General features: G+C 51.6%; 1 protein-coding gene and 1 long non-coding RNA gene across 2 annotated transcripts; one reads left to right on the top strand and one right to left on the bottom strand.

Moving 5' to 3' along the window:
* Positions 1–9381: 9381 nt before the first annotated feature.
* LOC142069749 (uncharacterized) lies at positions 9382–20107 on the bottom strand. The gene is made up of 3 exons (XR_012665702.1): positions 19920–20107; positions 13983–14215; positions 9382–10358 (listed from the first exon to the last, which is right to left on the bottom strand). It is a non-coding gene; the product is annotated as an uncharacterized LOC142069749 (long non-coding RNA).
* A 746-nt stretch (positions 20108–20853) lies between these two features.
* On the top strand, positions 20854–57876 carry ADIPOR1 (adiponectin receptor 1). The gene is made up of 8 exons (XM_048826662.2): positions 20854–20989; positions 39560–39750; positions 41058–41186; positions 42322–42493; positions 46103–46289; positions 47100–47287; positions 51093–51286; positions 52747–57876. Exons 2-8 carry the CDS (start codon positions 39565–39567, stop codon positions 52873–52875), a joined length of 1185 nt encoding a protein of 394 aa, XP_048682619.1. The 5' UTR covers positions 20854–20989; positions 39560–39564; the 3' UTR covers positions 52876–57876.
* The last annotated feature ends 2118 nt before the right edge of the window (positions 57877–59994 follow it).

Raw genomic sequence — 59994 nt, forward strand, 5'->3', positions numbered from 1 at the left:
TTTCTCTGTTTTAGCCTCTGATCCTACCTCATTTTCACTGGCATTCACTATGTTACATGTCCAACACTGCTAACCTTTCTGTTGAAAACTGAAACAAAAAAGTCATTTAGCAGTTCTGCCATTTCCACATTTTCTGTTATTGTTTTCCCATGTCACTGAGTAACAAGCATACCCTATCCTTGGTCTTCCTCTTGCTTCTAATGTATTTGTAGAATGTTTTGTTACCCTTTATGTCTCTAGCTAGTTGAATATCATTTTGTGCCTTGGCCTTTCTAATTTTGTCCCTACATACTTGTGTTATTTGTTCATATTAATCCTTTGTAATTTGACCTAAAATAAGTTTCCACTCTTTCTAGGACTCTTTTTTTGAGTTCCAGATAATTGAAGATCTCCTGGTTAAGCCAGGGTGGTCTTCTGCTATATTGCTTATCTTTCCTCCTGATCCATGAGGGAATATCCTTTCACAGATCAGTAACCAGTTAAAAGACTGTAAACAAAGGGTAGGAATAAATGGTCAGTTTTCAGAAGGGAGAGAGGTAAATAGTGGTGTCCCCCAGGGGTCTGTACTGGTATCAGTGCTATTCAACATATTCATAAATGATCTGGAAAAAGAGGTAAACAGGGAGGTGACAAAGTCTGCAGACAATTCACTCCAGATAGTTGAGTACAAACCTGACTGTGCCCTGGTCTACGCTAGGAGTTGAGGTCGAATTTAGCAGAGTTAAATCGATTTAACCCTGCACCCACCCACACAACGAAGCCCTTTTTTTTTACTTAAAGGGCTCTTAAAATCAGTTTCCTTACTCCACCCCTGAAAAGGGGATTAGCGCTGAAATCGGCCTTGCCGGGTCGAATTTGGGGTACTGTGGACACAATTAGACAGTATTGGCCTCGGGGAGCTATCCCAGAGCATTCCATTGTGGCTGCTCTGGACAGCACTCTCAACTCAGATGCACTGGCCAGATAGACAGGAAAAGACCCGCGAACTTTTGAATTTCAATTTCCTGTTTGGCCAGCGTGGCAAGCTGCAGGGGAGTGCAGAGCTCATCAGCAGAGGTGACCATGATGGAGTCCCAGAATTGCAAAAGAGCTCCCGCATGGACCGAACGGGAGGTACGGGATCTGATCGCTGTATGGGGAGAGGAATCCGTGCTATCAGAACTCCGTTCCAGTTTTCGAAATGCCAAAACATTTGTCAAAAAATCCCACGGCATGAAGGGCAGAGGCCATAATAGGGACCCGAAGCAGTGCCACGAGAAACTTAAGGAGCGGAGGCAAGCCTACCAGAAAACCAGAGAGGCAAACGGCCGCTCCGAGTCAGAGCCCCAAACATGCCGCTTCTATGATGAGCTGCATGCCATTTTAGGGGGTTCAGCCACCACTACCCCAGCCGTGTTGTTTGACTCCTTCAATGGAGATGGAGGCAACACGGAATCAGGTTTTGGGGACGAGGAAGATAGCTCACAGCAAGCAAGCGGAGAAACCGGTTTTCCTGACAGCCAGGAACTGTTTCTCACCCTGGACCTGGAGCCAGTACCCCCCAAACCCACCCAAGGCTGCCTCCTGGAGCTGGCAGGCAGAGAAGGGACCTCCGGTGAGTGTACCTTTTAAAATACTATACATGGTTTAAAAGCAAGCATGTTTAATGATTAATTTGCCCTGGCATTCGTGGCTCTCCTGGATGTATTCCCAAAGTCTTTGCAAAAGGTTTCTGGGGAGGGCAGCCTTATTCCGTCCACCATGGTAGGACACTTTATCACTCCAGGCCAGTAGCACGTACTCGGGAATCATTGTAGAACAAAGCATTGCAGGGTATGTTTGCTGGCATTCAAACAACATCCGTTCTTTATCTCTCTGTGTTATCCTCAGGAGAGTGATACATTTCATGCTCACCTGGTTGAAATAGGGTGCTTTTCTTAAGGGGACATTCAGAGGTGCCCGTTCCTGCTGGGCTGTTTGCCTGTGGCTGAACAGAAATGTTCCCCGCTGTTAGCCACGGGGGAGGGTGAGGGGCTAGCCACGTGGTGGGGGGAGGCAAAATGCGACCTTGGAATGAAAGCACATGTGCTATGCATGTAATGTTAACAGCAAGGTTTACCGTGAAAGAGTGTACCAATTGCTCTATAAAATGTGTCTTTTTAAATACCACTGTCCCTTTTTTTTTCTCCACCAGCTGCATGTGTTTCAAGGATCACAGGATCTTCTCCTTCCCAGAGGCTTGCGAATATTAGAAGGCGAAAAAAATGCACTCGTGATGAAATGTTCTCTGAGCTCATGCTGTCCTTCCCCACTGACAGCACAGATGAATACGTGGAGGCAGACAATGTCAGAGTGCAGGAAAGCACAAAATGACTGGGAGGAGAGGTGGCGGGCTGAGGAGAGTAAGTGGCAGGCTGAAGAGAGGGCTGAGGCTGAAAGGTGGTGGCAGCGTGATGAGAGGAGGCAGGATTCAATGCTGAGGCTACTGGAGGAAACGGCTTAGAGAGATCTGGCAGGCCCAGAGCCGGGGCTTCCATCAATTTTCTTTTCAGGATTTTAAATGCCCTGTCAGCCTCTGGGGTCCAATAGAAGGGGTCATGATCTGCTCCTTTTACACAGTCGTACAGGGGTTTAGCCCACAGTCCAAACTCTGGGATCCATATCCTGCAAAAGCCTGCCATACCCAGAAATGCCCTGAGCCGCTTACGGTTACTTGGGGTAGGAACTTGACAGATAGCTTCCTTTCTTTCACTTGAAAGCTGATGTTCCCCTTGCCATATGTGAAACCTGAGGTACCGCACCTCTGGGAGGGCAATTTGAGCCTTACTCCGTGCTACACGATATCCCCGGAGTCCAATAAAATTCAGGAGGCTCACGGTGGCTTTAAGGCAGGGTGTTTGGCCCACAGTGGCAATTAACAAATCATCTACATACTGCAGAAGGAGAGCCTCCTCATTATCCCACTCCTGTAGGTCCCTGGCCAGAGCCTGGCCAAAGAGGGTGGGGGAGTTTTTAAATCCCTGGGCCAACACTGTCCAGCAAAGTTGCTTTTTAACCCTTTTTCGGTCCTCCCACTCGAAGGAGAAGATCTCCTGTGATGGGGTGGCAACTGGGATGGTAAAGAAAGCATCTTTCAGATCAAGGACTGAAAAATGGGTATACTGTCCCCCTATAGAAGCCAATAAGGTGTACGGGTTAGGGACAAGAGGGTGCAGAGTCTTAACCCGTTCATTGACTGCCCTTAGACGTACCAGCCGATACGTGCCATCAGACTTCTGTACGGGTAGAATGGGAGTGTTCCAGGCTGACTGACATTCCCGGAGAATACCATATATTAGGAATCGATCTATAGTTTCCTGTAAACCTTCTCTGGCTTCCCTCTTGATTGGATACTGTTTTACTTGCACTGGGCCTTTCCCTGGTATGAGCTGAATAGTAATAGGGGTCTGGTGGGTGGCCTTTCCTGGAATCCCTGATGCCCACACGAGGGGGTATACCTGGTCTTCCCACGGACTCCATTTTGGGGCTTGCATGGCTGAGGGCTCAACTGCAAGGGTCATGATCCAGGCATTCTCAGGGGGTAAGGTAAGGGTTATTTCGTCCTCAGTAAAATGCAGGGTGGCACCGAGGCGACAAAGTAGATCCCGTCCCAGCAGAGGTGTTGGACACTCAGGGAGGTATACCAGCTTGTGGGATATAGTCCTGTCTCTCAAAGCACATTCCGCTGGGGCATACACTGGGCACTTGGTGTCCCTGCCTGTGGCTCCCACCACAGTAAGGGAATCTGCTACTGGCAACTGAAGAGGCTGATTTACGGCAGTTTGGGCCGCTCCAGAGTCCACTAAAAAATCTATTTCTGAGCTTCCCACCCGCATCTTTACTCGGGGTTCCGGGGGTAGGGTGGTCCGTCTCCCCTGACACCCCTATTCCTGCTCCACCATCGCCATCATAGGGGCACCCCCCTTTTCTTTCCTCTTTGGGCACTCATTTTTCCAGTGTCCCTCCTGTTGACACAGGGCACACTGGTTGCGACCCAGTCGTCTCTCCTGCAGGCCCGGACGGTCGCGTCCACGGCCCCTTCCTCCCCGGCCACTTCTCTTAGTGCCGGCCTGTACCGCTGTTACCATCAATCTCACTTGCTTTCTCTCCTTCTCTGTCTCTCTCAGACTATAAGCTCGGTTTGCAGTCTCTAAAATTTGTGCCATGGTCATGCCCATTAAATCCTCCTTTTTTTGTAACTTTCTCTTAATATCAGGGGCTGCTCTGCTCGTAAAAATTCCCTTAATAATTGACTCAGTTGCCTGATCATCGGGGTCTGCATTAGTGTTCTGTCGAATGGTGTCCCGAATACGCTGTAGAAAGGCCCCTGGGCTTTCTTTTAAATCCTGCATTACTTCATATGGCTTTGCCCAATTATTATGTCAGACAGCCGAGTGACGGAGTCCATGCAAAAGCAACTCCTTATAGGAGGTAAGGCGGGTCATATCCCCAGGATCATTCGGATCCCACCTGGGGTCTGCTCGGGGGACTTGTGCATCCGGGTCAGGGACATTAATATGATCCCGGTCGTACCGTCTCTGCGCCTCCTCCCTTGCCTTGGACACAACCCGTTGTCTTTCAACCTCAGACTATAGGGTTCGCAGGAGGACGTTACAATCATCCCAGTCCGGCTTGTGACTACTGAGGCACCCCTCAAAGACTGATATAAACCTGCTTGGGTTGGTGGAAAACTCTCCTGCCTGTGCTTTGAAAGCAGCCAAATCCACAGGATTAAAGGGCATATGAGTATAAACCTGCATAGTTGTGGCAGGACGCCTGTCTGATCCAGACCGGGCGACTTTAGTTTCGGTGATTAAGGGGTATAGGCCAACCATTGGGGACTTACAAGGTGTGGGTGTAGGGGCCGAAGGGGACACCGGCTCTGCCATTACAGTGGGGGTGGGGGTCTGGGGACTAACATTAGCTGCTACCGAACCAGTCGGAGTCAGATTACAGCGCTGTAAAATATCTGGTCGAGTACATAAAGTCAGAAACAAATGCGCATACATATGTTCATTTCATTTCCTTGTTCTCTGACAGAACAGGAGTAACTGAAGGATCGTGTTGTAATTAACTGACCCTCCTGGTGGCCACCACTCCTGGTCCTCTAGTTGATATTGAGGCCAGTCAACTGTACAGAATCGTTTTAATTGGCTCTTAGTCATCGGATCCGCACCAAATACCTTCCAGTTTGCTAGAATGCACTCTAGGGGCGTACACCGTGCCCTAACCTCTGAGCTCTGTCCCTGTCCCATACCTACAGGGTAACTCTGGGCGTCCCCAGGTTCCAACAGAGCATATAATCCGGATTTTAAAAGGTTCCTACCTTATCCAAGGGACCGGTTCTTCACCGTGGCCTGCGCTGCTCCTCCCCCATGTCTAAGGGACCGGTTCTTCACCGCCGTCCACAACAGCTTCTCCACTATATGAGTGCGTTGCACCGTTGTGCCCTCTGGGGTCGATCAAATCGCGTCTCCTCCGAGGCCCCCGATGAACTCACCGGTGCGCGCTGGGCGTCGGTTCTCGCCGCAATCCTCGACCTCCAGGAGGGGTCCAGGCAAGGCTAAATTGCAGCCTTGTCGCCCACCCAGGGACGCCAAAAGCTGTTGCCGGCACCCAGTGCCGAGAGGCTGAACAACAGCTTGAGTTGGTTCGTTACCCGGTGTGCTGCACCCAATAATCACAACGGGGTGGAGAAGCAGAAAAGTTTATTTGCAGCTGCAAAAAGGTACAGGGAGAATAAAATCTCAAATCCTCCACAACAGAGCAGGAAGTTACACAGGCTTTTATACATCCTTTTTCCCAGCATACTTATCCAATAGCAAGCTGCCCCAAGTATCCATATAGCCAGCCAATCCAGTTCCCAGCTAGTTCCCTGATTCTTTGTATCATTTGTTAAACTATACATAAAGCTGCTTTATTCAGCATTGTTCTTCCATATCTCCCCTGTTTGGCCTTGCTTAGTTTCAGGCAGTCTGACTCTGCAACATACGGTTGCAGATTTTTAGCATAACTGCTGTGTGCGCCTCCAGGCGGGGGGGGGCAAGGACACTTGGGCCTAGTACGCAGAGCTGCTGCGAGTGCCTCCAGGCAGGAGGGGGGGCCAAGGACACCTGGGCCTAGTGCGAGGGGGCTTCATCGACACTCGTGGTCTTCCATCCCCTCGAGTTACCTAGTGGCCATGCCCCAGTGTTCCCAACACTGAGGAGGGCTGGGCTGGGGCTGAACGTCCCCCCAGTCCCTGCTGGGCCGGGGCCCCTGGGCCTACCCGCTACCCCAGACAGGGTGGAGCTGAGGCAATGCTCTCACGCCGGCGCTGGAGCGAGTTTCCCCCGGCCTGCGCTCAGAGGGCCAAGGCAGAGGTGCCGGGACCCGCCCTGCCACAGGCTCCCCCCGCCCTGCCCGGCGCCTGGGGGTCGTGCTGTGCAGGGACAGCAGTGCCACAAGCTGGCAGCTGCCCTCAGCCTGAGCCTGCCCTGGGGCAGGGCCTAGCACAGCTGCAGGCAGAGCACACTTCCCCCGAGGACAGAAGGGCATCCTGGGCCCAGACATGGCACCGTGTAGTGCCCCCTGATGTCACAGGCCAGAGAAGAGGGACTGCCGAGCAAGCTGAGCCCTGTGGGGAGGGAACACCACGCCCTGGGTGGGCTGATGGGCTCTGGAGAGGCATCCAGGCCCACCTCAGCCAGAAGAGCAGCAACCTCCATGTGGCACATTGAGAGCAGGTCAGTGCTGGGCAGCGGGGTGGTGCGCCTAGGTTCCCAGGAGAGCTCTGAGCCCCCTGCACCCAAGGGGGAAAGTTGCCCCCTCTGGCTTCGTGTCAAGGTTTGGACTCCCACACACGCCCATGGTGCGATGTCTGCCAGTGCTGGGAGGGTCCGATCCCTGCTTATTCCCAGAGCCTGGTACCTCCCAGCAGGGAGACAGAGTCCACAAGTCTTCCACCCACTGCTCCGCCAGTCACTGCCACCTTGGCTTGGAGGCTCCTCCGGCAGGCCCGAGAGCTGCCAACTTCATGAGCAGAGAGGGCAGAAGAGCAGGCAGAGGCAAGGCAGCTCTGGGCTCAGCTGTCCTGGAGGATGGGAGTGCAGGTGCCAGAGCTGACCCCAGGGGACAACTGGTCTGGGGGCTTCTCCAGTGGCAGCGTGAGAGCTGGCCCTGCATGGTTCAGGCAGGTCATGCCCATACTGCGGGCACTGGGACCCTTCTCACCCTGGCTTTGGAGTGCAGTGTAAAGGCAGTGAGCAAGGGCCCCAGCCTGTGCCAGGACCTGTCCGGCCACACACACTTATGAACACGAGCGCACTGAACACGAACATCAGGTACTTCATGCAGCCCAGCATGCCTATCGGGAGGCCAGCCTGAACACAGGGCGCCTGGGCACAGCTGGTGATCGGAGCCGTGCACTGACTGGAGAGCCCTGCAGAGAGAGGTACAGGAAGGGATCAGCTGTGGCCACCACTCCTGTCAAGGCTGATTCCCCACTCTGGCACTTTGAGTGCAGAAGGGGGGGCCCGCAAGGACTCTAAAAATTAACACTGGCCCCTCCAGGCTTGTATTATTTCATAGATATTTAGGTCAGAAGGGACCATCATGATCATCTAGTCTGACCTCCTGCACAACGCAGGCCACAGAATTTCACCCACCACTCCTGCAAAAAACCTCTCACCTATGTCTGAGCTATTGAAGTCCTCAAATCATGGTTTAAAGACTTCAAGGAGTAGAGAATCCTCCAGCAAGTGACCCGTGCCCCATTCGACAGAGGAAGGCGAAAAACCTCCAGGGCCTTTCCAATCTGGAGGAAAATTTCTTCCCGACCCCAAATATGGCGATCAGCTAAACCCTGAGCATATGGGTCAAGATTCACTAGCCAGATATTACAGAAAATTCTTTCCTGGGTAACTCAGATCGCACCCCATCTAATATCCCATCACAGGCCATTGGGCCTATTTACCATGAATATTTAAAGATCAATTAATTACCAAAATCATGTTATCCCATCATACCATCTCCTCCATAAACTTATCGAGTTTAATCTTAAAGCCAGATAGATCTTTTGCCCCCACTGCTTCCCTTGGAAGGCTATTCCAAAACTTCACTCCTCTGATGGTTAGAAACCTTCGTCTAATTTTAAGTCTAAACTTCCCAATGACCAGTTTATATCCATTTGTTCTTGTGTTCATTTTGGTACTGAGTTTAAATAATTCCTCTCCCTCCCTGGTATTTATTCCTCTGATATATTTATAGAGAGCAATCCTATCTCCCCTCAACCTTCTTTTAGTTAGGCTAAACAAGGCAAGCTCCTTTCATAAGACAGGTTTTCCATTCCTCAGATCATCCTAGTAGCCCTTCTCTGTACCTGTTCCAGTTTGAATTCGTCCTTCTTAAACATGGGAGACCAGAACTGCACACAGTATTCCAAGTGAGGTCTCACCAGTGCCTTGTATAACCGTACTAAAACCTCCTTATCCCTACTGGAAATACCTCCCCTGATGCATCCCAAGACCGCATTAGCTTTTTTCATGGCCATATCACATTGGCGGCTCATAGTCATCCTATGATCAACCAATACTCCAAGGTCCTTCTCCTCCTCCGTTACTTCTAATTGATGCATCCCCAGCTTATAACTAAAATTCTAGTTATTAATCCCTAAATGCAGGACCTAACACTTCTCACTATTAAATTTCATCCTATTACTATTACTCCAGTTTACAAGGTCATCCAGATCTTCCTATATGATATCCCGATCCTTCTCTAAATTGGCAATACCTCCCAGCTTTGTGTCTTCTGCAAACTTTATTAGCACACTCCCACTTTTTGTGCCGAGGTCAGTAATAAAAAGATTAAATAAGATTGGTCCCAAAACCGATCCTTGAGGAACTCCACTGGTAACCTCCCTCCAGCCTGACAGTTCACCTTTCAGTAGGACCCGTTGTAATCTCCACTTTAACCAATTCCTTATCTACCTTTCAATTTTCCTATTGATCCCCATCTTATCCAATTTAACTAATAATTCCCCATGTGGCACGGTATCAAACGCCTTACTGAAATCTAGGTAAATTATTCCCAAGGTTACAGCTTTTCTCTGACCTTGGATTGGTAGATGCTGCCACCACCCAAGTGCAGAACCCCTTTGAGAGCCCAGGAGGGCGCACTTGGGAATTCCTTCCTGTGAGGTACCCTCAAGCCCTTTCAACCCCCGATCTGGGGAAGAGCTGAGAAAGAAAAAAAAAGGAAATCAGCTGTTGCCACCCAGATAATTAAACAACATGCACAAACCTCTTAAGACACAAAAACCAATTCTGTTCTTAAAAAAGTAAATTTTATTAAAAAAAAGAAAGAAAATGAAAATACATCTGGGGACTCAGGCTATTGCTAGATTTTAAAAGAGCAACTACAAGGATTATGCACCAAGAATAGCTTTCTTGAGGTCCAGCTTAAAGGTTACAAGCAAAACAAAAGCACCTGGGGTTAGCACAGAGGAATCCACAAACCATAAAGGCATAAACCTAATTGCGTCTTTCTAGACATTTCCTGATCTACTGACATAGCTGGGGTTTCAAATGAGGAGTTTCTAGGTATGATACTGATGATTTTTTCATACCTGGCCCAAGCTTCTTACAGCACAGCTCTTCCCTGCCGCCTCGCTCCAGGAGAACAGCCACAGACAGACAAAAGGGAAGTCTTCTTTCAATTTTAAAAAGTTCTAGCCTTCCCATTGGCTCTTTTGGCCAGGTGCCCACTTACTTCCTTTTACCTATACATAGCAGTGAGACTTTTTAACCCTTTACAGGTAGAGCAATTAGAGAACAGCTAGTAAGAGGGATTTTATAGCTACTAGCTGGCTGGCTGTCCATAAAAGGGAGCTACCCCTCCCCTTTCATTATCATGCCCCCCAAATCACAGAGGGTGTTGGCCAGCCTGGTTCAGATCGGGTGCACACCGGCTGGGATTTCTTCCTGGAGGTTTAGGAAAACAGAGTTAATAAGATACATGCACCTCTAATTTTACTACTAATTACCTGAAGAACTAAACAGTATTTTCCACATTTTAAGGACTACAATGACCTAGAATACAGGGACATTTTAACGCAGCTGATTCTGGGAAACCTTCCCGGGAGAGTGCATCAGCCACTTTGTTAGAGGCTCCTGAAATGTTGTATCTCAAAATCAAAGTCTTGAAGAGCTAAGTCTTCTCCACCGAAGAAGTTTTTGTGTTAGTATTTTTGACTGTGTGAAGCCACTTCAGTGCAGCATGGTCAATCTGCAGGTGGAAACGCCGTCCCCAAATATATGGGCAGAGCTTCTCCAGAGCATACACCAGGGATGGCCAACCTGAGCCTGAGAAGGAGCCAGAATTTACGAATGTACATTGCCAAAGAGCCACAGTAGTAAGTCAGCAGCCCTCCATCCCCTTCCACCCCCTGCTCCCAGCGCCTCCCACCCACCAGCAGCCCCGCCAATCAGCGCCTCCCCTTCCCTCCCCATCAGCTGTTTCATGGCATGCAGGAGGCTCGGGGGGGGGGGGGGGGAAAGGAGTGAGGGCACAGCAGGCTCAGGAGGTGGCAGGGCCTGTGGCAGAGCCAGGGGTTGAGCAGTGAGCGCCCCCCGGCACATTGGAAAGTTGGTGCCTGTAGCTCCAGCCCTCCCGGAGCCCATACCTAGACAAGGAGCCGCATATTAACTTCTGAAGAGCCGCATGTGGCTCCGGAGCCCCAGGTTGGCCACCCCTGCTCTAATTTCTATCGGACTCTTTCCAAATAGCTCTCAGATTTCTGTTCTTGCAAGTTCTCTGCCACTTCCATAGATATCCACAAGATGGCACCAGTGTATAACACGTTTCTTTGCTCCTCTTATGGGAGGCTTTTTATGTTTGAGAGTAACAGCCGTGTTAGTCTGTATTCGCAAAAAGAAAAGGAGTACTTGTGGCACCTTAGAGACTAACCAATTTATTTGAGCATGAGCTTTCGTGATGCATCCGATGAAGTGAGCTGTAGCTCACGAAAGCTCATGCTCAAATAAATTGGTTAGTCTCTAAGGTGCCACTAGTACTCCTTTTTTATGTTTGCTTCCTTTCCAGGGGGGTATTTCTGCCTTACCCAGACTATTCACAGGAATCCCTTCCCATTTTACATAGTTTCGCTGACTATTTCAAAGCTCTACCCTGCTGAGGGAAATGCAGGAGATCCCATTCTCCCCAGGGAGGAAGGGGAGAGCAGAGCGATTCATACGCTATAAGGGACCACGCTGACAATCCTGCCTGACCCGCCCCCCGGTCACAGAACCTCTCCCAAAAGCTGGATGAAAGCACGTCTTTTAGAAACATACCCAAACTCCTCACAAAGATTCCAAAGGAAGGTGAGTGCACCCCCTCCCAGGAAAGATGTCCAATGTTTATTCACCCTCATTTCAAGGGTGAATTTGTCTAACTTCAGCCTTGTTCTGCATTTGCCAGCAAGGCTGAAAAGCCCCGCACTCTCAGATCTCTTTCCCACAGGCAAGGACCTAGACACAGAGACCACGTCACACCTCAGTCATCTCTTCGACACACTGAACAAGCTGAGCTCACATCGTAAGACCTGTTTTCCAGATCTTGCATCATTTTTGTAGCCCTCCTCTGACGTGTCTCCAGCATTTCCACATCCTTCTTGGAGGGTGGCCCCAGAAGTGGACACAGTGTTCTAGTAACAGGCTTCCCAAAGCCGTGTATCTTCCCATCTTCCACTTGATAGTCCCCATTTTATACAGCCAAGCCACAACATTGCACTGAGAGCTCAGGTTGAGGCAAATATCTCTGATGAGCCCTAAGTCCTTCTCCGAGTCACTGCTTCCCAAGACAGAGGCCCCCCTCCTGTAGGTATAGCATCAATTCTCTGTTCCCCAAGTATTATCTTGCATTTGGCTGTGTGTGATGGGGCGGATCAGCCCTGCACTAGTACGGAGGGGGTTAATCCTTCCCTCCTAGCAGAAGCAGCCTGCGGCATGGTCCACCTGGAAGTCCGGTATAAAAGCCTGCAGAGCTGCTCAGTCAGGGTGGGACTGCCGGAGGGGAAGGAGGCTTGACACTCTCTCCAGCAGAAGAATGGCCTGCACCCCAGGATGCAGAGACCAGTCACACTGCAGAGGGGAAGCAGAGGATGCTGCAGATATGGTTGAATCTGAGGAAGGGGTAGGAAGTGACCCAGGGAGTCCTTAAAGGGGAATGGTGCTAAGACTGTTCAGGCTGACATGTTTCAGGAGGATCCCTGTCGGACCACTGCTGAGAACACATCACCAACAGGGTCCTGGAGAGGCCTGTAACTCCCCTTTCCTTTATGATTGCAGAATCATGTCTTACAGCTGCTTACAGTTTGGCCCTTTAAATCAGGGGTAAATAAATGAACCAGTTTCCTCTGGAAGTGCCCTGAATGCTTATCTGTAGATGAGAAGATCTCCTAATACAGCGGTTCTTAAATTTTGGCAACCTGAGGTCCATTTTGATTTTAAAAATTTTCATGGACCCCCAAGCTGGCTTCTAATTTTCCCTGGGGGTGCTCAACCCCCGCTCAGTCCCAAGCCCCAACCCCACTCCACCCCTTTCCCCAAGGCCCTGCCCCACCTCTTCCCACCCCCTCTCCACTCCTGCCCCTCCTCTTCCCTGCCTCTTTCCACCTCCTCCCCTGAGCATTCCCTGTCCCCACTCCTCCCTCCCTCCCTCCCAGCTGTTCCATGGCATGCAGGAGGCACTGGGAAGGGTGGGGAGGAGTTGGTCAGCGGGGCCAGCAGCCCCGGACATGACATGCAGACCCCGTGGAGTACCCTCCTGGACCCCAGTTTGAGAACCGCGGTCTTAATAGGAAAGAGCTAGGTACTATTATTGGTGCTTATTCTACCTGGAAGCTAGTCTCCCCCAATGCCACAATTGCTCTTGGTATCTTCTCTCTCTGTTATGATTGTTATTACAGAGATTGCCCAGCTGCTGGAAGCCACATATTTGTGAGATCTCAGCTTTCACTCAAAGAAAAGTTTCTAGATCTCATGATTGCAGAGAAAATCTTGAAAACATTTTTCTTAAATCTCATGATTTTGGGAGCCTAACGCTTTTTGAATGCTGGGGGTTGACAACACTGGCGTAGGGGCCTGATTTTAGGTTTGAAAATGCTGTCTGAAGAGTTTACTGAGGGTTGGATTGTGCCCCGTGTTTGTGGAGTGGGGACTGGAAAAGGCCCTTGAGTTTCTCCTGGGGCTGGAGGGAGGAATGTAGGGAATTCAGAATGCCGGTGCTGCTGACTCTGGCACATAATGTGATGTTGGTCCATGCTGCAGCCACTCTCACACTGACACTAAAAGCTCCAGCCTTCATATTATTTTGTGGAAGCAAAACCAGCCTGAGACACTCCCCCAGACCGTTTCCTATAGCCGAATAGAATATGCACTAAACTGCCAGCCCAGAGACCGAATCCCAGCTTTTGCATTGGTTTCTGCTAAGGGCATTGCTAATGAGCTACAGAGCCCGTCACCTGTAGATCACCAGTTTAGAACCTGCCCACTTCAGCAGGTATTAAAAATTGTTCCCAGCTATCAAATATGTGGTGGCACCTGCATAAAATGAGTTGGCTATCTAGCTCCCACATCAGAAACTCCCCACTGTACGTTACACTAAAGCGTGAGTTCAGGTCAGGAGCTCTCGTTACCTGCCTCAACATGCACTTCAAAAGTGTTTGTACAGAGTCAAGCACTTTTAAGCCCTGTTCTCAGCTGGGTCTCCCTGCAGACGCTGTTGCAGCAGGGGCCAAAATCACCTTGTTAAAAATGTGCAAGAGCTGGTAAAAGACTAATCGTCACACACACGTTGGGGGGAAGTTCCAAAATCAGACCACCAGCCAAAAACCATGATTCTGCGCTCCTGGCCTTGGCAATACTGGAATTCAGTAGAAGACCCTACACTCTGGAAGATGCTTCCCCCATTTCTCTGAGGCTACTGACCTTCAAGATAACATACGGTCCATCATGTCTGAGGCTTTTGCCTATGGTTGGGTTGAGGCCAGAGTTCACTGAAGCTAAGACTATCAGTTCCTGTTATGGGCTGGCTTTATGTTTCTGCCTGCGAGGGTTGCTCCAGCGTTGCCAGCTCATGTGATACTATCATGAGTGTTGTGAGATTTGGTGTTTTTCTCAAAGCCCCAGCTCTTTCACTCAGGTGAGAATTCCAGCTTCCACTAAAAAAAGAAAGTAAGTTTTGAGCCTTCCTGGTTGTGGAGTAAAGCTGGAAAACATGAACCCTAAAGGCTCAAAAAGCAGAGAGCAAACAGACCACAGTGTTGACTTTTTTAAAAATCAGATGATTTTTGGGGTGTGACTGCTGCTTTTGAATGCTGGAGTGCTGAATGGCAAGACTGTGCACAGTTTATAAATGACAAGAGAAAGGACCAGAACCTGGTCGGTGACTCCTAGGGCAGGAGACTTTTAGAGTCATTGTCATAGAGTTTAAGGCCAGAAGTTACCCTTAGATCACCTAGTCTGACCTCCTGTATATCACAGGTCACCAACATCACCCAGCACTCACACACCAAACAAAATGAGACCAAAGTATTACAGCCCACCGGAGCAGGGGCAGCGAGTTGTATGGGCCCGTGCTGCCCGGGCTCCAGCAATATTCAGGGCCCGGGGGCCCGGCTCCATCAATGTTTGGGCCAGGTCTCACCCCTGGCCCCAGCTGCTGCCCCCACGCATCTCCTCCAAGTATCCCCTGGCCCCCACTTGCTGCCCTCGGGGCCCCCGCCCAGAGCATTCCTGCCTCTCCCCTGCAGCTCCACGCTGACTCGCGCATCAACTGCCACCACCAGGTCCTAGTGCCCCTCCCCTCACTAATGGCTGGGCAGGCTGCCCTTACCCTGCCTTTCCACCTTGGACCCTTCCCTTTCCCAGCAGGATCCTCCACCAGCACAGGGGCCCCCCCACCCGCAGTCACCGCTCCTGCCCCACGGTGGGCAAGGGGCAGCCCTATCCCTCACCCCCATTGAGGCTATAGTGAGGGGCAGCAGCAGGGGAGGAGAGGCATATGTGATGGCAGCCTCCCTGGTACCCACCACAGGGGAGGCAAGGGGGCTTCCTGGACTTGAGAGGGGCCCTAGGAGCAAGTGTAGTGACAGTCGTGTGAGGTGAGTGTGCTGCCGGGGGGAGAGAGGGAGGCCCCTCCCCCAGAGCTCACTGCTGCCAGCGGGGAGAGGGTTGGGGGGAGTCCTCCTCTCTGTCCCCACTCCAGGGGCAGCCTGCCTACACCTCAAACTCCCCAGCCCCACCCCACCCCACAGCCTGCACCCCCAGCCAGAGCCCTCACCCCAACCCTCTGCCCTAGTCCTGAGTCTCTCCCACACCCCTCATCCCTGGCCCCAGCCATAGCCCTCATCCCCCCACACCCTAAGCCTCTGCCCCAGCCCTGAACCCCCTCACACCCCAAACCCCTCATCCCCAGCCACACCCCAAACCCCTCATCCCTGCACCCCCTCCCTCTGCACTCACTCCGACCCCCAACTCCCTCCCAGAGCTTGCATCCCCTCCCTCCACACACCCCCATCTCCAAACTCCCTCCCAGAGCCTGCACCCCTCACCCCCTCCTACATCCCCAGCCCAGAGCCTGCACCGCAGACCCTCTCCCCTACCCAAACTCCCTCCCAGAGCTCAACCTCTATCCCATTTTGCACCCAAACTCCCTCCCAGAGCCTGTACCCCAATCCCCTGCCCCACCCCAGGGCCTGCACCCAAACTCCCTCCCAGAGCCTTAGGCGGGGGGGGGGGGGGGGGGGAGTTCTGGGCACCAGCAAAATTTCTACAAACCTGCCACTCCTGCACAGGAGACTAGATCATTACATGCCACAGGCAGAGAATAGGAGGCACTGGGGTGCACCAGTGCTCGAGGCCCCTGCAATGGCAGAGAAATGATTAAATGGGATATACCCAGATAATCCTGGCAAGTGACCTACATCCACACACTGCAAGGGAAGATGAAACCCCACCCACGGTCACTGCCAATCTGACCTGGGGGAAATTCCTTCCTAACCCCACATATGGTGATCAATTAGACTCTGAGCATATGTGTAGAAAGAATAGTAAATATGGCAGGCGACCAGCTTGGCTTAACAGTGAAATCCTTACTGATCTTAAACACAAAAAAGAAGCTTACAAGAAGTGGAAGATTGGACAAATGACCAGGGAGGAGTATAAAAATATTGCTCGGGCATGCAGGAGTGAAATCAGGAAGGCCAAATCACGCTTGGAGTTGCAGCTAGCAAGAGATGCTATGAGTAACAAGAAGGGTTTCTTCAGATATGTTAGCAACAAGAAGGAAGTCAAGGAAAGTGTGGGCCCCTTACTGAATGAGGGAGGCAACCTAGTGACAGAGGATGTGGAAAAAGCTAATGTACTCAATGCTTTTTTTGCCTCTGTCTTCACTAACAAGGTCAGCTCCCAGACAACTGCACTGGGCAGCAGAGCATGGGGAGGAGGTGACCAGCCCTCTGTGGAGAAAGAAGTGGTTTGGGACTATTTAGAAAAGCTGGACATGCACAAGTCCATGGGGCCGGATGCGCTGCATCCGAGAGTGTTAAAGGAGTCGGTGGATGTGATTGCAGAGCCATTGGCCATTATCTTTGAAAACTCATGGCGATCACGGGAAGTCCTGGGCACCTGGAAAAAGGCTAATGTAGTGTCCATCTTTAAAAAAGGGAAGAAGGAGGATCCTGGGAACTACAGGCCAGACAGCCTCACCTCAGTCCCTGGAAAAATCATGGAGCAGGTCCTCAGGCAATCAATTCTGAAGCACTTAGACGAGAGGAAAGTGATCAGGAACAGTCAGCATGGATTCACCAAGGGCAAGTAATGCCTGACTAATCTAATTGCCTTCTATGACGAGATAACTGGTTCTGTGGATGAGGGGAAAGCAGTGGACGTGTTGTTCCTTGACTTTAGCAAAGCTTTTGACACTGTCTCCCACAGTATTCTTGCCAGCAAGTTAAGGAAGTATGGGCTGGATGAATGGACTATAAGATGGATAGAAATCTGGCTAGATTGTCAGGCTCAACGGGTAGTGATCAATGGCTCCATGTCTAGTTGGAGCCGGTATCAAGTGGAGTGCCCCAAGGGTCAGTCCCGGGGCTGGTTTTGTTCAATATCTTCATTAATGATCTGGAGGATGGTGTGGATTGCACCCTCAGCAAGTTTGCAGATGACACTAAACTGGGAGGAGAGGTAGATACGCTGGAGGGTAGGGATAGGATACAGAGGGACCTAGAGAAATTGGAGGATTGGGCCAAAAGAAATCTGATGAGGTTCAACAAGGACAAGTGCAGAGACCTGCACTTAGGACGGAAGAATCCCATGCACCGCTACAGACTAGGGACCAAATGGCTCGGCAGCAGTTCTGGAGAAAAGGACCTAGTGGTTACAGTGGACGAGAAGCTGGATGTGAGTCAACAGTGTGCCCTTGTTGCCAAGAAGGCCAATGGCATTTTGGGATGTATAAGTAGGGACATTGCCAGCAGATCGAGGGACGTGATCGTTCCCCTCTATTCAACACTGGTGAGGCCTCATCTGGAGTATTGTGTCCAGTTTTAGGCCCCACACTACAAGAAGGATGTGGAAAAATTGGAAAGCGTTCAGCAGAGGGCAACAAAAATGATTAGGGGACTGGAACACATGAGGTACGAGGAGAGGCTGAGGGAACTGGGGATGTTTAGTCTACAGAAGAGAAGAATGAGGGGGGATTTGATAGCTGCTTTCAACTACCTGAAAGGGGGTTCCAAAGAGGATGGCTCTAGGCTGTTCTCAGTGGTAGCAGATGACAGAACGAGGAGTAATGGTCTCAAGTTGCAGTGGGGGAGACTTAGGTTGGATATTAGGAAAAACTTATTCACTAGGAGGGTGGTGAAGCACTGGAATGCGTTACCTAGGGAGGTGGTGGAATCTCCTTCCTCAGAAGTTTTTAAGGTCAGGCTTGACAAAGCCCTGGCTGGGATGATTTAGTGGGGGATTGGTCCTGCTTTGAGCAGGGGGTTGGACTAGATGACCTCCTGAGGTCCCTTCCAACCCTGATATTCTATGATTCTATGATATGAGCAAGAACCAGCCAGCCAAGCACCTGAGAGAGAGACTGCTTGGTGCTATCTCAGAGCCCTGACACACCCCACCCAGTGTCCCATGTGCAGCCACAGTCATCCCTGAAGCTTCAGGGAAAGGAGATTAAAAAAAAACCTCCCAGAAAACACTGGGGGTAGGGAATCCTTTCCTGACTGCTGCTGAAACCCTGACATGTGAGCATTAGGAACACCAAACATAAACTGGAAAAGAGCCCCAGGGCTGCTGAGCCCTGCCCCCCATCACCACAAGCAACCCTGTCATACAATTGCACTCACAAATTTGTCCAGCATTGTCTTAAAACTAATTAAATTGTTTGCCACCTGCAGTGAGGGGGTGTGGTCTCCTTCCAATATTGACAGGGAGGAATCCCTGCCCACCCCCTGGTTAGCAGGGCCAGAAGGCCACAAAAGCATGGGGGCAGGACAAGAAGTACAAAAGGCGAGCCCTGTGCAGCTCAGTTAGGGTGGAGATGCTAAGGGAGACAGATACTCTCCACCTGCTGCTGGAATGGCCTGAAGAGGACCTCGGCTGCGCCAAAGACTTGCAGGCCTACCAGACACCCCACGTGCAGAGAAGCTGCTGGGACTGCCACTGGCAGTATATCCCAAGGAGATGGAGGACAATCCCAGGATCCAGGAACACCCTGAGGGGAGGAAGGAGTCCGGGACAGCTGACTACTCTGGCTGCATTGCTGCCAACATTCAGGTCAGCATGTTGCAGCTGGATCTCCACTGACGCAATGGTGGAACACTTCACCACTGTTAGGGCCCTGGAGTGGGACCCAGTGGAGTAGGGGGGGCCTGGGCCCCCCTCCTCCCTGATACCAACCCCACCCCTGGGTGGCAGCCTCCCGACCACAAGCCAAAAGGCCTGAATTTGTCTGCTGTCTGCCAACGCTAGGATGAAGGGCTGCTTAGCTACTCTGCTCTGCCTGAAGGCCAGAGCCACATAGACTGTTTGGTGCCCCACCCTGCTTGAGGGCCTGGGCTCCTAGACTGCCTGTTTGCTTTGCCCTGCCTGTGGGCCAGAACCCCTTAGTTTGTTTGGTACTCTGCTGTGCTTGAGGACTTGGCTCCTAGACTGATTGCTACCAGAGCCCTAATGTACGGATACAAAATGGAGGATAACCACCCAGCTTGGCGGCAGCACTGCTGAGAAGGATTTGTGTGCTGCGGTGGATCACAGCCTCCGCATGAGTCAGCAATACGATGCTGTTGCAAAAAAAAAAAAAAAAAAAAAGCAAATGCAATTTTAGGTTGCATTAACAGAAGCATAGCATGCAAGTCATGGGAGGAGACAGTGCCACTCTACTCAGCGCTGGTTTGGCCTCAGCTGGAATATGGTGTCCAGCTTTGGTCACTGATGTCTAGAAAGGATGTAGAGAAACTGAAAAGGATCCAGAGGCGAGTGTGACGAAGTGGGACTGTTCTTAATGTTTCCTCTGACTACTGTAGGGGTGCCTCAGTTTCCCCTATGCATGATAATGGTCTTCAGATACTTGATGCAGATACAGTGCTAATAAGCGATGGTCACATAAACACCACCCTATACCGCAAACCTACTGACCGCTATGCCTACTACATGTCCCCATATCTACTCTAGTGACACCATCAGAGGACCCAAGCACACCAGCCACACCATCAGGCTCATCCACCTGCACATCTACTAATGTGACAGACGCCATCATGTGCCAGCAACGCCCCTCTGCCATGTACACTGGCCAAACCGGACCGTCCCTACGTAAAAGAATAAACGGACAGAAATGGGACATGGGGAATGGGAACATACAAAAGCAATGGGAGAAGACGTCAATCTCCCCGGACGCTCCATAACCGGTGTGAAAGTAGCTGTACTCCAACAAAAAAACGTCAGAAACAGACTTCAAAGAAAACCCCAGAACTAAACTTGGTTTGCAAATCTCGCTCCACGCAGCTGGGCTGCAACGGGGACGGGGCGCGGCCGGCCCACCGCAGACGCAGCTTTGCCTCGGCCGGACGGGCCCCCCCCGCCCTGCTGTGGGGCGCGGCCCACGCGCCCCGAGCCAGCGGCCGGGCCAGCTCTGCCCCCCCGGGGGCTCCCCCTGCACGCGGCCCCCCGCGCCCGCCTCGGTAGCTGCCGCCCCGCCCCGCCGCGGCCCACACGAGCCAGCGCCCACCACCGCGTCGCCTTTCAGGGGCCACCGACGCCCGGCGGCTTCGGCGGCGGCCGCACGCGGCTCCCGGGGCCCGCCCGAGACCAGGCGGAGGGCAGCGGCTGGCGCCGGGCGCAGAGGCCGCACCGCAGCGGAGAGACCCCTCAGGGAGCGGGGGAGCCCGGGGGCCCCTTCGCGGGAGGGCTCCGCGGGGGCCGGGACACCGCCCGGGGCCGGAGGCCGCAAGTCCCGCGCGGCGCGGCGCGGCGCGGCCCCGGGGGGGAGGGGAAGGGGAGGGGGCGGGGCGGAGAAGCGTCTCCGGCCCCGCCCCCAGGAGAGGCGAAGGCAGCAGCCCGAGCCGGGCTGAGGGAATCTGCCCCCAGCGGCGCGAGAGGAGGGGCGGGGCCAGAGAGCAGCTCCCAGCACGGCGCAGGCGCCCGTCCGAGGGACGTTCCGGCGGGCAGGCTGCAGAAACAGCCCACGTGACTCACGCATCCAATCACACTAACCGAGGGGAGACCTGCGACCAATCAGGAGGAAGCTTCTGCCTTGGCCACTGCAGCCTGACGCCCACTCCCAGCGGAAGTGCGGAATGCCCTGAGTCACGTGGCGCGTAGGGTGAGCCGTGTTTCCTGCGGCGGAAGTGGCGTTACGCCGAGGGCTCCTTCCGGTGTTGCCGCCGCTGCCGCCGCCGGACCGGCCGCTGCCGCCCGGGATGTAGGGGCCGGTGAGTGCGGGCGCGGGGGGGAGGGGCGCGGACCGGGCCGACGCGTCCCGCCTCTCCGCGGTGCTGCGGTGACCTGCCCGCGCCGGGGTGACCCCGCGCCCCGCTTGCCCGAGCAGGGCCCGGCGAGCGGGCGGCTGGGTGCCCGGGGAAGCGGCACCTGGAGCCGGGGCCGCGCTAACGGGCCCGAGCGCGGAAGCAGGAGAGTCCAAGGAGGCGCCGGTGGGGGAGACCCGCTTGCGAGCCGCACGGGGCCCCCCGGCCCGGCCAGGTCAGCGGTGCTCCGGCTGCGCGGCTTCGGGCCTCGGCCCCCCGCTGCTCCGCCTGCCCTGCCCCGCGGGGACCCGCAGGGGCTGCTTCCGGTGTCAGGGATCCGGGCTTGCGAACAGTTCGCCCAAAGGCTGTGGAGCAACCAGAGGGTCGAAAAGCTTCCTAAATTCGAGCCGCGTTTTTTATTTCACTTAGTGAAAGGCATCCACGGCAGAGACAGGGTGGGGGAAGCACCATCTTCTATTGGGCCGACTTCTGCTGGGTGAGAGACCGGCTGTCAAGCCGCAGAGACCTATAGAACTTGTCTCGCGCACGAACAGAAGTTGGCCCAATGGAAGATTTTACCTCAGTCACCTTGTCTCTCCAGTGTCCTGGGACTGACACAGCTACGGTTACGCTGCGTGAAAGGCATCTGTGTCCTGCAATGAAATGACAAAGAGAACACACTGAGAAATGCAAAGCCAGTGCCCCTAAAGATGTGAGGCATCCCTCATCCAAATGGAGCCAATTTCCAGCAACCCAAAGAATGGGGATGGCCCCATGTCAGACACTGAAAATAAAGGGAATGGCTTAAAAAGCATAAGAATGGCTATACTGGGTCAGACCAATGATCCAAACCAGTTACTGATCAATGAAAGGACCTTCCCTCTTATCCCAGGGCAGCTGACTTTGCTTAAGAGCCTGTGGTGAGGAACCTTGTCAAAGGTTTTCTGAAAGCCCAAGTGCACGACGTCCATCTCATATTGGCTGGACACATGTCACCTCAGGTCAGGATGCAGAGGAAGTTTCTTGACACCTTAAATGACTGCTCCTTGGAGCAGCTAGTCCTGGAACCCATAAGAAGAGAAGCAATTCTTGGTTTAGTCCTAACTGGAGGATAGGATCTGGTCCAAGAGATGAATAGAGCTGGACCGCTTTATAACAGTGACCATAATATAATTAAATTCCACATCCCTGTGGTGTGGAAAACACCACAGAAACCCAACACTGTAGCATTTAATTTCAAAAAGGAGGACTACACAAAAATGAGGAAGTTAGTTAAACAGAAATTAAAAGGTACAGTAGAATCATAGAATATCAGGCTTGGAAGGGACCTCAGGAGGTCATCTAGTCCAACCCCCTGCTCAAAGCAGGACCAATCCCCAATTTTTGCCCCAGATCCCTAAATAGGATTGAACTCACAACCCTGGTTTTAGCAGGCCAGTGCCCAAACCACTGAGCTATCCCTCTCCCCAACAGTGAAATCCCTGCAAGCTGCGTGGAAGCTTTTTAAAGACACCATAATAGAGGCTCAGCTTAAATGTATATCCCAAATTAAAAAACATAGAGAACCAAAAAAGTGCCACTGTGGCTAAACAACAACAAAAAAGAAGCAGTGAGAGGCAAAAAGGCATCCTTTTAAAAAGTGAAAGTTAAATCCTAGTGAGGAAAATATAAAGGAGCATAAACTCTGGTAAATGAAGTATGAAAATATAATTAGAAAGGCCAAAAAATAATTTGAAGAACAGCTGGCCAAGGACTCAAAAAGTAGTAGCAATTTTTTTTTAAAGTACATCAGAAACAGGAAGCCTGCGCTACTGGAAGATAAAGGAGCACTCAAGGATAAGAAGGCCATTGCAGAGAAACTACATGAATTCTTTGCAACCTGAGCCAGTCTTTTTAGGTGACAGATCTGAGGAACTGTCCCAGATTGAGATGTCATTAGAGAAGGTTTTGGAACCAATTGATAAAACTAAACAGTAATAAGTCACCAGGACCAGATGGGATTCACCCAAGAGTTCTGAAGGAACTCAAATGTGAAATTGCAGAGCTCCTAACTGTAGTTTATAACCTATCATATAAATCAGCTTCTGTATCAAATGACTGGAGGATAGCTAATGTGACCCCAACTTTTATAAAGGGCTCCAGAGGTGATCCCGGCAATTACAGGTCAGTAAGCCTGATTTCAGTACCGGGCAAACTGGCTGAAACTATAGTGAAGAACAGAATTGTCAGACACCTAGATGAACATGATTTGTGGGGGAAGAGTCAACATGTTTTTTTGTAAATGGTGAGGCATGATTTCCCATCTACTAGAATTCTTTGAGGGGGTCAGCAAGTATGTGGACAAGGGGGATCCAGTGGATACAGTGTACTTAGATTTTCAGAAAGCCTTTGACAAGGTCCTTCACCAAAGGCTCTTAAGCAAAGTAAGCTGTCATGGGATAAGAGGGAAGGTCCTCTCATGAATGGGTAACTGGTTAAAAGATAGGAAACAAAGGGGAAGAATAAATGGTCAGTTTTCAGAATGGGGAGAGGTAAATAGTAGTGTCCCCCAGGGGTCTGTTCTGGGCCCAGTCCTATTCAACATATTCATAAATGATCTGGAAAAAGGGGCTAAACAGGGAGGTGGCAAAATTTGCTGATGATACAAAACTACTCAAGATAGTTAAGTCCCAAGCAGACTGCAAAGCTCTACAAAAGGGTCTCACAAAACTGGGTAACTGGGCAACAAAATGGCAGATGAAATTCAATGCTGATGAATGCAAAGCAATGCACATTGGAGAACATAATCCCAACTATACATATAAAATGATGGGGTCTAAATTAGCTGTTACCACTCAAAAGAAAGAGATCTTGGAGTCATTGTGGATAGTTCTCTGAAAACATCCACTCAATGTGCAGCAACCATCAAAAAAGCAAACAATGTTGGGAATCATTAAGAAAGGGATAGGTAAGATAGAAAATATCATATCGCCTCTATATAAATCCATGGTATGCCTACATCTTAAATATTGCGTGCAGATGTGGTTGCCCCATCTCAAAAAAGATCTATTGGAAAAGGTTCAGAAAAGGGCAACAAAAATTATTAGGGATATGGAACAGCTTCCATATGAGAAGAGATTAATAAGACTGGGACTTTTCAGCTTGGAAAAGAAACGACTAGGGGGATATGATAGAGGTATATAAAATCATGACTTGTGTAGAGAATAAATAAGCAAGTGTTATTTACTACTTCTCATAACACAAGAACTAGGGGTCACCCAATGAAATTAATAGGCAGCAGGTTTAAAACACACAGAAGGAACTATTTTTTCACACCACGCACAGTCAACCTGTGTGAACTCCTTGCCAGAAGATGTTGTGAAGGCCAAGACTATAACAGGGTTCAAAAAAGAACTAGATAAATTCATGGAGGATAGGTCCATCAATGGCTATCAGCCAGGATGAGCAGGGATGGTGTCCCTAACTTCTGTTAGCCAGAAGCTGGGAATGCGTGACGGATGGATCGTGTGATGATTACCTGTTCTGTTCGTTCCCTGTGGGGCACCTGGTGTTGGCCACTGTCGGAAGACAGGATACTGGGCTAGATGGACCTTTGGTCTGACCCAGTATGGCCATTCTTATGTTCACTGTCTCACCTTTGTCCATATGATTGTTGAATCCCTCAAAGAATTCTAAGAGACTGGTGAGGCATGATTTCCCTTTACAAAAGCCATGTTGATTTTTCCTCAACAAATGGTGTTCCTCTATGTGCCTGGTAAATCTGTTCTTTCCTATAGTTTCAATCAATTTGCCTGGTGTTGAAATCAGACCTACCAGCCTGTAATTGCCGGGATCGCCTCTGGAGCCTTTTTCAAAAATTGGCGTCATTTTAGCTGTTCTCTAGTCATCTGGTAAAGAAACTGAATTAAGTGATAGGTTACACACCAGTTAGTAGGTCTGAAATTTCCTCTTTGTTTTTCTTTAGAACTCTAGAGTGAATACCATTTGCTCCTGGTGACGTATTACTGTTTAGCATATCTATTTGTTCCCAAACCTCTTCTAATGACACCTCAATCTGGGAAAGCAGTCATGGAAAGGCCAGCTGAAATGCATGGGGATTGCAGCCAGGTGCAAAGGCAGCCAGGGCTGGGCATCTTATTGAACACATGCTGAACAGAGGATTGAACCTACCAGCCAGAGTGTGCTACAAGAAATGGGAGTGTGGGGGGAGGGGTCTTGGGGCTATATCCATGCGAGAATCCTAGCTCCAATGGCATTTCCATATGTCTTATATACTAGCCAGAAGCTGATATGGATCTGATAGGTTTGAAGCTCTGGCCCCTTCAGCTACTGTTTGGGAGTTAGCTTCACTCCTCTATTACCCCGCCCATCACCACCTTTTCTGGGGATCTTTCTCCCTGACCATTAACTCCAGTGCTGCCTCCTGCTGATAACTTTCCTAAGGGTATGTCTACGCTACGAAATTAGGTCGAAATTATAGAAGTCGGTTTTTAGAAATCATTTTTATATAGTCGATTGTGTGTGTCCCCACACAAAATGCTCTAAGTGCATTAACTCGGTGGAGTGCTTCCACAGTACCGAGGCTAGCCTCGGCTTCTGGAGTGTTGCACTGTGGGTAGCTATCCCGCAGTCTCCACCGCCCGTTGGAATTCTGGGTTGAGATCCTAATGCCTGATGGGGCTAAAACATTGTCGCGGGTGGTTCTGGGTACATATCGTCAGGCCCCCCTTCCCTCCCTCCCTCCGTGAAAGCAACGGCAGACAGTCGTTTCGCGCCTTTTTTCCTGAGTTACCTGTGCAGACGCCATTCCATGGCAAGCATGGAGCCCGCTCAGCTCACCGTCACTGTACGTCTCCTGGGTGCTGGCAGACGTGGTACTGCATTGCTACACAGCAGCAGCTCATTGCCTTGTGGTAGCAAACTGTGCAATAGGCCTGATAACCATAGTCGTCATGTCCGAGGTGCTCCTGGCCACCTTGGCAAGGTTGGTCAGGAGTGCCTGGGCAGACGTGGGCTCAGAGACTGAAATAGGAGTGACTCGATCAGGTCGTTCTGTTTGGTCCTGCCAGCAGTCCTATTGCATTGTCTTCTGGCAAGCAGGCAGTAGATGAGGATGGCTAGCAGTCCTATTGCACCGTCTGCTGCCAGCCAAAGATGTAAGAGATAGATGGCGTGGATCAAAACAAGAAATAGACCAGATTTGTTTTGTTTTCATTTGCTCCTCCCTCCCTCCGTGAAATCAACGGCCGACAATCGTTTCGGTGAGGTCTGTCAGGGGCACCTTGAAAAGTTTAATGGAGATTTAGTCCTGCCTGAAATACTGGGGAGGGATAGCTCAGTGGGTTGAGCATTGGCCTGCTAAACCCAAAGTTTTGAGTTCAATCCTTGAGGGGGCCACTCTGCGTGACAGTTGTTTTTGTTACTCCTTGATGTAAAGTCATCCACTTGGTTAATTTGAATTCCCTGTAAGCCAACCCTGTAAGCCATGTCGTCAGTCACCCCTCCCTCCGTCAGAGCAACGGCAGATAATCATTCCACGCCTTTTTTCTGTGCAGACGCCATGCCATGGCAAGCATGGAGCCCACTCAGATCACATTGGCAATTAGGAGCACATTAAACACCATGCGCATTATCCAGTAGTATATGAAGCACCAGAACCTGGCAAAGCAAAACCGGGCGAGTAGGTGACTTCAGCACGGTGATGAGGACATGGACACAGACTTCTCTCAAAGCACGGGCCCTGGCAGCATGGGCATCATGGAGCTAATGGGGCAGGTTCATGCCGTGGAACGCCGATTCTGTGCCCGGGAAACAAGCACAGACTGGTGGGACCGCATAGTGTTGCAGGTTTGGGACGATTCCCAGTGGCTGCGAAACTTTCACATGCGTAAGGGCACTTTCATGGAACTTCGTGGCTTGCTTTCCCCTGCCCTTAGGTGCAAAAATACCAAGATGAGATCAGCCGTCACAGTTGAGAAGCGAGTGGCAATAGCCCTGTGGAAGCTTGCAATGCCAGACAGCTACCGGTCAGTCAGGAATCAATTTGGAGTGGGCAAATCTACTCTGGGGGCTACTGTGAGGCAAGTAGCCAATGCAATCAAAGATCTGCTGATATCAAGGGTAGTGACCCTGGGAAATGTGCAGGTCAGAGTAGATGGCTTTGCTGCAATGGGATTCCCTAACTGTGGTGGGGCCATAGACAGAACCCATATCCCTATCTTGGCACCAGAGCACCAAGCCGGCGAGTACATAAACTGCAAGGGGTACTTTTCAATGGTGCTGCAAGCACTGGTGGATTACAAGGGACGTTTCACCAACATCAACCTGGGATGGCCGGGAAAGGTACATGACACTCGCATCTTCAGGAACTCTGGTCTGTTTCAAAAGCTGCAGGAAGGGACTTTCTTCCCAGACGAGAAAATAACCATTGGGGATGTTGAAATGCCTATAGTTCCCCTTAGGGACCCACCTACCCCTTAATGCCATGGCTCATGAAGCCGTACACAGGCAGTCTGGACAGTAGTCAGGAGCTGTTCAACTACAGGCTGAGCAAGTGCAGAATGGTGATAGAATGTGCATTTGGACGTTTAAAAGCGCGCCGGTGCAGTTTCCTGACTCGGTTAGACCTCAGTGAAACCAATATTCTCATGATTATTACTACTTGTGCGCTCCACAATATCTGTGAGAGTAAGGGGGTGTCACGGAGTCCCTGGGCGATGCTCTGGAACTTCTCCCCATGAAGCCAGTCAGGACTCTGGGGAAGTCTCCTTTCTGTGAGCAGCCTGTCTTCAGGACACAAAGCTCACACAACTTCCACCTTTCTGGGTCTGACCTCGGAGCATTCAGCATCCTCTGTCCCTCCGTGCGCTTCCCACAGCGAGTCCGCCCAGGCGAGGTCCTGGGGAAGCCAGAGGGTCCTGCACCCCAACTCTGCAGTCAGACGTGACTCTCAGCTAGCCAGTAAAACAGGTTTATTAGACGACAGGAACATGGTCTAAAACAGAGCTTGTAGGTGCAGAGAACCGTACCCCTCAGCTGGGTCCATTTTGGGGGCAGTGAGCCAGACAACCACATCTGCCCTTCACTCCATGTTTCCAGCCAGCCCCAAACTGAAACTCCCTCCAGCCTCTCCTCCTCTGTGCTTTGTCCCTTTCCCGGGCCAGGAGGTCACCTGATTCCTTTGTTCTCCAACCCTTTAGCTCTGACCTTGCAGGGGGGAAGGGCCCAGGCCATCAGTTGCCAGGAAACAGGGTGTTGGCCGTTCTGTGTCCAGACCCCTGCACACACCTGCCCTCTAGGGCTCTGCAGTGATCATACACTCTTACCCTACCACCTAGATACTTAAGAACTGCCTAGGGGAAACTGAGGCACCCCCACACTATTCAGAGGAAACATTAAGAACAGTCCCACTTCGTCACATCTCTCCCCCCTTTGAGATCGAACTGAGCAGGGTCACTTTAGCTGGTGACCTGGGGAAGTTCGAAGCCACCAACATTCACATGGATGCCCCAGCATCTCTCCCATTCCTTGGTGGAAGTTACACCAGGCCCTTCCCGTTTCACGCCCTCCCTTAGGTCGGGGGTGGTCGATAGCACTCGCAGGCCGTATGTGGGAAGGTTTATGCGGCCCATGCCCTTTTGCCACCCTAAAACCCCAGGGGGTCAAACTGGGATTGGGTCTTCTCCCAGCGTTCCAGTCTGGAGGGCTGCAATTCGGGCTCTCTTGGTTAAGAGCCCCCATCTTGACCTGGGATACATACTGTTCACTTACAGAACTAGCATGGAGACATTCCTTTCTCAACAACCTTGTCTCCCCAACAAGCTGGCCAAACACAGCCACTTGGTTATAGGACTGTTTAACTTTCTTAACAGTTTCACTTCGTCTGAGACCGTCTCAAAGCTCTCCACACTGGATCCTTAAACAGGAAAATCAGTGGATCCATTCACAACAGAAAATTTCTGGCTGTTAGGAACTGAAACTTTCTTGATTAAATCACTTTCACACCCTTCATTTGCAGTAAACTGCTTGCAAAGACTCCATGAGGATTCCTTTCCCTAGGGCTTTTCTATGCAACAATTCACCCTTCACAGAAATTCTGCCCTTACCCTCTTCACCTAGAGCTTGCTCTAGAGGAACACTTTCCTGAGCAACAACAGACTCTTTCTGGGTGTCCCTTACATCCAGAATTACCTCTGGCCTATCAGGCGGATTCCTACACAATCCCCTTTCAGGCAAACTGACAGACTCCCTAGATAAAAGGTCAGAAGCATTCTCCTTCCCTTTGACACACACAAGTTCAGGAATCTTTTCCTTCTTGCTACAGGTTTCCACACCCTCAGTAGGCAACACAATCAAATCACCTTTCTGCTCTCCTTGTGCCCTGGCTAGGGTATCACCCTGATTAGACAGAGTTGCTACACCCTTTCCCAACAACACACTAGCAACAGGCAAAATACAAGCACCAGAATTGTCTGGTCTCTGGGATTTTGCATAGACACTAACTGGATGCAACCTAGTTACAGCGCCATTCTCCCAAGCAGACACAAACTTAGGACCATTCCCTTCCTGGGCTTTCGCTGAATCCAGAACCAACTCTGAGACAACTGCACTATGTCATGGCGTCCCCGCACTACCCTCAACCATCACAGGCTGAAAGGCCCCTTCTTTCTCTTCCACAGACAAAGAAGAGCCGGACACACTTTCTCCTTTCCCAGACACACAGCTTGGGATCTCATTCCCCTTGTCCCAGCACACAAGGCTGGTCACAGACAGCTGCTTGGAGACCAGGGTAGCTCCCTCCACAGGCAAGTCAATACCCCTGACAGACACAGGCACATTTCCTTCACTGTCACAATTCTCCACCCAGGTAACAGGTAAGGTACAGGGACACTCATCTTCCACTCTCCTCGCCTTCCCACCCTGCTGACTAGACAAAGCCATCAGCTCACAAGGCTGCCTAGGCGCATCCAGACTTCCCTTACCAAGCACCTTGCCACTCCCAACAGATACCCTGCCCTGCCTGTGTCTCCCCACACTCAGCTGGGGTCTCAGCTCCCACTGTGCTCAGCACTGCCCTTGCTGTCCTAGTGGGGGTAGGCAGGAAGCTCGCTGCTTTCCTCACTGCATCAGAGCCAGCATGAGCCCCCTCTCCAGTGTGCAAGGGAGGCGGGGAGCCCCAGGGGTCTGGTTACAGGCAGTCAGGTACCCTGAGCCTAGCAGCTCCTCCCCCCTGCCAACCAGGTCATCTGCATTTTCACTGACCATTTTCCTCTCCACTGATTGGTTCCCTGGATTCAAATTGAAACCCTTGGCAGTTACCGGAGCAAGGCCTGGATCCTGTCCCAAAGAGACACAGTCACCCCACAACAGGGTCTCGCAGCTGGTGTCCTGGAGCACCCCAACGACCAGCCAGCCCGACCCCTCCTGTGTCTGCACAGGGATCTGGGCCATAGGCAGGGCGAGCGGCTTCGTCCCTGGGACCCTCACCCAGTTCACACAGACCCTCAGCATCTGAGGCTGCACCACCCAGGGCCTGACAACAGTTCTCTCTGTCCCAGGATCTTGCCACCCCAGGAATCTCTCCCCATTGACCATCACCTTCCGCTCCCACTGGAGGTCCGAGGGGCCTGAGCCCAGGAGACTCCACACAGACATATCAGTTGGGGTCAGGAGTGGGAGCCTGTCCACCTCCCCACCCATCTGGCTGATGGAGTCTATGGCCTTGGGACCCAGCAAGGGAGCTAGACACCAGGGCTTTTCCGCAGGGTCCCCCTGGTTCAAATTACCAACCTGTTCAAAGGCAGTGAGGTGGGCATCCACATCCCCCCCCTCCCTTCTTAACCAGGGGCAACAATTTAGTCTCGAGGTTCCCTGCGGAACTGGCCCCCCGGGGTCTATCCCCACTCACCCCGGGGAGGTCCCCTAGGCCTCTCCGCTCCACCACCACCAGTTCATGCTGCTACTTCTTCTGCAGCTCTTTCTCAGACTTTCGCTGTCTCTCACAGTCGTCTTGCTCTCTCGGACTCAGCTCCAATCGCGTCCCATCTCCGATCCCCGGATAGGGAACCCGATTGTGAAGACCCTCGTCTGGTCGGGGACAGGAGTCTTGGCGATGCCTGGCTACCACTCCAGCTGCTCCCAGATCCTGCTATAGCCCCATTTGGGGTCAGGAATCTGTTCCTTAGAGTGGTCATCCTCCTCCAGCTGCACGATTAACTGTGCCTTCGTGAACTTTCCAATGCTCAACGCTTTCTTTCTGCACCTAGTTACAATGTCCTTCTTCAGGAGATGGTGACAGGCCATCACTCCGCTCTTCCCAAGTTGTTGTGGACTCACAGGCCTGTGTGCTCTCAGCTCCCCACGGTTTCCAGGGAGAACCCCTCGTGTGCCAGCCCTTCTCGAGGTCACCACCTCTTTGCCAGGGTCGAGCTGCAGACTCCTCCGGTCCCAGTGCTCACTGCAATCCCCAGGGGAACCCTGTTACTGCAAAAGTCCTTCTCTCTCCCAGGGCCAAGCCGCAGGCTCCTCTGCCCCTGAGACTGCTCACCACAGTCCCCAGGTGGACCCCATTATTGCACAGTCCTTCTCGCTGGTCACACACTCCCAGGGGTTAACCACCCCCCGTAACCGCTCCTCTCTGAGTCTTCAGCACGCCTGGTCCCCGTCAATCCCCCTTCATTTTACTGCTCCCCCGTCACTTACTGCAGGAAGTGCTATCCATGGGGTGCAATACATCCCACCACTGCCAGCAGTTGTCAAGGAGTCCCTGGGCAATGCTCTGGAACTGCTCCCCATGAAGCCAGTAAGGACTCTGGGGAAGTCTCCTTTCTGTGAGCAGCCTGTCTTCAGGACACAAAGCTCAGACAGCTTCCACTTTCCTGGGTCTGACCTCAGAGCATTCAGCCTCCTCTGTCCCTCCGTGCGCTTCCCACAGCGAGTCCGCTCAGGGGGGGCTCCTAGGGAAGCCAGAGGGTCCTGCACTCCAACTCCGCAGTCAGACGTGACTCTCAGCCAGCCAGTAAAACAGAGGTTTATTAGACGACAGGAACATGGTCTAAAACAGAGCTTGCAGGTGCAGAGAACAGGACCCCTCAGCTGGGTCCATTTTGGGGGGCAGTGAGCCAGACAACCACGTCTGCCCTTCACTCCATGTCTCCAGCCAGCCCCAAACTAAAACTCCCTCCAGCCCCTCCTCCTCTGGGCTTTGTCCCTTTCCCGGGCCAGGAGGTCACCTGATTCCTTTGTTCTCCAACCCTTTAGCTCTGACTTGGCCTGGGCCCTTCCCCCCTGCAATCAGTTGCCAGGAAACAGGGTGTTGGCCGTTCTCTGTGTCCAGACCCCTGCACACACCTGCCCTCTAGGGCTCTGCAGTGATCATATACCCTTACCCCACTACCTAGATACTTAAGAACTGCCTAGGGGAAACTGAGGCACCCCCACACTATCCAGAGGAAACATTAAGAACAGTCCCACTTCGTCACAGGGGAAGACGTTTATGGCGGGTTGGGAGGTTGAGGCAAATCGCCTGGCCACTGGTTACGCGCAGCCAGACACCAGGGCAGTTAGAAAAGCACAGGAGGGTGCGATGTGCATCAGAGAAGCTTTGAAAACCAGTTTCATGACTGGCCAGGCTACAGTGTGAAAGTTCTGTTTGTTTCTCCTTGATGGAAACACACCCCCCGCCACCCCTTGGTTCACTCTACTTCCCTGTAAGCCAACCACCCTCCCCACTCCCTTCGATCACCGCTTGCAGAGGCAATAAAGTCATTGTTGCTTTACATTCATGCTTTCTTTATTAATTCATCACACAAATAGGGGGATAACTGCCAAGGTAGCCCAGGAGGAGGGAAGCACCAGATGGGGTGGTGGAGGAGGGAAGGACAAGGCCACACAGCACTTTAAAAGTTTAAAGCTTATTGAATGCCAGCCTTCTGTTGCTTGAGGAATCCTCTGGGGTGGCGTGGCTGGGTGGCCGGAGGCCCCCCCACCGCATTCTTGGGCGTCTGGGTGAGGAGGCTATGGAACTTGGGGAGGAGGGCGGTTGGTTACACGGGCTGTAGTGGGGGTCTGTGCTCCAGCTGCCATTCCTGCAGCTCAACCATACACTGGAGCATATTAGTTTGATCCTCCAGTAGCCTCAGCATTGAATCCTGCCTCCTCTCATCACGCTGCCACCACCTTTCAGCTTCAGCCCTCTCTTCAGCCTGCCACTTACTCTCCTCCCAGTCATTTTGTGTTTTCCTGCACTCTGACATTGTCTGCCTCCACACATTCGTCTGCGCTCTGTCTGTGTGGGAGCATGAGGTCAGAGAACATTTCATTGTGAGTGCGTTTTTTTCGCCTTCTAATATTCACTAGCCTCTGGGAAGGAGAAGATCCTGTGATCCTTGAAACACATGCAACTGTTGGCAGGGAAAAAAAAGGGACAGTGGTATTTAAAAAGACACATTTTATAGAGCAATGGGTGCACTCTTTCACGGTAAACCTTGCAGTTAACACTACATACATAGCACATGTGCTTTCTTTACAAGGTCACATTTTGCCTCCCCCCACCACGTGTCTAACCTATCCCCGTGACTAACAGCGGGGAACATTTCTGTTCAGCCACAGGCAAACAGCCCAGCAGGAACGGGCACCTCTGAATGTCCCCTTAAGAAAAGCACCCTATTTCAACCAGGTGAGCATGAAATGTATCACTCTCCTGAGGATAACACAGAGATGAAGAATGGATGTTTTTTGAACGCCAGCAAACATATACTGCAATGCTTTGTTCTGCAGTGATTCCCGACTACGTGCTACTGGCCTGGCATGGTAAAGCGTCCTACCATGGTGGACGGAATAAGGCTGCCCTCCCCAGAAATCTTTTGCAAAGGCTTTGGGGGTACATCCAGGAGAGCTTCATGGAGATGTCCCTGGAGGATTTCTGCTCCATCCCCGGACTTTTAACAGACTTTTCCAGTAGCTGTACTGGCCGCGAATGCCAGGGCAATTAATCATTAAACATGCTTGCTTTTAAACCATGTATACTATTTTAAAAGGTACACTGTCCAGAGGTCCCTTCTCCTCCTGGCAGGTCTGGGAGGCAGCCTTCGGTGGGTTCGGGGGTACTTGTTCCAGGTCCAGGGTGAGAAACGGTTCCTGGCTGTTGGGAAAACCGGTTTCTCTGCTTGCTTGCTTGCTGTGAGCTATCTACAACCTCATCATCATCATCTTCCTTGTTCCCCAAACCTGCTTCCGTGTTGCCTCCATCTCCATTGAAAGAGTCAAAGCACAGGGTTGTGGTAGTGGTGGCTGAACCCCCTAGAATGGCATGCAGCTCATCATAGAAGCGGCATGTTTGGGGCTCTGACTCGGAGCAGCCGTTTGCCTCTCTGGTTTTCTGGTAGGCTTGCCTTCGCTCCTTAAGTTTCACGTGGCACTGCTTCGGGTCCCTGTTATAGGCCTCTGTACTTCATGCCGTGGGAGATTTTGACAAATGTTTTGGCATTTCGAAAACTGGAACGGAGTTCTGATAGCACGGATTCCTCTCCCCATACAGCAGTCAGATCCCGTACCTCCCGTTAGGTCCATGCTGGAGCTCTTTTGCAATTCTGGGACTCCATCGTGGTCACCTCTGCTGATGAGCTCTGCACTCATCTGCAGCTTGCCATGCTAGCCAAACAGGAAATGAAATTCAAATGTTCGTGGTCCTTTTCCTGTCTACCTGGCCAGTGCATCTGAGTTGAGAGTGCTGTCCAGAGCAGTCACAATGGAGCGCTCTGGGATAGCTCCTGGAGGCCAATACTGTCTAATTGCATCCACACTACCCCAAATTCGACCTGGCAAGGCCGATTTCAGCGCTAATCCCCTTGTCGGGGGTGGAGTAAAGAATTCGGTTTTAAGAGCCCTTTAAATTGGAAAAAAAAGGGCTTCGTCGTGTGGACGGATGCAGAGTTAAATCGATTTAACGCTGCTAAATTCGATCTCAACTCTTAGTGTAGACCAGGGCTTAGTGGCAGCAGTATACTGAAATTCACCCAACTCTTGACATTTCATTGCTGTGGGCAGAGCTCTGACTAGTAGCATTGATTAGTCTTGTCACTTTCACTCTGCCCCTGCTTGTCAAGTGAAGCATACCAGAGAGGTGCTGGAGCTGTCTTTGTGCAGGCTCAGGAGTGCAATGCCACATCCTTACATTCTTTGTATTTAGAAAGATTCCCCCCCCCCCCCAACCATAAAGACTAAAAACTTATTTTGCAAATTCTGTAGGATTGACAGGTTAAGCCCTTACACTCACACGGAAGTGTTCCCACTTCTCACTGGGGAGGAGGCAAGAGCATTTTTCAAGGCCTAAATGTACCTGATGGGGACCCTGACCCTTCAAGAGGGAATCCTGCAAACAAGGATGCTCAACGGAGTTCTGGCAAATCCCATTAAGTCTGCCTCTGTGTGGTCTTGGCCCCTGACTCCTCAGGAGTGAGAACGGACCCAGTCTAGCAGCTTACTGTGTTGTATAGGGAAAGAAGAGCTCATTCAGGTACTCCAGGGTATAGGAATAGCAGAGTTGGTTATTTTTTCTTAATTTACTCTTTTCTCCACTTACATTATTGGGCAGTGTCAGCTGTTTGTGCATAAGGAGACAAGATGCTAAAGAGTTCGAATGGCCTCCCAGATTTTGCTGAGAGAGCATTTCTGTAATACTCATTGCTGTATTTATGTGTAGTCTGGTGGTCTCCTTTGGACTCCTAACTCTAACCTGAGGCACCAAGGCCCTTCAGAGAGTTGCTTGCCCAAATCTCAGATCTGTGTATTGGTTGGGGATAGAGCAGAGCTGGCTGGCTTCTTGTGCTTGAAGCAGTTCCTAATGGTTTGACTCTTTGCTTGAACATTAGAAAAGCCAAGTGTATTCATAGAAACCAGGGTATTCCAGGGTCCAGAAGAGGATTGTGCCCAAAAGCAAAGAGAAGGTTTCTGGAGAGAAAAACAAAACAGCCTTTGTGTGCTCACTCTGTCCAACTGATGGGCTGCAAATCTGTCAGGGACGTGTATAGGCCCAAGCACACAACATACTTGCTCAATTCCTGTCATGATGGAAAACTTAACATCTTGTTCACCCATAAAGAGATGCCTTGTCCTGGCTGAGTAGAATTAATGCATATGCCAGCTCTGCACATGACAGCCTATGGACTCAGATCCCTGGACTGGTGTCTCCTTTTGTTTTGGGCTCTGATCCATTGACTGTTTTGTGCTGAATGAGATCTGGAACCTTTTGTGAAACATGGGACTATCATGCGACTGGGTTAGGATACTGGGGTTTGTGCACTGCATTCAAGGGTGCTAACGGAGTTGGCGGATGTGACTGGCTCTTATCTTTGAAAACTCATGGCGATTGGGAGAGGTCCCGGATGACTGGAAAAAGGCTAATGTAGTGCTCATCTTTAAAAAAGGGAAGGAGGATCCGGGGAACTACAGGCCAGTCAGCCTCACCTCAGTCCCTGGAAAAATCATGGAGCAGGTCCTCAAGGAATCAATTCTGAAGCACTTAGACGAGAGGAAAGTGATCAGGAACAGTCAGCATGGATTCACCAAGGGCAAATCATGCCTAACTAATCTAATTGCCTTCTATGACAAGATAACTGGCTCTGTGAATGAGGGGAAAGCAGTAGACATGTTTTCCTTGACTTGAACAAAGCTTTTGATACGGTCTCCCACAGTATTCTTGCTAGCAAGTTAAAGAAGTATGGGCTGGATGAATGGACTATCAGGTGGATAGAAAGCTGGCTAGATCATTGGGCTCATCTGGTAGTGATCAATGGCTCCATGTCTAGTTGGCAGGCAGTATCAAATGGAGTGCCCCAAGGGTCGGTCCTGGGGTCGGTTTTGTTCCATATCTTCATTAATGGTCTGGAGGATGGCGTGGATTGCACCCTCAGCAAGTTTGCAGATGACAGTAAACTGGGAGGTGTGGTAGATATGCTGGAGGGTAGGGTTAGGATACAAAGGGCCCTAGACAAATTAGAGGATTGGGCCAAAAAAAATCTGATGAGGTTCAACAAGGACAAGTGCAGAGTCCTGCACTTAGGACAGAAGAATCCCGTACACCGCTACAGACTGGGGACCAAGTGGCTAGGCAGCAGTTCTGTAGAAAAGGACCTAGGGGTTACAGTGGACAAGAAGTTGGATATGGGTCAACAGTGTGCCCTTGTACCAAGAAGGCTAACGGCATTTTGGGCTGTATAAGTAAGGGCATTGCCAGCAGATCGAGGGACGTGATCATTCCCCTGTATTTGGCATTGGTGAGGTCTCATCTGGAGTACTGTGTTCAGTTTTGGGCCCCACACTACAAGAAGGATGTGGAAAATTGGAAAGCTTCCAGCGGAGGGCAACAAAAATGATCAGTGGGCTGGAGCACAAGACTTACGAGGAGAGGCTGAGGGAACTGGGATTGTTTAGTCTGCAGAAGAGAAGAGTGAGGGAGGATTTGATGGCTGCTTTCAACTATCTGAAAGGGGGTTTCAAAGAATCATAGAATATCATGGTTGGAAAGGACCTCAGAAGGTCATCTAGTCCAACCCCCTGCTCAAAGCAGGACCAATCCCCAACTAAATCATCCCAGCCAGGGCTTTGTGAAGCCTGACCTTAAAAACTTCTAAGGATGGATCTAGACTGTTCTCAGTGGTAGCAGATGACAGAACAAGGAGTAATGGTCTCAAGTGGCAATGGGGAAGGTTTAGGTTGGATATTAGGAAAAACTTTTTCACTAGGAGGGTGGTGAAACACTGGAATGCGTTACCTAGGGAGGTGGAGGAATCTCCCTCCTTAGAGGTTTATAAGGCCTGGCTTGACAAAGCCCTGGCTGGGATGATTTAGTTGGGGATTGGTCCTGCTCTGAGCAGGGGGTTGTACTAGATGACCTCCTGAGGTCCCTTCCAACCCTGATATTCTATGACTCGATACTGGGTTATTTGCTGAGCATTTTCAATGTGTACAGCACTATACAAAAGCAAATGTAGGGCCAAATTTGCCCCTGGTATTAGTAGGGACCACCTCCTGATTTAACTGACACCCACACTCCGTAGTGAATTTGGTTCATTGTCCCTGCCCTGAAGTGCTCAGAACGTAAGACCTGCCCCCATGGACTTCAGCGGGTGCAGGACCCAGCACTAAGGCCATGAGTACACATACAGCTGCACTGGTACAGCTGTGCCGTTGCAGTGCATCCAGTGAAGACGCTGAATGCCAACGGGAGAGCCTCCCATCGGCGTCAAGCACCACGTCTGCAAGTGGCAGAAGCTCTGCTGCAACGTAGCGCTGGGCACGCTGGCACTTACGCCAGTGTGACGTATGTTGCTCGGGTGGGTGGAAAATTCACAGCCCTGAACGATGTAAGTTTTGCCAATATACGCAGTAGTGTAGACGTAGCCTAAGATAACTAAGATGGATTCCTAACAGTGGGATGCTTTGCATAAGCTACAGGTGATGGGATGATATTTGTAGGCTTTCTGAAGATGTATTTTTCCCTGGGTTTGGAAGAGAGGGCGAATGCTTGTCACCCTGAGGTAAGAAAGTAGCATGGGGTCAGATACCAACGGTGTGATCAGGGTGGCTCTCATGAGTGAGGGCTGAACAGCGTAGACAGCTGCCAGGCCAGCATCCCCTGTGTCTACATCCTGAGCTACACCAGCGTGAGCCCCTGAGCATCCTGCTTCTTGGTCTTCTCCTGAGTGGAAATGGGCAGTCTTACCAAACCGTGCTGGTTTTGTCATGTGACGTGATCTTGGCTAGTAAATAGAATGAGGCTGAAATCCTCATCCCTTCCGTCTACACAGTGTTACTTCGTACTTCTCTAGTCATGTTCACAGGCGAAGTGCTATACAAACCCTGCTCCTCAAACGCCTCATGAATTGGGCATATTAGTGTCACCTGTGTCCTGTGGAGGGGGGAATTAAGGTTCCAATTAAGGCTCTTTTGCTGTGACCTGGGTCAAATATTGTGTAGTACTCTCTCTGAGAGTTTTCTGTTGTACACAGTTCCTGGGGTAATCCTTGTGCTGATGTGCATTTCCTCAATAAGCCATTAGCCATTGTTTGGCCTTTTTACTGTTGTACCTGAGAGGCTGCTTGTGGGTATTTTCAACCTCACAACGTGTTTCAGTAACACACACCTACCCAAACTTCATAACTTCACATATGGTGATAACACATACAATCCAATGAGATGTTAATGTCTAGCAGATCAAGGCTTTTAGAATGATACTTCACAAGTCATACTTCGTACAAAACCTATCCTAATTACGTGACAGTGGTGAATATTGGGGTGTCAGGGTGTCACAGTGGGGTTGGGCTTTTCCAGTTCTCATGAACTCTGAATGGGCCCATGCCCAGAGTACCAGGGCTACCGCTGTGGACACTGAGCTGAGGAGTTGGCTCTTGTAGATGCTCTCATCAGTGTTGGCCAAGGCAGTAAGTTGCAAAGCGTTGCGTCACTTGGTGTGGCGGATTTGGGTTAGAATGGAAGGAAGCAGGCCTGCAATGTCACTTGTCTTGTTTTTATTCCTAGTGTGAATGTTCAAGGACACAGAAGCTCAAGACCTTTTGTGTGTTGACCAGATGTCGTCCCGCAAAGGGTCAGCAACCAGCCAAGGAAATGGACTTTCCAACAGCAGCCGAGAAGGAGATGATTTGGAGCTGGCAGAACTGGGGCCGCTGCTAGAGGAGAAGGGAGACCAGGGAGCTGCCAGTTCAGCCAGCGTAAGCCACAATCCAACAGAATGCGCTCAGGCAGGGCAGCTGCTGGGATCTGCAAACCAAACCCATTCGGTGCTGTTTCTTCCTATAAATTGCTTCCAGTCAGTCCTGTTGAATGTACCCTGTACGCCCCAGAGTTACAGACAGATATACTCCTAGTTATTTAGGCTCTCAACACTGTCCTTGCAGATTAACCCAGAAATCTGCCTGTCATCCCATTAGCAGCATGGTGCACGGAAGAGTGGGGCATTGGGCTCCCTCCAATAGACCCTGATCCTTGTCATCCTTTTACACCAGTACACAGTGGGGGTGAAAATGGACTGAATCTGAATGATCGGCAAAGAGTCGTGTGGCATCTTATAGACTAACAGACGTATTGGAGCATAAACTTTCGTGGGTGAATACCCACTTCGTCAGATCTGGCGAAGTGGGTATTCACCCACGAAAGCTCATGCTCCAATAAGTCTGTTAGTCTATAAGGTGCCACAGGACTCTTTGCCACTTTTACGGATCCAGACTAACATGGCTAGCCCTCTGATACTTGAATCTGAATGGTGAGAATTTGCACCCACTCTGTGGTGTTCAGAGTGATGTGTCAGAAAATCTGTCCTGGAAATCTTATTCCATTACATAGAAAGTAATCTGTCATAAGCAAACAATCCCTCTCACCCCAGCGTGCTCCTGTTTTCTGGGGTGGAGGGAGGAGGGTGAACTGGGCTCAGCCAGTCTTCAACAAACCTCGCCCCATAGCGTCAGCCAAGGAACTCCCTCTGCACGCCTGCTGACAGTACTGCCTGCAGGTAAACAGGTGCACTGCAGGAGTTCTAAGGAGCATTCTTATTGGTTCACCTGCTTTTGTGGCCTTTAAGCTTAGGGGTCATCTTCTAATACCTATTAGTAATAGATAGAGGCATGCAGCGAAAAGGGGTGGCTTCTGTCCTTTAATGCTTCTGCTTCGGCTGGTTCCTGGCCTATTTCCTGGGCTCACTTCCCTGGCCAGAGCAGAGTGGCCATTTCAGGCTGCACCCTGAACTGTAAAGAAGGAAAATCCTCCATTCTAATCCTTGTTCTAAGCAAGACTGAATCTGGGATTATCCCTTCTGTGTGCAGTTTTAAGACAGTAGCATGAAGCATAAGCAGTGGTAACTGGGGAGGCTTCCATCTCTTCCCCTCTCAGAAGGGCTGTAGCACCTATACATTCTAAGGGTTCACACCGCTCTTGGCTGTTTTCTAAATTTCCCCACATCTTGATGGTCCAATCTCTATGGTGGGTTGCGGCTTGTGACAAATAACGGCGTCTCTCCCTTTAGACCAAGGAGCAGCCATGCACAGCGCCACAGGAGGAGGAGGAGGAGGAGGAGGAAGAGGTGGTTCGTGTGCTGACTCTACCTCTGCAGGCTCATCACGCTATGGAAAAGATGGAGGAATTTGTGTATAAGGTATTGTCAGTTTATGACAGCCCTGAATTCTGGTCAATAGAGGACAGCTGCCAGGGCTCTGGGCCGCTGTCCTCTTCTGTGACTGAGTCTGAGGCATTGTGCTAGGTCTGCATTGGGTCAGTCTTCCTTGTTAGGAGGACACCATGAATGTGGGTGACTAAATCCAGTGCACTGGGGTTCCCCCTAGAATGGGCAGGGGGCCTGAGCCAAGAGCTTAACAAATTTTCAACTGCAAGGCCAAGAGGAATGTGGGAAGTGAACAGCAGCACCTGTGAAATGCTGTTTCTCCTTCCCACCCTTGCTGTCGGTGCTGCTGAGAAGCCCCCTACAGCCAGCACTGACCCCAGCTGCAGTTTGGAGAATGCCAAGGACCTGACAAGTGGAACAATCTAGGTGTATCTAGTGCATGTGGCAGTGAGGACCATCCATGTCTGGCAGGGGCAAGTGTGGTGCGAACCCCTGTCCTAATCTAGCTCGGCAGGGCCCCTCGGACCCATCCTGGGGTCTGAAGCACTGGCTGCTACCTGTCCAGTATTGCTGTGGTGTGCCTTGGGGACTAAGCAGAAGCTCCTGTACTCACTCTCACACCTGTGGAGCCCTGGGAGAGAAGGGCTAGTGCCGCGATTGCTGGGGCTGGGATGAAAACGTGGTCCCAGGGTACTCCTGTATGAACCCCATTGGGGTTTTTGTCACAATGTCTCGTAAGAGCTGTCATGTCGTCGGCCGTGGCTCAGCTGACAGTGTTGCCTGTTAAGGTGATGAAGGGCCAAATTCTGAGGGTGCTGGTCTCCAACAGTCCCAGGGTATCAAGTGTAGGGAAGGCCCCGCATTCTGTAGGATTTGGCCCTATATGGGCATCCTGGGGGTGTTTGCATAGCATTTAATTTTGCAGCAACAGAACCTGCTCTTGAGTTGTCATGTCCTCTGAGGAGAGAAGGCTGGCCCAGTTCAGTACTTACCTCACAGAAGAGACTGGCTGGTTCTGTGTGGTTTTCAGCTTGACTTTCACAGTGATGGGCATCATGGAAACAATAGCTAGCAGTCCCAGGGGATAGGAGTGGTTCTGAAGCAGCTGCCATGCCTGACCGGGGGCTGCCAGTCAGAGTAACTGGCTGCGGGGGTTGGTGTGTTGCAGGTGTGGGAAGGGCGCTGGAGGGTGATTCCCTACGATGTGCTCCCGGACTGGCTGAAGGATAACGATTACCTCCTGCATGGACACAGACCCCCTATGCCATCCTTCAGAGCCTGCTTCAAGAGCATCTTCCGAATACACACTGAGACGGGCAACATCTGGACTCACTTGCTAGGTGACTGAGGGGAGCGCTAGCCTTGGGGCTGATGCGTATAGCTATGGCAGCACAAGCATGCCCTGCCCGGGACAGAGACCTCACAAGGCAAGGGCCCGGCCTCAGAGAGCTCATAGGCTGACTGTAGTGCATGCCTTCTACCAGGGAAAAGTTTCACGCATCATCTGTCACATAAACATCCAGGGGAGGGAGGTGTCCTGTTCTCCCCCCATCCTCCTTCTTCTCTCTCTTTAGTGGGCATGAAGAAGGGGAGAATTTCTCCCCAGCGAGGGGATGGAGGGAGCTTGGTATGGGCCTGTCATTGTTGCATCCTCAATCAGAGGGGCAGAGACATCCCCTGGGAGTTATTTTGTCTTCCCCAAAGGGCTGGATCCCCTGCCAGGGCAGCAAACCTGCCTGTCTGGGAGCTCGGGACTCTCTTGGGGCCCCAGTGCTGCCTCCAGATCATTCCCCTGCCAGTGTTAGTGCAATATTTCAGGGCCTGGGTCGCTCTTGGGTTCCCATGGCCTGTTGTGCCAGATCCTCCGCTGGGCTGGGGTGGTAGCCATTAGAGCCCTGTGTGAGACTCGTGTAGATCCCTGAAGGACCTGCCGCCATACTAGTGGGAGTCCTGTGCTGGACTCTAGTAGCCATGGCCTCACTACATGCACTGAGGGAGCATGGAGCTGACAGAGCAATAACCCATCAGATTCTCGGGGGATGGACACAGGGATTCCTGTGGCGCGCTGGTGGGGATTAACCCCTGTGAACAGACATGTCTGTGTACAGAATCTAACTGACCTGCAGAGCAGAACGGGGACTGGCTGGGCTCAGGGAAGGTGGGCGCTGCTTCCATTGAGAACAGTGAAGAATGTCTGTCCCCCCAGTGGAAGAATGGGAGCTGTTCGGTGCTGAGCCATCCTTGCTCCCTAGAGCCCCCCTCCCGCATCTCACTCTGTGCTGCGTGGGCAGTCAAGTGCCCCATTCAGGTGTACTTCTCCATCACTAGGGAGTGCTCTTGCCTCACCTGGCACAGAACACACCCTGCCAGGGTCAAGGCTTGTCCCGTCAGGGTGTGCAGCCTGCTTCCTCTTCGTCTGGCCCGGGATCCTGGCTTGGCGTCCATGCTGAGTACCAGACAAGTAGTTGGATTCATTTTAGGGATTATGTTGCTGTCATTGCAGCCAGGGTGCACTTGACCTTTGGATGAGGGCTGTGTGTGGGGAGAACAGGCCACTCCCTTACCCCAGTGTCACAAGGCACAGAGGGATCTGACCCCCGAAGCCAACTGAGACTGTCCATACTCTCCTAGACCCCATTATGGTGGGCACCAGCTTATTGTCTGGCAGCTGGCACAACAGCGATCTGTCAGTTCTCAGCTGTGCTCATCCAGTGTCCTCGGAGCTGGACTGGCTGGAGGAGGAGGTGCCGTCAAGTAACTGTAACCGCCAGGCAGGCGATAGCTCCTGGAAAGGTCCTGGCCAGCACAACTGCCACTGACGACCTCACGGTGTCCCTGTCAGTGCTGCTGGGCAGCATGGCTCAGCCTCTATTTCAGCAAAGTGAGGGGAGCGAACAGCGAGTGATGTCTGTGCGACAGGTTCGGTCACAGAGACCCCCTTGGGACTGCCACCTGATGTGCCGAGGCTGCCTCTGAGCCCGTTTTCCCCGCCAGCTTGGGACTTCAGTACTCTGCCTTGTTGAGCCAGACACACTAGCCTGCTTCAAACGCAGACCCAGGTCTGAGCCATGTTCCCCAAAAGCTGCAGACTTAACTGAAAACAGCTTGAGAAGTGCTCCTGTCTCTAGCACCCAATGCCCAATTCCCAGTGGGACCCAAACCCCAAATAAATTTGTTTTACTCTCTTTAAAGCTTATACAGGGTAAACTCATAAATTGTCTACCCTCTATAACACTGATAGAGATGCACAGCTGTTTGCTCCCCCAGGTATTAGTCGCTAACTCTGGGTTCAGTAATAAGCAAAAAGTGATTTTATTAAGTATAAAAAGTAGGATTTAAGTGGTTCCAAGTAATAACAGACAGAACAAAGTAAGTTACTAAGCAAAATAAAACAAAAACACGCAAGTCTAAGTCTAATACATTAAGAAACCGATTACAGATAAATCTCACCCTCAGAGATGTTCTTATAAGCTTCTTTCACAGACTGGACTCCTTTCTAGTCTTGGTCCAATCCTTTCCCCTGGTACAGTCCTTATTCCAGCTCAGGTGGTAGCTAGGGGATTTCTCATGACTGCAGCTTCCTTTGTTCTGTTCCACCCCCTTATATAGCTTTGGCACAAGGTGGGAATCTTTTGTCTCTCTGGGTCCCCACCCCTCCTTCTAAATGGAAAAGCCCCAGGTTTTAGATGGATTCCATTACCAGGTGACATGGTCACATGTCCTGTGAGGCCCCAAGCCTTCATTCTTCCTGGCCTGATTCACAGGAAGGCTTGCAAGTAAACAGAGCCATTTACAACCAATTGTCCTAGTCAATGGGAGCCATCAAGATTCCAAACCACCATTAATGGCCCACACTTCGCATAATTACAATAGGTTTTATTTCAGTTTTATTTCATATTTCTAGTTTCAGATACAAGAATGATACATTTATACAAATAGGATGACCACACTCAGTAGTTTATAAGCTTTGTAATGATCCTTTACAAGAGACCTTTTGCATGAAGCATATTCCAGTTACATTATAGTCACATTCATTAGCATATTTTCATAAAATCATATAGAGTGCAACGTCACAGTCTGCTCTCCCAGATGGACAGCACGAGGGTCAGGGCCTTTCCAGGGGACCCCAGGCTGAGGCAGTTCTTGCTCGTGGCCTTCGGGTGAAGGTGCGGCTCACTGTACCCAGGGCTGTTAATGATGGTCAGATTCGCAGTTCCTCCAGCAGGGAGGGAAGTATGTCACAGATGTAGGGAACTAGCTCACAACAGCAACATTCCTGGTAGGCAACCAGCACTGAGGGCCAGGTGCAGACTGAAGCCATGTTAAAACAATTCCAAGTCAGATCACTCACCTGGCCATGCTAACCACATCAGCTGGTGTCAGTATCAATGGCCAGCCTGGCAGTCGAACGTCAGCACACATGGAGCAGACGTAGTGTTGCTAAGGCCTCTGGGGGAAGGAGCACCTCAAACGACTCTTCTCATTGCCCCTTCCCCAGGAGCAGAACTGATGGCGTGGCAGGGTGCTGCCCCACACATCTCTCTAGAGGCTCCTGGGTCTTTGGAGAATAAGTAAGGCAGCTTGGCCCTTCCCCACCGCTATCCCCCCAAACAGGTTTGGCCCCTCCAAGGCAGCAGAGTGGAGTGCATGTTGCACTGGGCACAGCAACAGCCTGCTGCAGGCCCTGCCAGGGAGATCCAGACTAGCCCCCATGTGCCTGTTCTTGTTCCCAGGGCAGCTACCAAGTTCCTCTGTTAACAGGACTGATGCTGTGTGACCCTCCTGTGCTGCCCTCTCCTGGGCAGGCAGGGGTAACAAAGACCCTGAGTGTTGATTTTCCCCAGGTCTGCTGTGAAATGCTGGCTCACTGCCATTGCACCGGTGCTCCCTTGGGCGGCTGTTGGAAGTAGCTCCTGCTGGCTGACTGACTCTTTGGTGTGTTGCTGCAGGTTTTGTGTTGTTCCTCTTCTTGGGGATTCTGACCATGCTCAGGCCCAACATGTACTTCATGGCCCCCCTTCAGGAGAAGGTGGTGTTCGGGATGTTCTTCCTTGGCGCGGTGCTGTGCCTCAGCTTTTCCTGGCTTTTCCACACAGTCTACTGCCACTCGGAGAAGGTCTCCCGGACGTTTTCAAAGTGAGTTGGCTACAGCAAAACAACCACAAAGCTGTGTTCAGCAGTAGCTGCTGCTAACTCCTAGTCGTATCCTAGCAGCAGGCTGACCTAGAGGAGAGCTAGCCTGGCCTTAGCCTTCCAGGCACTGAACACCACCATGTGTGAGGCTTTTGGAGCAGACCTTGCTCAGGCCAGTCTACTAAAGGGATTTACCTGCCAGGTGCTGCTTTGCAGAGCACTAAGGTCCCGGGGGGGAGCGGGTGTTCTTTAGAGCAGGCTGTGTTGCGGTGCCCTTAGCCAAAATGCCCTGATGTGCCATGGGATGTTACACAGCTGCTGCTCTTCACCCCAGCACTGGCTGCATTTCAGTGGGGAAGTGATTCTCATACGTATCACTTGCAAGCACTTGGGGATGAAAGAAGCTGTCAGCATTCCTGTGCAAACAAGAGCTATGAGTTACTGCTTCCCACTGAGGCTATGCCAGTGTTTGTCCTGTCCATGCTGTCACTAAACAGTCAGAAAACTGCACAGACACACCTAATTCTGCTCATCTCCATACTGCCTAGACAGACCCACCCTCCTTCGCCTCTGCTCCACAAACTCACCTGGAATGCAAGCAGAAGCGCCCACAGTATATTTCTGCAGTTCTTCCCAGTCACACTCCCCCCGACCAGGCCTGCAGGCGTAGGCAGGGTGGCAAAGTCTGGACGGCTACAGCTGGAGAGCCATAAGTTGGGCTCCCAGAACGGGAGCTGAGGGTGTAGACTTGCCAGAGTGAGGGGAGTGCACTTCCAAACTGACCCTGGGTTTCTCTTTGTGGCTGTGTTCCAGGTTGGATTACTCGGGAATAGCACTGCTGATTATGGGGAGCTTTGTGCCCTGGCTCTATTACTCATTCTACTGCTCACCGCAGCCTCGGCTCATCTACCTCTCCATTGTCTGTGTCCTGGGCATCTCCGCAATCATTGTCGCTCAGTGGGACCGGTTTGCGACCCCCAAGCACAGACAGACCCGAGCAGGTAGGAACGCCACAAGCTGCTCTGCTGGCATTCGTGGATGTTGACTTTCTAGCATGCTGGGTGTAGGTGGGGCCACTCCCGCTGGGTGTGAGCATGGAAAGCCCCAAAGCCTGAAGGAAGGGCTTGCAGCTAAGACACTTAACAGGGACTCAGGAGATCTGGGTTCATGTCCCACCTCTGGGTAGGTCACGTCATTCCTCAGTCTGTAAACTGGAGATAGAGACTGCTGCCTCCCAGGGGACTGGAGTGGCTAACTTCAGTGCATGAGCCATTTGGGGACCCATAGAAAAGCTACCAATCGCTGTGGGCACAAACCAGTTTCCCCAGAAGGATTCACTCGACCGGTTCTCTGGCAATGGAAACTCCCATCTATGTGCATGTCTTTAGCTTCCTGCTATACCTTCCTTGCTTTGCAATAGAGCAACATGCCAGGAGAGAACCCGTGTTGGGCTTCAGGTGCCAGTCTGGGTAGACTGGAAATACAAGTAGCATGAGCCTGGTGCTATTGATGTTAAGGTCACAGCTCTTAGTGTCCTCAGTGGAAACAGGATCACGCCCTTTATTTGTAGGCCACTGAGTGCCTGGGTGAGCTGTCACTTCATGGCACTCCCCCACTTGTGGTGTGATTCTGGGGTTGGCCGGTGTGGGGCAATGGCAGCCCCCTAGGAACAGGTCAGCAGCTGACAGACACATCTGCTCTTGATTTGGGTGTGCTGAGCTAAGCCTCCACAACCCAGCCCTGGTGAGAAGAGCAGGAGAAGGGCCTGAAGCGTTCCAGTGACACAGTTGTGTCTGGCCAGCCTTGGTCCTGAGCTGCTGTTACGGAGTTACGGGCAGCGTACATTTCCCTCCCACAGAGCAGATGCAGGGCTCTGCCACCTGGCAGTGATCGCTAGTGTTGCATGTTAAATAGTCCGGAAGGCACAGGTCATTTTCACTTAGATGTAGCTTAAATGAATGTTCCTGCCCCAGCCGGAGTCCTGGCTGCTTCCCACAGGGCTGTGCCGCAAATCGCAGGGTCATACCATTCTCAGTGCTCCCTGAACTGGGAAGCTCGGGCTGGCTTGAAACAGGCTGCAGAAGCACAGGGTTCTTGTGATCCTTGTTCAGGATCATTCCACGGCGGGAGGCTCGTCAGCCTGGGTAGCACTGAGGCCTGGAGGTGAATGGAAGCCTAGTGAAGGGGGTCTCGACCTGTTTCTTACTGAGGCCTCCCTGACATGGTATTAAAAACTCCATGGCCCTCCTGTGCCACAACAACTGGTTTTCTGCATATAAAAGCCAGGGCCTGTGTAAGGGGGTAGCAAGCAAGACAACTGCCTGGGGCCCCACGCAAAGCCACGGTGCTCAGGTGTCGACTCCAGCCCCGGGTGGCGGGGCTCAGGGCCCTGGGCTTTGGACCCATGCGGTGAGGCTTCACTTTCTGCCCTGGACCCCAACAAGTCTTAACGCTGGTCCTGCTTGAGGGACCCCCTGAAACGATCTCACGGCCCCACAGGGGGCCTCGGAGCCCTGGTTGAGAACCACTGGTTTAGTGAGCCCAAGGGTTTTCCTCTCCGCTGGGGCTGGGGGCCCCTTGACCATCTGAGAGCTGGTAACCCTCCAAGGGGAGCAGGAGCTGCGGAATTGTTGCCAGAGGTTGTGACTTTGTCCAGGGAGCCCTTCCCAGAGCAGCTTTCACCAGGGACATCTGCTTTTATCTCTGCATCAGAGAGCTCCCTTCTCTGGACACTCAACTTTAGAAACGAGCTCCCTCCGGTGTGGGGGGGCAGCGCACCTGCTCTTCGCCACTTGCGAACCCTGGGCTCTGGGCTGAGCGGGGCTGCAGTGGTTAATGCTGCCTGTGTCTGGGCTGAGCTGCTGTAGCTGTACTGATCGCAGTGTCCTGGTGTGCTGCCAATGGCCCCAGATGCTCGGTGGAACAGCTCATGTGCTCTGTTGTATGTGCCACAGTCTGCTTCCCGCAGTCCGCATGGTATCCTCACTGGGGCCTCTCCCAGGCAGTACCCAGGTCACAGCCCCAGAGAACAGGAGGGAGTCACATGTGGGAAGCCCACGCTGTATAAAATACAAACCTTGTCATTGCTGGCCTGTTCTGAAGATGAGTAGAAATGCACCAGGGCCAGTCAATGCAGGGTTAACCCAACCCAACCCAACCCATCCAGCCTGGGCGTATTGAGGGGAACCAGTGTATGTATTGAGGGGAACATTTTAACACAACACAGAAATAGAGACTGCACAGCCAAGGCCAGTCCCTATCCCAGAGAGCCTGAATGCCTTCACTGCTCGACTCCTGTGCAGTTATATTTGATGCATTGACCTAGATTTTGCTGTTTCATTTCCCTGTTTTTGAAAAGGAAACAAGCCTCAGGACAGTCAGCGCTTTTAAGTGCAAGCTGCTTGACTGGCACGGATTGGCCTTGGCTACCTGGGCCACAAAGGGGTGTGTATCTGGAGTTAGCTTGAAACCCTGCTCAGTGCTAGTGTAGACACAGCTTAACATCTTGAAGATCATCTGAGCTGGCAGTGTTGTAACCCCCCTCCCTCCCGCCAGAGGTTTTGAGCAGGCTTCCACCTACCATGCAGTGTTTGCTGGATATTTCTATTTACATGATCACAGTTAACAATTCTGCCATTTAAACTGACCTGCTGCTTGTTCTGAATCCCAAACTGGGGAATCTCAGCTCAGCTGCTGTGGCGAGGGCTCTGTCTGCAGCTTCAGGAAGACATCACTGCATCTGTTCCATTTGCAAATTTTTCTTTGCAATCCAACATCTAGAAATCTTTTTAAATGGGTCGATTCTGCAACAAGGGGTGGATGCTGCAGTCAAGCCAATTCCTGTGTGCCTAGTTCTAAATGCTGCAGGAGCCCAGAGAGCTCAGGAGACAATCAGTCTGCAGAGAAGGCTGTGGACGCTGGGGAGCATGTGTCAGTGTTGGTTCTGAGCTGAACTTAGGGTGATTCTCCCTGTGCAGAGCAGAGCCCAGCTCTTTAAATGTTTACACTTGTCCGGGGCACTTTTTGCAAACGACTAAAGGACCAAGTCCTTGGGGAGCACGAGTAACCCTAACAGCTCCGCGCTGGGCAGTTCAGCCATTTCTGAATTGCCTATGCCAAAAAGCCCCTTGCGTTTTCCAGACTGGGCTTCCATGGGATGGAACTCAAAAGCAGCTGCCAGGCCTTGGCTGAAACTTAACCCCAAAAGTACATTTCCATGTAGCTTGGAGAGCGTAAGGGAAAGAGCAGTGCTTTGAGAGCCAGCTGTATTGAAATCCAGCCTGCCCCTCAGGCCATGCAGGGCAGAGCTAGAACCAGCCCAGAAGGTTCTGAATGAAACCACCTGCGACTGGTGGGGTGGTTCAGCCTTTGTTCTGTCCTGTGGGGGAATGACTGGTTCAGTAGATTGCTAGTGTGATACATGGGCTCTTGGTCTCCCGCTCCAAACAGTTTCCATCTGACCGGCACATGAAGGAGTCTGGTCTCAGTCCACTCTTATTGTCCCATCATCGATGGCCCATGCAGGCCTCTCTGGAAGGCTAAACGAGAAGGCCACGGCTCCTATGTCTGTGGAGTCAGATCATTGCTCTGCAACCCTTCTCCCTCCACGGCAGGCTTTGGGGGGCAGCTTGGAGTGATGTGGGAGCTATCCATCCCGAGCGGTCAGTCCAACCAGGCTTCCCAGCACTGAACTCCTGGCCTGGAGGAGACCTGCATTCTGCTATCGTGGGAGCTGCAGATCAGCCTCCAGCGCAGGTGCCTTGGCTGTATTTTGAATGAAGGCTGAGGGCTCTTTTTTCTCCCCAGGGGTATTTTTGGGGCTGGGGCTGAGTGGCGTTGTGCCCACCATGCACTTCACCATCGCTGAGGGGTTTGTGAAAGCCACCACCGTGGGCCAGATGGGCTGGTTCTTCCTCATGGCTGTGATGTACATAACAGGAGCAGGATTGTATGCTGCCCGCATCCCAGAGCGCTTCTTTCCTGGCAAGTTTGACATCTGGGTGAGTACAGCCTTTTCTGGGGGCGTGGGAAGAGCCTGCCTTCTCCTTGAGGGGTAGACTAGCCGGAGCACTGCAAGGCGGATGGTGAAGAGCTGAACGGGATGCAGGGGAAGGGCAGAGACAATGAGTAGGCTCGTTCAGCAGAGCAGGGTGCAGGAAACTCCAGGGTGAGTTTGTCTAAGTCTAGGGTCCAGCTGGGACCAGTAAGCAAGGATTCTTTGGAGCCCGTGTTCAGGGTCCCTGAAAGGAGAAGAGGTGGTGGTGGCTGTAACATTAGGAAAGCACTGGCCTCTCCTGGAGGTTGGCTGGAAGAGGCCCTGTCTGGAAGTCTGTGTAAACATGCTGTCATTGCCAAGCGGCAGGCCTGTCCCGTGATCCAGCATCCTACTGAGAAAGCCGGGAGAAGTGGTGCTAGATGCAATCCAGAGCACAGCCTGGGGCTGGACCCTAGCTTCTGGGTTAGACTCCTCTGGGACAGCTCTGGGATGTGGTGCTCTGCTGGTAATGAAAGGCAGATTGTGAAGAGAGCAAGAGGGGAAAAAGAGAAGGCAGGGGTAGCCTGTGGTTCCAGGATGCAGCATGCAATCCAGCCGTGCTGCTTTGATCAGGTTGGAGCAGTGCATGTGGGGATTTGTAGTCGCCTTGGGCCAGTAGCAAGTGCTCTACTGACCCTAAAGCTCTCCAGTCCCTGAGTCTGTGGCCTCCCATTGGCCTCTTCAAAATGGACCCCTTACATCCCTTGCTTATTGACTTTTGAGGCTGAAGTAGTAATCTCTTTTCTAGGGGCAAACGGTGATTTCCCATTGCCCCAGCCTTTCCAGGGGACCCCAAACTGAGCTTGGCGAGCCAGACAGCTTCAGCGGTGGAGCCAGCTGTGCTCGGGGAGTTGCCTGCCTAGGTCGCCTGCGGGCTCTGCAGCCCAAACCACCTAGGTTCCTCTTTCAGAATTGCAGGTCTTTCATAGACGTCTGTTGATATCTTGGCCCCAGTATGTGTTTCAAACTGAAAGTTCGAAGGCTGGTGGGTTCCTTCCTGCAGCTCTTAGCTGCTGCCGGGGGCTAATTTCAGAGGGACTTGACTCTGCCATCCAGGCCATCTCACCCCGTAGCTTGGCTTGTGGTTCCACACAGATATATGCAGAGAAATGTACCGCTTTGTCACAGGCAGTTTTAGTTCCAGTCGGGTGAGATAAATGGCCCATTTCAAATAGAATCTCCCTTTATCCTGTGCATTGAGTTTTTCCACCTGGCGCTGAGATGTAAACGACCAGGTAAGCAATGGGTTGAATGAACAGGTCATGACTAGAGGCACTGAAAGGACCTCTGACCTGTCTGCCTGGTTTGTGACGCTGCAATCTACTGAGAGCTCTGACAGTTCAGTCTGGGACAGGACTCACCTTTTGTGGTGGTTGGCTTCTTGCTGGTCTAACTTTTAAGGGCTTTATCTCACCTTCCCCACAGTTCCAGTCACATCAGATCTTCCACGTGCTGGTGGTGGCTGCAGCCTTTGTCCACTTCTACGGAGTCTCAAACTTGCAAGAATTTCGCTATGGACTTGAAGGGGGATGCACGGACGATTCCCTACTCTGAGAACACCTAATGACTCTAGTACGAGCTTCCTAAGTGCTTTTTTTAAACTACTTCAGACTCTCAACTGTTTGGGTTTTTTGTTTTGTTTTTTGAAGAGGACGTTCTCCATCAAAGTCCATAATGACCAAATCCTTTCCCTGCCTCTGAGTGATTTGCTGGGCATTGCCAGTGATGTCCAATAGGAAGAAGCACTTTCAACTATTAGCCCTTCATGGGGAATAAAAACCCTCCTCAGCCACACAGTGTTCTAATCGCATTAGGATTTTCTGTCTAGTGCAGAAAACCAAGGCTGCAGATTGCCTGCTCCGCAGCACAGCAGGGTGGCCCTATTTTTAGCCCAGTTCTGGAAAGACAGGAAACTCATGTATTAGTCAACGGTCTGGGTCTCCTCCGTATCTGTAGGAGCAACCCTCCGCCTTCCTGAGGACTGGCCCCAGAGCCTGCAGTGCTAATGAACGGGGCTGTTCACAGGTTCATGTAACTTACCTTTTAACTATCTTTTTCTTGACACAGTAATGTAAATGGAATAAGAGACTATTTAATATTTAATACTAAGCTTTAACGAGAGACTTGGTTCCACTTCAGTGTGTCTGCCCACAAGTGTTTGTGGTAACACAGGAGGGTCAGGACAGTATTTTAGGGGGATGTAGAGCTGCTGTAGCTGACTGAAATAAAAAGGTCAGTTGTTATTGTCATGCTGGGAGCCTCCGTGTCCTGGTTTGTCAGGTGTCAGCACCGGGCACTGCTGACGGTGAGAATGGAAAGGTGGCTCCTGCCGAGGCTGGTGTAGAGCCTGCAGCTAAGCCAGTGGGAGTCTGCTGCTGGGCTGTGGGTCCGGATCAGGCCACGAGCACAGTGCTGAGAGACTGCAAATCATGCAAAATGTTGGTAAGGGGGAACTTCAACTAACCTGCTTAAATAGCAGCAGGTCCAAATTCCTCAACACATTCAACAGTTGCTTTTTGCAGCAGGAGAGACGGACTTGTCAGTAACGGGCAGGGATTGGGTCAGGAAGTAATAGCAGCTTCGGGTGGCCCAGCCTGTTGTCCAGTTCAGCATTATAGGTGCGGTGCCCCTAACTTCAGAAAGGAAAATTCCACCACAGTGAGACAGCTTATCGCAAAGGCCCTGAACTCAAAAACAGAGGAAGTAAAATTTTTCATGTGGCATCGATGCTACATAAGGAAACAATACGACCGTCTCTGAAGATGTGTGTACCACTGAACAAAGGGAAGCAGCAGGGCAAGAAGTAAACTATCTGGCTAAAGGTCAAGGGGCTAAAGCTCCTTTGCAATATGAAAATCTAGCCCCAGTGAAGCCAATAAAAAGGAGCATAAACTACACCTGGCAAGGTGAGTGGAACGAACAGAGCTAAGCTAGAATTCAGAAAGCTAACTCAAAACACCCCTTCATTGCGGATGAGAAGCAGGAAGGGCTAGATCCACAAAGCTATGTGGGGCAAGTCTACTCTACATCAGCGCAGCTGGGGAAGACCTGCTGTGCCCAGGGGAGAGCGCTTCCCTTGGTTAGAAGCGGAAGCTATGTTGGCGGGGGAATGGCTCCTGGGGACAGCGCAACACTTGTCACTCGGGGAGCGGGGGTGGCTTTTACACACCCCTGAGCAACATAAGGCACATTGACTTGGGCAGAGTAGCATCTCAGGGCAGGTCTACGCTGTCCCCTCAAACCAACCGCTGAGCTGCTGCCAGGGCCTTAACGCTACCTCCAGCTAATGAGGTGCCCGGAGCCCTGGCAGCATTCTCAGACTAGAGCTTCCCACCCCAGTCCCACAGGTGTTCTCTGAGCATGCCCGGACAGGAATGTGGCTGTGCCTACGGACCCTGGCAGGGGGAGAAAATGGGGAACCCTGGGCATAGAAGGGCAGAGCGCCTGGCCTGGGGAGAGAGTGTATGGAGCCCTGGTATGAGAGGGAGGAAGGAGGTGGCCACACACGGAGCCCAAAGCATGACGGGAGGAGTTGCAGGGAGTCCTTGAAGTAGAGGGGCATGGGAGGGAGAGAAATGGAGGGGTGTCAGGAGCCCCTGGGGTGCGTGAAGAACTCAGCCTGCAGAAGTTAGGAAGTGTGTGACCCTTAATGATGATCTGGAAATGGTGAGGTGGCAAAATTTACACCTAGATCCACAAAGAGACAAGTGCTTAATTGTTTGTTTAAGCCCCACTGACGGTTCTCAAAACCCCTCAAAAACCCTGAGCTACCATCTAATCCCTTAGGTGCTTAAGTTCCACAGGTGGGCCTGGCCTAACCCACCTAAGCACTGGTGCCCCCTCACACTGAAACTGCAGCCCTGCCAGCCTCAAAGCATTCTCGAACGCATTCACCTGCCCATCTCAGCAGCAGAGCCTGATCCTGCAGGTGTTCTGGGAACATGCCTCAGACCTGGTGGTTATATGTCACAAAGGATCGCCGGGGGGGTGTCTGTCCCAGTTCAGTGGTCAGGATGCTCACGTGGGCTGTGGGAGACCCAAGTTAAATCTGCCAGATTTGGAGAAGCAGCTCTCCCCGAGCCTGGGTAAGTCCCTTCTCCGCCAGGCTCTTGGTTATAACATGGTAGTTTTGTGTCAGAAAGGTCTGGGTCATAGGTGTAGCTTGTGGAGGGTACTGCAAGCCTTGGGCAGGTGTGAGATTCGCCTTCCCTCATGCGGCTTGTTGGCCCCTCCACACATAGAAGTCAGACTACCCCTATGCTCTGGATGTTGACTGGTAGGGAAAGGGCTGGCCTGGCTTAGGTTATCAACTCCAGGTGAGGGCGCATAGGTGAGAATCCCGAGTGCAGGAAGCTGCCTCTGCCTGTCTGTCAATGAGAGTTAGGCACCTAAATACCTCTGCATTTCACCCCTGGCTGGCTCAGGTGGCGCCCTGCTTGGCTGGCTGGCCCTCTGAGGACCATTCCTTAGGTGCCCAATTCTCTCCATGGTGAGGGTTCCACTCTGCAGCAGGGCACTGGGAGTTAGGTGCTGCAATGCCTATGTGAATTTAGCATTCAGTTCTGTAGATCGGTCAGGACTAGAGGGCCATGTGCAATGCCACAGTGATCGAACCAAGCTAGGTGAATGAGCAACATGATGGCAGATTAAATTTAGGTGATGCCCGCTGAAGGGGAAATGTGTCATCAGGATGGATGTTGATAAATTGCAGAGGGCTCAGAGAAGAGCTACAAGAGTGATTAAAGGATTAGAACTCCTGCTTCATAGTGAGAGACTCGAGGAGCTCCATCTATTTAGTTTAAAACAGGTTTAAAACAAATAAAAGGAAGTTCTTCACTCAGTGCACAGTCAACCTGTGGAACTCCTTGCCTGAGGAGGTTGTGAAGGCTGGGATTATAACAGGGTTTAAAAGAGAACTGGATAAATTCATGGAGGTTAAATCCATTAATGGCTATTAGCCAGGATGGGTAAGGAATGGTGTCCCTAGCCTCTGTTTGTCAGAGGGTGGAGATGGATGGCAGGAGAGAGATCACTTGATCATTACCTGTTCAGTTCACTCCCTCTAGGGCACCTGGCATTGGCCACTGTCAGTAGGCAGGATGCTGGGCTGGATGGACCTTTGGTCTGACCCAGTCTGGCCATTCTTATGTTTAACCAAATGAAGGCTACGGGGTGACTGGATCACAGTCTGTAGGTACCTTCTTGGAGAGCTTCTGTTGGAGCAGACAAAGGTAGAGTGAGATCCACTGGCTGGAACTGAAGCTAAACTTAGTGAGACTGGAAAGAAGGTGTAAATGTTTAACAGTGAGGGAATTAACTATGGGAACAACTCCCCAACGGTCATGGTGGATTGTCCATTGCTGGCACTTTTATATCAAGATTGGCTGTTTTTCTAAAAGATCTGTTCTAGTTCAAACAGGGATGAAGTCACAGCAGTCCCAGGGCCTGTGTTATACAGGAGGTTAGCCCAGCTAGGTCCTCTGGCTTTGGAAGCTATGAACACACTTCACCATGTCCAAAGTTAACTGTCACTTGAGGAAAGAGACTGGCTCATCCCAGTGCACACCTCACCGCACGCACCATCTCAGTGTGCAGCTGTGGGCAAATGAAGCAAACAAAATATTAGGTGGTAAAAGGAATGGGATGGAGAGTAACACAGAGAATATCATTATTAGTAGCAACTGCTCAAGTGGTGCAGTAATGAGGGGGAAGGTTCAGCAATATAAAGTGAGAGAAAACGGAAATGTAAAAGAAAAGTGTGCAACGGGCTTAGGGAGACATCACACAGGAGTCAGCTGTGTGGAGTCTGGAAAGGTCTGATAGGCCAGCACAAGATGAGCAGCCATCCAGAAGGTATGCAGCATGGCCCACTGCATCGCAGCTACAGAGGGCTGTTCCTGAGACCCCAGGTGTGGTCATTCGCCTCTGAACTGGGGAATAATGCTGCTTTGTTGTTGTCATGCACTCTCAGAGAGCCCTTGGGAGACACGAACAGTAAACAGCAGGCCAAATCTAGACAATCCAGATCCCAGTTATGGTGGTACTGAGTGGTACTCGGTGGTTCTTCACTCTCCATTTGTCAACTCAATATTATAATGCCATTATATACTGTGTGCAGTACTAGGCCCCCAGCTCAGAATGGATATTGAAGCAGCAGAGAGGGTTCAGAGAAAGGCAAGGAGAATGAAGACGTACTTAGAGAAACTCTCCTCCAAAGAGAGGTTGAAAAGACAGGGATTATTACAGTAGAAAGGCAACAAATAGAAGCAGACATACTAAAAATATACAAACTAATGCATGGCTAGAGAAGGGAGAGTGGGAGCTTTTGTTCTCCCTGTCTCATACCACAAGGAAAAGGGACATTCAGTGTAATTAAAAGGTCGCAAATTCAAAACTGATAAAAGGAAATACTTTTTTTATGTAATTAAACTGCGGAACTCACTGCTACAGGAAGTTACTATTTAGCAATACTCCAAGGGAGCATGGGCATGTATGTGGCTAACGACAAGTGTTAGAATAGTTTGCTTTAAAAATAAAGTTTTCGCTGGGCTAAAACATTCTGCTTCAGGCCTTGGACTGATCGGATTACACAGAGATTTTCATGGGAGGGAGGCGGGATGCGGCAGAATATACGCTGTTTGCTACAGCAGGTTTCCAACACCTTCCTCTGAAGTAGCTGGTTCTAGCTTTGGGCAGCAACAGGCTACTGGGCTAGGTGGTCCTTGGGGCTGATCCATCTGGCCATTCCTGCATACCTATGTCATCCCTCTTCATGGCATGAGAGCAAGTGTTGTTTACCTTAGCCCCAAGAGGTGGGCTGGGGGCATTACAGCCCCAGTCCGGCCCCAGCCAGACCATGGGGCAGCCTGGGCTTACCTGAGTCACAGCCTCTCCCAGTGCTGCTCTGCACATGGGGCACCTACCTTGAGGCTAGTGCAGCATGTCCCCCCTACCCCACAGTGCTGCGGGCAGGGCCATGGTCCATCTGGCTGCGCCACCCCGTGTCGCCCCACTGAGTTCCCCAGAGGAGATGCAGGGTTACGCAATGCCTTTGTGTAGCCACACCAGCCAGTTCAGGTGGTGTCATGAGACAAGGCTCCTACCCTGAAGCACTGGTACGGTACGTGACTCCCAGAGTGGAGGGGGGTGTCTCCCTGCCCCCCGCCCCCCTCCTTTCCCCCGCAGGGCCGGCTCCAGGCACCAGTGTTCCAAGCAGGTGCGTGGGGTGGCAGTCAGAAAGGGGCGGCAGAATTTCCACCGCCGCGGCAATTCGGCGGCAGCTTCTCCCTTTTGTTGTCCGCGGCTGCAGCAAAAACTGTAGAGGCGGCCCTGTTCCCCCCCCCCCCCCAACTCCCCTGGGCTGCCTCCCCGCTGTGCAGAGGGTGGTGGTCTGCCAGCCCACAGTCCTCACAGCCCCCCCCGCAGGTGATGGAGCCGTGGTTCGCCCATGCTGCTGCTGTACTCTGTCCCTTCTCCTCCGGAGACACTTTTCTGGGGCCTCCTGCCCCGATCTACAAGGCCCCGCAAGTTGCTTTGCTCCCCAAAGCTGTGGGCCAGGCCTATCCTCTGTCGGCCCAAGCTATAGGGTCACCTGGTGCCCACCCCAATTTGCACGGGTATCTTAGACCAGCATCCTCTGCCAGAGGCAGGGCTCAGGTTATGGGCAAAACTGCCCTGCCCTGCTGCACCTTGGCATGGTCTAACCCCGCCCTAGCCGATGGGCCAGCTAGCTTCTTTGCTGGAGGCAAGGAAGACGCTTTGCCACTTGGGCCCTAGCTTTCAGTGAACCCTGATCCCCTCCCCATACTGCTCTCGGCCCTATGGCTGTGTCTATTCTGGCAGCTTTTGGCACTCTGCCACCGCTGCACGCTGTAGCCTAGAGTGGGCACTTGTCTGGCCCTACTGTAACTGGGCTGGAGGAGCAGCTCAGCCAGTCTATGCTATAGCTACCAGGAGCAGGCACTTGCTTGAGAAGTATCAACGAATTTGTCTAGTCCCCCTCCCCTGCTTCTCCCCACTTAAAGCTAGCGCTCTTTCTGCACGTGTTTAGCTTTCCTGTGCTTCCACGGCTACTCTCCAGTCCTGGTAGCATGATGCCCAAGTGGTGTGGCCTGCGGGCTTCCCACAGGGCACATGGCAGGGGTGTATTGACACCTCCATTTTCTGCAGCGAAGGCCGTGCCGTGTATGTGTCCCCAGAGCATGGCCTCGCCTCTGCTCAACATCAGGGCTGCCCTGTCCATCTGTCCACAGGGCCTTCAGTTAGCGTGGGCAGAAGGGCAACTGAGTCCTACTGGCAGAAATGGGACCACTCTGGGTGTTTACCTCAGCAGGGTGAGATGGGCTGAGCATGGGGAGGGATTCTCTGCATGGAGAGGGGGCCTCCAGAGCGACTGATATACTCAGCTGGGAAAAGCAAATATCTAAGAATGCATGGGGTGGTGGAGACAGCTCAGCAGCTTCCTGACCTTTGTCCCCTCATCAGCAAACTCCCACCCTGCTCTGCCCAGCAGGTGCTCCAAGAGCAATTCATTAGGGTGGGATAAGAGGCCACTGCCACACCCTGCTCCTAGCATTGCCACAGCCTGTGCAGAGTCCAGAAGCACTACCTGTCTGCGCATGTCTCAGCAGCACCGATTCTTCTCTCATGGCCCAGACGCAGAGTCATTCATGG

This window comes from Caretta caretta, chromosome 21, assembly GCF_965140235.1.
Source record: "Caretta caretta isolate rCarCar2 chromosome 21, rCarCar1.hap1, whole genome shotgun sequence".
Lineage (NCBI taxonomy): Eukaryota > Metazoa > Chordata > Testudines > Cheloniidae > Caretta > Caretta caretta.

Bases quoted from the DNA above. Each gene is read 5' to 3' on its own strand.
- ADIPOR1 (XM_048826662.2), top strand. From the start codon at position 39,565: ATGTTCAAGGACACAGAAGCTCAAGACCTTTTGTGTGTTGACCAGATG. The intron at 41,187-42,321 runs GTATTGTCAGTT...GGTGTGTTGCAG, and splicing joins TGGAGGAATTTGTGTATAAG to GTGTGGGAAGGGCGCTGGAG. The intron at 46,290-47,099 runs GTGAGTTGGCTA...GCTGTGTTCCAG, and splicing joins GTCTCCCGGACGTTTTCAAA to GTTGGATTACTCGGGAATAG.